Here is a 71,016-nt window from a genome sequence, read left to right as displayed (position 1 = left end):
ATCTATAATAAAAACAAGGATTAGATCGAATCATACACAGCACACTATCACAGATTTATATGGCATGTAATTCTAGACACTTTTCACATCATACATATTCCAAGAATCGGCTAAACCAAAGCTCTGATACCAATAAATGTAACGCCCCTTACCCGAGACCGTTGCCGGAGTCGAGCACAAGGCACTACTAAACTTATTTGAGCACTTAACCAAATTTAGATAATTTATATCATACTTTTCAGATAAGCTGTCCAACTGCGTCATAGTTGCTAAATAATTCATATCTCGAGTTATAAAACTCGAAACCCAAATCCGTAAATTTTCCCCGAATTTATACTCATATATCTACTTACAAATTTTTTTTTATAATTTTTGGTTGGTCCAATTAGTACAGTTTATTAGTTAAATCCTCCCCTGTTTTAGGGTTTGGCTACTTTGACCCCTGTGCACTACGAACCAAATTTCTCTCTGTACAAAATTCAAATAACCATGCCGTTTGTTTCTCTTAAAAATAGACCCAATGAGGAATCCATACATATACAGTATGACTCATAATTATTTTTGTGAAATTTTTAATGATTTTCTAAAATCAGAATAGGGGAACTCGAAGTCATTCAGACTCTGTCTCACCACAATTTAAATATCTCATAACATAAAATCCAATTGCATGCACCGTTTCCTCTATATGAAACTAGACTCATTAGGCTTTAATCTCATTTTTTTCCAGCCCTTAACTCAATTTCCACAATTTATGGTGAATTTTCAAAATCAAACTACTGCTACTTACCAAAAACTATTTTAGTACAAATATTGTTAACTAGTTCATAACATCTTTACTTCAATTCATTCAAACTCTATACATGCCATATAAATCTTTAAACATAAAACAAAAACTACCAGAATTGACCTGAATAGTGTGCCCTGTTGTGTTGATCCTATCTACCCACTTCACTTCAAGTCAATCTACATAAAAATATTAAACACACACAAGTAAGCTTATTGAAGCTTAGTAAGCTCATAGGCATATAAACACAAATCATATCAAATATCGTACACAATCATATATCTATTAGTTTAACTATTTCATCCTCCAAATAACAATTTCATTAATAACTCATTGGAATAATTTCCATATGGCTACTCACAATTTAACTCCCTTAGGCCCATTTCTCATTTACTTCATTGTCAAATTAGGGAACAATAAGAGAATTGAGTGCTTCATTATCACATTGCCATAGTAAACTATGGACTTTCACATTGTTACGCATCACACACTGAAGCCATAGCCTTGCCATGGTCTTACACGGTTCACATATCATACCGAAGCCATATCCCAGACATGGTCTTATACGGAATCACATTATCACATTATACCGATGCCATAGCCCAGCTATGGTCTTATACGGAGTCACATTATCACATTGCACCGATGCCATAGCCCAGCTATGGTCTTAAACGGGCACACTTATCACATATTTTTATCAATTCATCAGGGTCACAGAATAGAAGCACTCAAATCCATTGTTCCTACTAATTTGTACTTTTAGTTACACATATTCATTAGTTAATGCAAATTGATAGTATTCATCAACAATAAAAAACTTTAACAATCATAAGATTTTCATATCAAAACATTGAACTTTGCCATATGAACTTACCTAGACTAATTTGCAAAAGTCGTAGAAATTCAGGGACTATTCTTGAATTTTCTCCTTTCCATGATTCAGTTCGTTTTCTTGATCTATAATTATAAAATCATTCCTTCATTAGCATCCATTTCAATTCTATTTCACTTCACAATTTATGCTGTTCAAATTTCGAAATTGCACTTTTACCCTAAAATTTACAGTTTTCACAATTTAGTCCCTGCTCAATTCACCCATCAATTGAACTAATTTTTCTCAATTAACACTTTATTTTTTCATTATAAACTATTTAAAAACCTTTTATATTCTTAATTTCAACAGAAACCTTCAATTCACAACTTTTTCACAATTAGGTCCTAAATATCATTTCCTATCAAAATCACTTAATAAAACCACCTTAATATGAAATTAGAACTTAAATTTCATAATAATTCATCATAAAATTCCCTTATCCTTCCAGGGTAACTTCCAATTTCACCCATAAAATCAAAAACTAATGAATTCTACAAGTGGACCTAATTGTAAAAGTCATAAAAACATAAAAATTAACAAGAAAAGTAAGAATTAAACTCACATGATGTAAAAATATGAAAAAACAGCTTTCTCCAGACCTTCTATGGCGTTTTGGCTAAGAAAATATGAAGAAATGTCTAGATTTTTCAATTACATCATTATTTAACTATTAACTTTTATGCTATTTCCAATTTTGCCCCTTGTTCATATTGTTTTCTTGCTTATTTCATACCCAAACCGTCCAGCCATTAACCTTTGGGTCTAATTTCTCTTTAAATCCATCTTTTTAAATACTTAAGCTATTTACTCACAATTTAACAAATTTTGCGCTATTTTCAATTTAGTCCTTTTTAATTAATTAGCCATCCAAACGTTAAAATTTTCTAACGAAACTTTAATACTAACTCAATGACACTCCATAAATATTTATAAAAATATTTATAGCTCGATTTTCAACTTTGAGGTCTCGATACCTCATTTTTGACCCGTTTGACCTAATAAATTCTTTTAATTCACTAATTTCACCATTTCACAAATTCTTCTAAATTCTTACTTGACTCATAAATATTAAATTACTATCTTGTTCAATCTTATTTTTCGAATTTAGTGATCTCAAATCACCATTTCCGACACCACTGAAAATTAGGCCGTTACACCATTTAACCAGTAACTCATTATCACATTTCTGAACTTTGCAGACCTGCTGTAGAGAAGTAAGTTTAAACTTTATTTCAACTAGAATTGAGCGGTCATCAGATAATGACAATAGAGTGTTCATAGCTCATAACACAAAGCAAAACTTTCAATTCTGAGTATTCATAACTCCATTTGCTTTTTTTTCCTGGATGATATTCAATTATCAAATCATGATCCTTTAGTGCAAAGACAATAGCTATATTCAAATATTTTTGCAATTTATTTACCAATTCATTGACTGGTATAGTCATCAATAATTTCACATCATTCAGTTCACTCAAGAATTTAATTCAGAAGAAATTTTCAGTTAACCGTTCTGTAAATACCATATTTGAACAAATCGATTTTCCTATAAATAACTTCTTTATTTAACAGTGGTACTGTATATCCTAGCTAGTTTTCAGAAAAATTTGATGTCTCTATTCAAAACCCATCTTTACCTATTAACGCATTCTCAGTTCCGACTGTATTATCAATTGTTCAACCATTGAACTTTTTCACTTTCCGCTTCTGAATTTAATCAATATAAATCTCATGAATTTCATTGCATATAACTGTATTAGTAAAGGGGTATAGATCGTAAAGCCTCATAATTTAATTTTCATATATTTACTCATATAACATTTATTTATTATTCAATTTCCACATCAATATTCTTTTCAATTCAAACATTCATTTCAAAACACCTACTACATATATATATTAAATAATAAATCCAACAATTTAAGTATTAAGTTCGGATTATAGAAATACAAACCGTAGTTTCTGAGCTAACTCCCGTTGACTTTGTCTTGTCCTTTCTTAGTCGAGATTTCCGGTACCACATTGACTATGAAAGTAATACAATTCATAATCATTAATACATTACTAATTTATATCTTGAGTATTATAAAACATTTATCCGTACTTTTACAAGTTCTGCTTCATCATAACTAACATTTTTACTCAGAGATAATCATTTTCCTCGTAACGAAAATTGTTTACTTTTTACTTAGCAGAGGCCCAGTAGACTAGATAGAACACTTCGGATATACAGGACTTATACAGAGGTGCATTATTATGCACTAATGAACAGAGAGCACTGAAGTGCTATACAGAGAGCACAAATGTGCTAATCAGAGAGCACTGACGTGCTAAATATCAGAGAGCACTAGCGTGCTAGTAATCAGAGAGCACTGGCGTGCTAAATATCAGAGAGCACAAATGTGCTAATCAGTGAGCACTGGCGTGCTAAATATCAGAGAGCACAAATGTGCTAATCAGAGAGCATGCTGAAGTCCCTTAACATCCTAGTAGTTCTAATCTTGTCTACTTGGGGAAATTATTTCATACATGCATATCACTTTTACACCTTTCGCATAATATTTTTACATGCTTTACAATTTAATCCTTGTACCAATAATTCATATACTTATATCTTTTGTATCTTCAATACATGTAATATATTTCAAAATTCACTATTCATTCATAATTCTCTAATAATCCTTATCATGTACTTCATATATCACATTTATATATTTTGTAATTTAGTCATCAGCACAATATTTCATATAGTAATATAATTTTCTTTTAATAATACATATAACATAATATTCATCATCGACATGTATTATAAAACATTTATTTATGCTCTTTCTTCTCTTTTTTTTTTTGTATCGATTCATCATAATCAATTTTCTACTCGTATACTTGAGTATCGCTTTTAGCATTATCAATATTAGCTTGGTTGAAAAACATCTCTTTCTATAAGTAAAACAAATTTCATTAGAGTCGAGAGATATCACACTATCACATATTTTAATAACATGTGTTTTTAGACTTCACATATACTACGTTTGATCCGAGAACCGACTAAACCGTAGCTCTGATACCATTAAATGTAATACCCCATACCCGTACCTGAGACTGGGATAGGATACGAGGCATTACCGAGATTTTCAGAATAATTTCAATTAATTTTTATTATTTAATATTCATTTTCATGTTTCATGTAACATTCTTTTTATATATTCAATTCAAAATATCATATAAAATACGATACAATACTTAAATTGTCATATTTACAATGCTCATTTAGGATATACGAACCTACCTGACTAAATTGCAGAAATACCAAGATTTAGGGGCATATTGGTAATTTACCATTTTCTCAAATTTCACCCAATCTTAAATTGATAATTTCATTGTATATATTAATTAAAATAATAAAATAATTAATTCCTTTCAATTTAGTCATTTTCGACATTTTTTACAAAATTACCCATAAAGTTTTACTTTTATTCAATTTAGTCCTTGAGCCAAAAATATACAAATTAGCCATGCTAGCTGAATATTCATACATATTTTTCCTCCTCCTCCTCTCAATTCCACATCCTTAGTATAAACAACACACTTGTAGGTAACATTATCCATAATCTTCACTATCTACTTATGTGAATATTCAAGCTGTCCATCTGTGTCATAGTCACTAAATTATTTTTATCTTGAGCTACAGAACTCAAACTTAAGATCATATAATTTTCCCTAAAACTAGACTCATATACCTTCTTACCATAAAAATTTCATAATTTTTGGTTGGGCCAATTAATACAGTTTATTCATTAAAGTCTCCCCCGTTCTGCTGTCTGACAGTTCCGACCCTTCGTCACTAAAAATTAATTATCTTCTTGTACAAGATTCGAATGATGTCTTCGTTTGTTTCTCTTGAAAATAGACTCATTCAGTATTCTAAAAATATAAATTTAAGCCCCTAATTATTTTTATCCAATTTTTGATGATTTTCCAAAGTCAGAATAGGGGAATTCGAAATCATTCTGACCTTGTCTCACAAAAGTTATTATATCTCATAATTTACAATTCAATTGCTTATATAGTTTCTTTCATAAGAAACTAGACTCAATAAGATTTAATTCCATATTTTATTCATCCTATAATTCAATTTCTACAATTTTTTTGTGATTTTTCAAACTTAAACTACTGCTGCTATCCAAAATAGTCTTAATGCAAAATGTTGATTTTCTACTTTTAATTTCAATTTAATCCTAACTAAATTCACTTACTTTCTATCTTAATTCATACTTTGCTTCTACTCAATTTTAACCAAACTTACACATAATTATCTATTTTTCATCATAAAACCATAATTTCAAAATTCTTTCAATTTAGTCCTTAAAGCATAAAACTTATGAATCACTTTACAATTCAATCCTTATTTCATTTCTAACTTGAATTTCTATCAATTTAGCCCTTAATTCCTCTTTTTTGTTCAATAAGAACAATGTCTTATAATCAACTATCTTACAATAAATCAACTTAACTTCATCAAAACCTTGTTCTAAAGTTTCTAAAACATCAAAATTAAGTAAAAAGGGTTAAATTGACATACCTATTTAAATCTCAAGCTTCAAACCTTCAATTTTCCCTTTCTTCTTTCTTTCTTTCTTTCCCTGCTTTTCGTTTTGCCTATTCTGTTTCTATTTCTATTCTTTTTTTTTCTTTATTTCCTTTTATATATATACACACATGTATTTATTATTTAAATAATAAGTATTATTTATTTATTCATGTGTATATTATTAGTACATTTGTATTCATTTATAACCATACATTTATCATTATCTAATATATTTATCATATAAAATCTTATAATATAATTATTTAATTAATAAATATCTTTTATAATTAATAAATATCTTTTAATACTTAAATACAAGCATTACAAGTGTATGTATTTTTTTTTATTAATACACTTGTACCCAATCATTACCACACATTTGTCTTACTTTTATTTATTTATCATATAATATTAATTTAATAATAATAAATACACTAATATTTACTTAAATAATAAACAAATACATAAATGTATTACAAATGTGTGTATTATATTTATTACACTTGTATTTTATTTTTGTCATATACTTAGCATTCTTTTTGGCTTATTTACTTATTTAGTCCTTTCAATTTTCTTTATTCTATAATTAAACTTTCACACTTCATTCAATTTAATCATTTTATCCAATTATCCTTAATTTAAGCTAGTTCACTTAATTAAACTCTAATTGACCACTCGATTAACTTCGTAAATATTTTTAATAAATATTTACTAATCCATTTTTCAGAAACGGAGACCCGAAAATACACTTTTTCAGTAATGGTAAAATTCGGGTCATTACAGCCATGGTATCTTTCAACCATGGTCTTACACATTTCATATCAGGTTTCCATGGTATCTTTCAACCATGGTCTTGCACATTTCATATCAGGTTGCCATGGTATCTTTCAACCATGGTCTTATTCTTTCATGTCATGTTGCCATGGTATCTTTCAACCATGGTCTTACACATTTCATATCATGTTGCCATGGTATCTTTCAACCATGGTCTTACACATTTCATATCACGTTGCCATGGTATCTTTCAACCATGGTCTTATTCTTTCATGTCACGTTGTCATGGTATCTTTCAACCATGGTCTTACACATTTCATTTCAGAGAGCACACTCCCGCGAACCTCATCCTTATAGCGGGATTACCAGTCCAGGCTAAATCCCCTGTAATATAAACTCATAGAGTATTGTTGGGATTACCAGTCCAGGCTAAATCCCCTGCAACGACAATTACTCTAATGAGCTTGGATCTGAATTACCAGTCCAGGCTAAATTCAGACCCTAATTTGGATTACCCGTCTGGGCTAAATCTATTTTACGCGTATTCTTCGGGAGGGCTATCTCAGAATAGGATCACCCGTCTGGGCTAGATCCTTTTTACCGTCAATTCCTTTTCAGAGATCCATCGAAATTTCCTTTCATTCAACCGGGATTTCTTCCCCTTTTTATCAAATATATCAATGTTTCATTAATTTTCATACAATGAACATTCAAATCATATTCACATCAATAACATACAATCTCAAGCATTTAAGAAAATAATTCAAGTTACACGAACTTACCTCATTGCTTGTTTGTGTTTATAATTTCATTAATTCGATATCTTTTCTTTTCCACGATCAAGTCTCATATTTGAGTCGTCCGGATCTTTATAAATAAATTTGATCATCATTTTCATTCATTTCATATTCTAATACATTTAATTAATGCTCTAGGAAAAATTACCATTTTGCCCCTAAACTTTTAATTAATGACGATTTCATTCTTAGGATCAGGAAAATAGAATTCTTGCAATTTAATTCTTATTTCTAGCTATTATTCTCATATGTATTGATAACAATCCATGAATTCTATAAAATATCAGAATTTTCCATAATTTCAACACTTTTCAATTTAATCCCTAAAACATGTTTTCCCCCGATCTTGAACTAAATTAATAATTTCATTCAATTTTGTAATTTAAATAATAAAATAATCCATTTCATGCGATTTGGTCATTTCTAACATTTTTACAAAATTGCCCATAAAGTTTTACTATTATTCAATTTAGTCCCTGAGCCTAAAATATACAAATTAGCCATGCTAGATGAATATTCATACATATTTTTCCTCCTCCTCTCCATTCCACATCCTTAATGTAGATAACACACTTGTAAGTAACATTATCCATAATTTTTATTATTTAATTTTATGAATATTCAAGTTGCCTCTGGAGCTATAGAACTCCAAATTAAGATCCGATAATTTTTCCTGAAACTAGACTCGTATATCTTCTTACCATAAAATTTTCAGAATTTTTGGTTTAGTCAATTAGTACAGTTTATTCTTTAAATTTACCCCTGTTCTGCTGTCTGACAGTTCTGGCCCTTCTTCACTAAAAATTAATTATCTCCTCGTACAGAATTCAAATGATGTTATCATTTGTTTCTATTGAAAATAGACTCATTCAGGATTCTAAACATATAAATGTAAGCCCATAATTATTTTTATCCAATTTTTTATGATTTTACAAAGTCAGAACAGGGGAACCTGAAATCATTTTGACCCTATCTCACAAAATTCATCATATCTCATGATTTACAATTCCATTGCTTACATAATTTCTTCTATAAGAAACTAGACTTAATAAAATTTAATTTCATGTTTTATTCATCCTACAATTAGATTTTTAAAATTTTTCATGATTTTTCAAAGTTAGACTACTGCTGCTGTCCAAAACTATTTTACTACAAGATATTAATTACCATGTTATAACACCCTTATTTTCTTTTTCTACACCATTTCTCATCACTTTCTCTTATTTTCTCTTCACTAACATATCAAGAACATAGGACCTTATGTAAGAAAACTCTACTATAACATTATTTCCATCTTTGTCAATAATAACAAACTTAAAAACATATTGAAATCTTGATATACTTACCTTATTCTATTGATACTAATCTTTAACTTGATTTTCTCTCTCCTCCAGCTCCTATTTCTTGAATCCAACTTGATATTCTAACTCCCCATGGTCTCCTTAACATTTTTGTCTCTTAGTAGCTATGGAAATTCTTTTGATTTCTAGGTGAAAATGGTGAATTTTTGGTGAAAGGACCAAAATGTAAAGAAAAGAAAATTTCTTTCTTTTCCTTCTCTTCTAATGTTGGTTGCATGCATGGAAAGATGATGAAAATTTTTCATCTTTCCTTCCTTTTATACTAAATAATTAATAATAAAATAATAATGAAATAATAATAAAATAATAAAATATCTCATTAAAATAATATATATCTAATTAAATAATCATAAGATATCATCAACATCATCATTACTTTCTAGATTTCTCTCTCTTCCAATTGACTATTTTGCCCTTTATTATCTTTTAAAATTCCATCATTGAGTCATCATTTAATTTGGTAAAATTGTAATTTAGTCCCTTATAGTTCTTCACCTATTCAATTTGGTCCTAATTCATCCATTTTCCTTAGTTTCTAGATCATTCCACTCTTAAAATATTTACACTATTGGTCCTTCAACTTTTTCATATTTACACTTTAACCCCTCAAATTTTAAGTATTTACTCTTGTGCAACAAAACTTTTCTCACTTTTACAATTTAGTCCTTTCTTGAATTAATATATCATAATATACTTCTCAATATTGACATAACTTAAAATTTCCCTTTTTGTCACTTTATTTCCTTATTTTACTATATCAAGGATAATATCTTACTGTAAAAATTTTCAGGGTATTACATGAAAAATATGAGTTGCCACCGGAGTATCGATATTGACATCACGAGAAAGATGGCAAAGGTGTATGATCGAGGAAAGAGCCCGTTTGAACCTTAGGAATAGGTTAGGATACAAGTGACATGTCACTAGGAAATTGAGATCCGAACTCGTTGAGTTGTGGTCTGAGTTCGTGAGAATTATGAGGAATCCAAACTCGTTGAGTTGCGTTTCGAGTTCACCTATGGATGCAAGCATCTGAACTCGTTGAGTTGTGTTCCGAGTTCATTATGGATGTGAACACTCAAGCTCGTTGAGTTGCGTTCCGAGTTCATTATGGGTGAGATTATGGTAGCTTTGCTACATAAACTGCAGGCTATTGAGTTTGTCTAGCTGCGGGCTTCCGTGTATCCGATTATATTCTGAGTGTTCAACGGGTAATTTGACGGAGTATTCAATAATGGTTCCAATGAGACAAGCCATTGGTGAGCATGTTCTTAAGTTAAATTACAAGTTGTACAGGTATGTACACTAAACTTATGTGTGATTCCTTGATATATGATGTATATAGTATTGGTGAATACTATGAAAATGACGTGATGATGAATAAGTCTTGATACTTGATGACATTGAGATTATGGATCTATGCCTATGAAGCATAATTATGTGTTCTTTCCATGATGGATGAAATGATATTGTATGGATTTAGTGAATAATAGTTGTGATTGAGTAAATTTAGCCTTGGCAGTTTTGGGTTACTGCAGTGATGCAAATATGGAAATTCACCATAAATTGTGGAAATTGAGTTAGGGGCTTAATAAAATATGAGATTAAAGCCCAATGAGTCTAGTTTCACATAGAGGAAACAGTACATGCAATTAAATTTTATGTTATGAGATATTTAAATTGTTGTAGGACAGAGTCTGAATGACTTTGAGATCACCTGTTCCTATTTGAGAAATTCACTAAAACTTGTGAAAAAATAATTAGAAGTTATAATTTACATGTATAGATTCATTATTGAGCCTATTTTTAAGATAAATAAACTTCATAGACCTTTTAATTCTGTACAGAGATAAAATTGATTTGTAGTGAACAGAGGTCAGAATAGCCGAACACTGAAACAGGGGAAACTTTAATGAATAAACTATACTAATTGGCTAAGTAAAAAATTCTGAAAATTTTATGGAAGAAAGGTATATGAGTATAGTTTCAAGGAAAATTAACATAACTTAATTTGGAGTTTCGTAGATCCAGATATAAATGATTTAGTAACTGTAACTCGATAAAACAACTTAACCTGAACATGTGTAATTATACAATTATAGTGTTTTATCTTGAAAAGCATGTTTGTAATTGCTTATTAATTTTATATGGACTTACTAAGCGTAAAGCTTATCCCTTCTCTCCATTTCTTTAGTATTGGCAGGTCGGCTCGGGGTTGGAGATCGTCGGAGGCAGAATCACACTATCAAGCTATCACTTTTGGAAAATTAATTCAAATATTAGAAATATCAAGTGAGTGGCATGTATAGGAAGCTAGTTTTATGACATGTATTATTATTATGATTTGGCCTAACCTATTGATCTACATTGAGTTATCGTATATGGCCATGGGATGTGGCCCATATTCACTATGGTTTGTAAGCTTAATTAATCATGTCATGTTTTATGTTTCTGGTGTGATGAGGTAGTTAGCTTTGTTTGTTGTGCATGATTGGTGATACATTAGGTAAGTTGAATGGATACCTATAGATCATGAATTAAATGTAAATAAGTAATAATGCCTTGAACATGAATGTTTAATAAACAAATTGGTAACCACAGTAAGATGGTATTAAACGAGAATAAGATTTGGCATATCTAGTTCTAGTTAATGTAAGAATGTACATTACATACATGATGGTAGGCAAGTGATACGTTGGTATTAAAATAGATGATATTGAATGTTATTGAACTCATGTATGTGCTAATATCTTGTGTTGATGTTGATAGTCATAGATATTGGTTAAAGTGAAATATGTTTAAAATGAAAGACTTGTTGTTGCGTGAAATTTTCCAGGTTTTCGTAAGTTCTCGATTTAGTCCCGAAACCGTTCCAAAGTATGTTTTGGGCTTAGTAGACCCAAATAAGGAATGTTATGCATGTGTCTGAACAGTTTTGAATTAAATGAAATTTTAGGGCCAGTTTTCGTTTGTGTGCATATTTAAGTCTGGTAATGCCTCGTATCCGGTCCCAGCGTCAGACACGGGTAGGGGTGTTACATCATCTTTCAAGCATTAACAACTAACCAAATGGACAATCATTTAGCTATGTCACAACTATGGAAAACATACTAAAATAAGCCAACATATAAGGCATTATATACATCATATATATCATTTATCAAACATCTAATTCAAGCTAATTTAAATGGCCATATTCCAATATTTACAAGCCAAATCTCATGTCTATAATCACAACTCAAAACATACCAAAATGACACTAGCCTATACATGCCATATACCATATATACAAAGCTTCAAAAGTACCAACAACTAGTCGATAGTCTGATGATAATTCCCGATGATCCCCGAGTCCGAGCTAGCTTCGATGATCTATAAAACATGGAAAGAACACACAAAGTAAGCTTTAAAAGCTTAGTAAGCCGTGTACAAATAAATCTATTACATGAATCACAACATTTCCATAAATAGGCCAAATACAAATAACACATATAGATACACAAACCTTTCTCAATGAATACATATTCAAATTCACCTGTAATTTCATTAACCATTTCTCTTTCCAATTCTCATATGAATCTAGTACATACCTGAGTTGTTTAACTCATTAACACATTCTTTCTCAAATTGTATTTGCCTGTTGAACCATTCGGAATCGTTGAGGATACTCGGAATCACATAAGCTTATACAATGCCATATCCTAGATATGGTCTTACATGTTATCATACATCGATGCCACTGTCCCAGACAGGGTCTTACATGAAATCGATTAACAATGCCAATGTCCCAGACATGGTCTTACATGTAATATCAATACAATGCCAATGTCCAGACATGGTCTTACATGTAATCATATCTCAATAACCCAATGTCATGACATTCGTATCCTATTCTATTCCTAAAGTTCGTACGGGACTTTCGGATGTCGTAACTCTGTCGATTCTTGCTTGTAATTTTTCATTCAACATTTATAACCTTTAAATGATAAAAATACACATATAACTCATTCATTTGTATATGAATTTACCTCGTAGTCAGAATAGAGGGACTAGATAAACTATTCATCAACTTTCGATTTTCCCCAATATAAATCCGATTTCTTTCATTCTTGATCTATATGTATTCAAAATTAATCCATTTAATCACCAATTCATTCAATTTCATCCAAAAATACCTATTTGAGCATTTTTACACTTTATCCCCTAAAGTTTCAAATTTTCTCAATTTAGTTCTTATTTCATAAAAACACAAAATTCATGAAATTCAATTTAACCCATGCTTGACCGAATTTCATAGGGACCACCAGCAGCCCAAAAATTTCATTTATTTCACAATTTAACCCCTCAATTTACACTTTTCTCAATTTAATCCCTAATATGCATTTTTACTCAAAATAACTTTACAAAACATGTATATCAAGCATCAAGGTTTTATAATTCATCATTAAACATAATAAAACATATGAATTCATCAATGGAACTTATAAAAGTCATCAACCAATTCAAAAATTAGGGCATGGGCTATCTAGTACTCAAAGCAACGATCACAAAAACATAGAAATTATCAAAAACCGAGCAAAGAACATACCTTAATCAAGCTACCAAGTTGTCGAACCCTAAAATGCTTCCAAACTCTCTTTTATTTCTTTCTATTCGGTTAAGGAAGACAAAGATGGGCAAAATTTGGCTTTAGTTTTATTTAATTAACCTTTATTTACATAATGACTATAATACCCTTAACTAAAACATTATTCAAACTTATAATGGATGACCATTTATGTCAATATCCACTATCAATGGTCTAATTACAACATAAGCACCTTCCATTTAATAAGCCATAGCAAATAGACACTTTTATCATATAGAATGCAACTTTTGCAGTTTACGTGATTTAGTCCTTTTTCTCAAATTGAGCTATTAAACTATAAAATTAGCTCATGAAATTTTCACAGATATATATTCACATGCTATAAACAGCAAAAATAATATTAAAATAATTTTTACAACCTCGGATTTGTGGTCCCGAAACCACTGTTCTGATTTAGCTAAAATTGGCCTGTTACAATAATAATCCAATAAACATACTCATAGCAAGTCAGTCCAATATGTTGTTCTCTTGCACATACTCATGTATTAATTTTGACATCCCTATGTCAATGACAACACTTTTTCATCAATCAACGACATGTTAATTTCAATGCATTATTGTTGTCCAAGCCCACAATAATACTTGACTAAGGACCTTTTAAAAATAATAATATTTTTTATTGGGACTTTATTACAATTCAATTATTTATATACACCGAAAAAGAAACTAAAATAATAATGACAATGCCTTATATTAATAAATAATGTAAAACAAGTATGTTATTACAATTATTTTATGATTGGTATCGAAAGGGATAAAAGAAACATGATGTGAAGACGATGAATGAGTCAGAGGAAAAGGCTATTGAGGACTCTGACGGTTTAGATCTACAATTGATTGCGTGATTTCGTGATATGTTTTAAAAATTTATAATTAATCGTTCTTGGAACTAACTATTATCGCGATGTAGGCAAGTGTACCTATCGAACAGTAGTATAATTTTAGCAAAGACTGAATTGTCAAACCCAAAGGAACTAAAAGTACTAGTAATGACTGTCTTTTTATTATCTAGCCTAAGAATAAAGAGGTTTTTATTTTAACTAACTAATTATCTAAACTAAGAACTCACAAAGAAAAAAATTTGGGAATTGCTTTTGGGGAAAATTGATTGACTTAAGATAATACCCAAGGAAAAATCCACCTAGACTTTACTTATTATTCTGGCTCCGAATCGGATGATTTATTCATTCAACTTGTTCCGTAGAGATCCCTAAGTTATGTTATTATCCCTATTCAAGACTAATAACGTCTAATCCCTAGATTGAATAACCGAGACCTTTCTCTAATTAACACTCTAAGGTTGTATTAACTCGATCTATGGATCCCCTTATTAGGTTTCGCCCTAATCCAGCAAAATCTTGTTACCCTATGTCTAGGCGCGCAATCAACTCCGCTTAATTATGACAAATGTACTCTTAAACAGGGTCTATTCCTCCTCTGAATAAGAGCTTGTCTTGAATCAGTATCCTGGGATATCAAAACAAGAATTAAGAACACATAATTAAGAATAAGTCAAATATTTATCATACGATTCAGAAAATAATAACAAGATTCGTTTTAGGTTTCATTCCCCTTAGGTATTTAGGGGTTTTAGTTCATAACTAAATAAGAAAATATCTCAGAATAATAAAGAATACAAAACATAAAGAAAACCCAAAAACTCCTGAAGGGGAATTGAGGAAAGATCTTCAGTCTTGATGATGAATTCGGCTTCTGAGATGAATCAATCGGCTTCCTTGGACTAATTCTTTACTCCCTATTCTGTGTGTCCCTTTTTCTCCTCTTCTAGGGTGTATTTATAGGCTTTGGAATGCCTTCGAGCCCTCAAAATTAGCCTTTTCCGAATTGGACTCAACTGGGGCTCGGCAGGGACACGCCCGTGTGCGATTACTTCAGGCCGTGCTCGAGCCTGTTAGAATGGCACGGGCGTGTGGGATGCCCGTGTGAGGAAGTCTAGGCCGTGTTGAGTTCGTACTTTGGCCCATTTTCTCCGTTTTTGGCCCGTTTCTTGTTCCTTTCGCTCTCCTATGCCCTCCTAAGTATAAAACTTGAAATTAAAGCATTAGGAGCATCAAATTCACCAATTCTCATGGAAAATCATCCATAAAATACTTGAAACATGGGGTAAAAATATGTATAAATTACGATTTATCAACAATATTCCATCGTGATGTCTTCAACATTGATGATCTGTTGGAAGTAAGATGATGGTATAACTATACTTTAATTTCTGGTTATGTTTTTTGAAGTTGTTAAGTTGATAGATGTTTTTGTTTTCTTGATTTCTTTTAATTTTTGGTTTCTGTTTTGTTCATTAATTAGGAGCAGTCACCGTCGGTTGAGTCACTATTTTAGTGACAGGTATAACCCATGCACTTTGTGCTTTTGTTGAAATGGTAGTCATTAGTTTTTTGTAAAAAAATTAGTAAATGTTAGAATTTTTTATTTTATTTTAGTGTGACACCTCTTATATGATCTGAGTAAGAAATGTTACATACAAATATCAAAGTAAATTTCCAATTTACTCTCATCATTATAACTCTTTTTTTTTAAGGTTAAATACGACATTTTAAAAGTTTCCAAAATTAGCCAAACATTTAAACATCAAATTGCTCTCTAACATCATTCAAAATATCATATACTTAACCATCATCATTCGAGTAGCAAGTTATTACCAAAAGTACAAAATGTTTATGCTTAGTCACTAAGCAACTACTCAAAATACATTATACTTAACTTTAGTTCTCATGTACAGGACATATTAAAATCATAATTTAAACATTAAAGGTAATCATAATCTTCAAGCCCCAAGGTGATACGATTTGATTCAAAACAATCAAAATCCAGATTTAATCTTCTCGAGCTTAACCTTCAATCTACACATAGAAAACAACGTGTTAAGTAATTGAATTGCTTAACAAGTACTCGTATGAACTCATTCCTTACCTTTCCATTTAATATATGATTATAATTTAAATAAATCAAATTAATGTTAAAATAAAATTTAATTATAACACATTAATATTATAGTTCATAAAAAAACTTACCAATTTTCATTTTAATTTAGACTTTAGTAAACTTTGATGAACTATAGCTGGATATGCGAAATAATAAATCAAATGCATAAGAGATTATATAAATAATGAATGTATATATAAAATTGCATCTTTGGTGCAATAGCTCATCTATATCAAAAGCAGCATAACATATTTTTAAATTCAGATGAGTACAAACAAAATTCCTAACCGCATATTACATATTTCCAACCGAGTTAAACTTTATTTATCAAGATCATAATTAATTATAATCTCGGATCATATTAACGTTTCACAATTATCTAATTAATTTAAACAATTTGACTTTCAAAATACAGTTATCAACTTGAGTACTAATTACTAATATATTTATATCTCAAACTAAAATGTGAAAAACAAAATCAGTTAAATATATTTCATCCATAAAAATTCCTTATTATTTTAATGTAGCAAAATTTAAAAGTTACTTCATTAGTGTTGTCATGTAGTTGTGATCTTTCATCACTTAAAAATATTTATCTTAATATAAAATTTATATACAAATTTTCAAAGTTCGGTTTGTTTCATCAAAAACTATGTTCTAACAAGCTTTCCAAACATTGTTGGATCTATTCCTTAGAATATCGTCTTCAAACAACTTTAATTAATTTAAATATTTTCATAAATTTTTTAACTAAACCCAAACATAAAAGTTCTTTTTTTTTCCATTTTTTATCACTTCTTTTCCTTTCTGTACATCATTTTTTTCCCCAATTTCCTCCTCTTTCTCCTCTCTTCACTTCCTCTCACTAACTCAACTTTCTCTAACTTCCAACCATGGATTCTTGAAATCTGCTAAATTTCACTTACAATTTCATGAAAAATTAAAGGTTTAGGGTAGATTTTTGGTTGATTGGATGAAAGAAGATGAAAAAGAGTAGTTTCCTTTCTTTTTTATTTCTTTCTTGTCATGAGTTAAAAGAAGAAGTTTAGAACATTCTACATTTTCTAAAAAATTAATTTAATACAAATTAAAATATCTACTCATCCAAATTAAGGCTTAGTTTGGATAGGCGGTGTGTTTACCTCCGGTGAGGTTAAAAACAGCGGTGACGGTGAGATTAGTTATTGTAGCGGTAAGATTAGATACTGTAGCAGTGAGATTCGAAACAATGGTGGAGTGTGTGTTTGGATTCAAACGCAGCTGTAGCGATGAGGTGAGAATAAAAAATGACTATTAAGAACATCAGGTTAGAATTGATATATAATAGAAGTTTTTAAATTATTTTATTTTTCTAAAATTATTAAAATATGTGAATTTATAAATTTATTTAATAAAATATTAAAATTTATCTTCCAATATTTTATTATAAATATTTTAATAAATTATATAATCAATTTAAATTATTTATTAAATAAAATGATAAAATAGTAAAATAATAAATATTTAATAAAATATTTTTTTATAAATATTTTAATCAATTTAAAAATAATAAATAAAAGCATAGGTATTTTTGTCTTTTAAAATTACCTATTGCCCTCAATGGATTGACTGGAATTTTTAGCACCAGTCAAAATTTCCATATCCAGTGCAACACGTTTGTGCACTGCAATTTGCTCCAAACAGCATCCCAACGCACTGTAGTGCAGTGAAATTAATTTTTCAACACAATTTTTAACGCACTGTGCGCGATTCGAATTCAAAGGAATCCTAAATCTCTTTTCCCACTTATTCTATTGATCCAAAATCAACCAAAAGTAAACTAGCTTTTCATTTTTATTTTATTTTACTCTTGAAAATGGTCCATTTTACATTTTATAATTTTTTATATTCAACCTATTACCACTTTTTGATATAATTACATTTTTAACCTTTGTAATTTTACTTCTTTACAATTTAGTTTATATCTCGGTTTAATACATTAAAATATATTATTTCTAACGGGTTTTTTCAATATCCAACAACCTCCTCTAAATTTTATCGATTAAATGCAATTCACTACTAGGAAAAATTTTACTAAATGTTTTTTTTTTAAATAGTACTATTTATGACATCGAAGTTTTAAGGGCGTTACAATTAAAGTTAAAGCTAGAATAGGTTGAATATGAATGAGTATATAATAGTAATTTCAGTTCTTTAAAAATAGGTGATATGATGAAATTTGATCTATGCCTAAAAATCTTAGTTTTTAGAACTATTCTAATATAAGTTGCATGTTGTTTTGTCTTTACAATGAATGCAAAATTTCAAAATTAGAAAAAAGAAACACAATTAGTGTAAAAACATATATGTAATTTATTATTATTATTATTATTATTGCAATATATATTAGAAAAATGAATGGGGAAATTTTATAGCACGCTCGGAATACACACCAAAATTTGTAATAAAACTTCTTTAGTGAAAAATTCGTATTTTGTACTATTTCTTATCATTTTGAATCGAAAAAGAAGTCTGTTGATGAAGCACCACATACACATATAACAAACCTAAACAAATGTATTTCTCTTTCTTCCTTCAAAACATAAATCAATCTCAAAACCCAGTGTCTTAATTCCCTTTCATCTCCTTTACTCATCCAAATTGTTTATGTAAAAAATAATTCAAACTTTCTTCTCAAATCAAAATTCCTCTATTTTTTTGACCCAAAGTTAGATAATTATCTATTTTGGGAGGACACCAATACTCTGGAATATTCTTCCTCTTCCAGTTTAAATAATATAGTCCCTTTTCTCCACTTTTTTATTATTATTATTATTTTTTAAAAAAAATACACCTGTTAGCTGCTTAGCTTGGCCGAGGGAACTATTCATCTTTTTGGGCTACTCTCCTCTTAATATCCAACTATTTGGAATCAATTTTTAGGTTCTGCTGTGCACTTGGAATTTCGAATCTTACTACTCCCACCCTATCACCAATATCATTATTCTTACATACCCAACCACAAATCTTAATTTAATTATTTCAAGGAATCTACCTTTTTCTAAAGTATCGTTCGTTGAATAGTTGATATAGCTCCAACAATCATAGTTATTATCTTCAGATCTAAGTTTTATTTTCTGACTCCAGAAAAAATCTCAAAGGTTCATAGAGTGAGAACACATTAGTTGGTGGAAGGAGTATGTATATGAAGGATGTGTAGATAATTGATCTATAAAGTCACGTGTGATGGTTGGTGGTTCATTCCACATCACACGTGACTTCACTAGTTAATTATCTATACATCCTTTAGGTATGTACTCTCTTTACCAATTATTCAAGCCTAATTATCAATGACAATATTCTAAAACTTTAACAGTTTTACAAATTGATACATGAACTAATTAAATCAAGTTCTCATAATCCCAAATTCATAAAAATTTCAAGAAATGAGCCATATTTCATCAGTTGACCTTCATGGGACGCTCTTTGTACATTTATCATGAGCTTTGATCTATAACTCGTGACACTTTAATTTGGTTCCTTAATATTTGAACCAAGGTAGTTAGTACCGTACCGACAGGTATATAATTTTTCTACTGGTACGTACTGATATCGATCTTTTTCGTTGTACAGTTTTAGGTTTATTACTATTTTTTAAAAACAATAGACATATGAATATTTAATGCATTTACAAATATCAAATAACGATGTTAAATAAATCTCAAATAAAAAGTACTCATCAAAAATGAAATTTTGGTTGAGGTGATAAATAAAAGATTTTAAAAACATTAGTGGCATAAATTCAAATCTCACCGTATGTATATTTTAAGATGAAAATATTAATTAATTATATAAAATAATTTTTAATAAGCTTTACAAATAAAATATCATTAAATAACTCAAAATAAAAAATAAAAAAAATTCATAAAGATGCAAATAATAATTTATAATTAAAGAAAATTTAAAATGAATATTAAAAAAATTAAAATTGCAATATAAAATGAAATATTTTGCTACATATTGGTATACTATATTTCAGGCGATAGAGATGAAATGAATTGTTACGCATGGATACAATCGATACTAACCGGAATTTACGCCATAACTAAACGTAAAGTTTGTTGTTTTACTACCATGATCTGAACAGTTCCAAGGAAGTAAATTACCATTTCTTTTTTACAAAATGACACGTATTCCACGCTAGCTCATTTACGCATACGTAACGACGTTGCGTTTCCTAATACTTTACCTCAATACACCTACAAATTTAATTTTTGTCTTTTTAGTCAACGAAAATCTGAGAGAAAGTCTAGCTCTTTTCCATTACAAGTAAAACTAAAAAGCCACCTGTGGGTTTATCTCTCTACCCTTCGTTTCTTTTTGCCTTTTATAAAAAAATCAAAGACGAAGAAGATTTCTCCAACGCCCTCTTTTTTCACTTCTCAATCCATTTTCACATTTCCCATAGTTTCGGCTGCGATTTTCTCAATTATTTAGAGATTTTAACTTAATTTACAATCTACATTGTTCTTCGATATCCCGATCTGGTATTCAGAGCTTTTCAATTCTTTTTTTTTCTTTGAATTTTTTTCCCTATTGGCTTTAGCTTCTGTTTTGGTGAATGATAGCAGCCGCCGTAGATAAATGGAGAAAGTGATTTTAGAGGAAAAGGATGCAGTTGATTGGATCTATAGAGGAGAAGGAGCTGCTAATCTTATTCTCGCTTACACTGGATCGTCTCCCGCATTTGTAAGTACTTCAACTGATTCTTTTTTTCTCGGAGCTTTAAATTTAGTCCATTGAAATTTCGAATTTGAAGGGGGTGGAGTATAAAATTGAATTTGTGAATATTCATGCTTGCTTGCTTCTTCTTCTTCTTCTTCTTTTTTTTTTTTTGGATTTTTGTTGATAAAATAATTATTATAAGATTGGGAAAGTGCTGCGAATACAAAAGTCGCAACGGAACGGAAAAAGTGGCGTGAAAGAAGGCAGAGCTTTAACAACGCATGAACGGCTTCTTTGGCGAGAAAATAAGGAGCTAACGGCGTCGTCAAACAGAGAGATTCTAGAACAGCTTTACGTCAAACATGTCATGAGCCCATTGTTAGGCCCAAAACATGTCGATGTTGGGGTATTTATTTATGTTCTATTTATTATAATTCTGATTTAGTTAATTTGGTTCGATGATCTTTGTAATCGCTTTTGGATTTTGGTCTTTTGACTTTGGCAGATTCGTGTTCTTGTTACTAAGGAATTCCTTAAGTCCGTTGAGAAGAATGTGACTTGTCACCGGCCTGCTTGGCGGGTTCACTCATCCCAGGTTGATGTAAATCGTGATTCTGTGCTAATCTTATCTGATCATTCGATCTTTCCCGATGGTAATTTGACCTTCTGCTGGTCTCCTGTTGTACTTATCAATGTGAAGGGATGATATCTTCTTTGTCACTCTTATAGACTGAGGAAGGCATGACTATGGAATCCTATCCAGCTGAGCTTAATTGTATAGTTTTATAGCTTCCTTCCATCTTATCATTGTGAGGGCAAAGTACTACTAGAGGACTTTTACTAGAATGCAGATGACAAAATGTTTTCCTGCTATAGGTTTGGAAGTAAGGGAAGGATTAGGAAGTGGCTCTCAGTGTGTAATCTGTTTGGAAATTTATAGATCTTATGTTACTTTATGCAGACTGGAAGTAGGTAAAGGACTGGGAAGTAGCTCTCACTGAGTAATTGATGTGGGAAATATTCAACAATTTGGGAAGACTAAAAGACATGCTTGCAGTCTTCATCATTTTTGTTTTCCTAGAACTTAGCTCATATGCCAGAGTATTAGTTAAATCTAAGTAAAGATGAACCTAGATTAAAATTAGTTTAAATATAGCAAAGGTTCCGTTTGTTTTTTATATGGTTGTACTTTCTTTTCTTTCAGGTAATCTTAAACGTGAACCATGTATAACTGTTGAGATAAAGGTAGATTTCTTCGTATGCCCTTTTTCCTCAATTTCTTTGTGTAATCAACTGTCTTTTTGGCATGTTCTTCATTTTCATTTGCTTCACCAAGTTTTAACTTCAATTGTTTCGATGAACTAGCCCAAATGTGGATTTCTCCCAATTTCAAGATTCATAACTGAAGAAAATGCTGTTAAGAGAAATGTAGTTCGGTTTAGAATGCACCAAGCACTGAAGTTGCATAATCAAGAGGTAACTTTATATATCTTCAATATTAGTAGGGGTTTTTTCTGGGTGCTAAGTTGTTGCTGTGTCAACATGCAAGAGAAGGGTGTCTCTTTGTAGCACTTTCTGACCCATATATTGGCCAATATGGCCATTTTGTTGAAATATCTGTGACATTTCAAAAATATTTCAGATATCAGAATATAGTGAATATAATCCGCTGGATTTATTCTCTGGATCCAGAGAAGGGATACAAAAAGCTATTGAAGCTCTGTATGCCACTCCTCAGAACAATTTCCGTGTATTTCTGAATGGTTCTATTGTATTTGGGGGTTTGGGTGGTGGCACGAACAGCACTACTGTTCAGGTTGGTGAGGCCTTTGAAGATATACTTAAGAATTTCATTCAGGCAGATAATGGCCAGCGCACAACTAGTTTTCTACAGCTTGTTGCTGAGACAATTTATACTTCTGGTGCTTTAGAACAACTTCTTGAAGTTCAGAAGCTTGATACTTATGACATTGAGGGGGCGATTCATGCTTATTACAACATAATTTCTCAACCTTGTATAGTTTGTAGAGAATTGTCTAAAGATAAATTATCATGCCGCTATACCTCTTTGCACTCCATTCCATTGGATCAAAGCTTGAAGATTGTAAAGGACTATTTGATAGCTGCAACTGCAAAGGACTGTAGTCTGATGATTAGTTTTAGACCAAAGGAAGATGGTAGACTCCCTTCTCACAATACTGTATATCTAGGATCAACTAACCAAGCTTTTGAGTACAAGGTAGATTCCAATGCCATTTTCATTTGACTCATACTCTACATCATTATCGCTATAGTATTGTATTAGTATCGTCATAGCATATGAAATTGATCCATCAAAAAATGTTTTTGATGCATGGGTTGATTTTGAAGTCAAATTTTTGTGATTCTTTTGCATATATAATTTCCATTAGGGCCATGATAATTTGCTCTGTCCTTATAAATAAACCTATAAAAATCATTATATAGCTCTTTGTTTAACAAGAAATTCTTTTGGGCTGAAATCAAAGTCATCTATGGCAGCTTTTCTTACTTCGTTCTCATTTTACATGAATATCTTATCTAAATTGACAAATTTCTAGGTGTATTTCATTGATCTGGATCTGAAACCCCTGAAGAAAATGGAGGCTTATTACGAGTTAGATAAGAAAATTGTTAGCTGCTATTCTCAGATGGTGAAAACTGAGCATGAAACAGATAAAGCTGTTACAATAAACTCCAATGGAAGTGTACGAGATCAAAGATACGCATTAGAAGACGGTTTGTTTACTGAAGGTTGTACTGGTAAGTGCAAGTAGTTCTTATTATATGTTCCCTGAACTGTTGTTGTAAAAGTAAAGGTTGCAAGGAGCCAAGATGATTAACTCGTCATTAGGCTCGAGTTCTTCCTTTCACCACTTTTTGGGGCTTTTGGATTTCCCTTGGAGAAAATAATCTCTTGTATGTATCTTTTGCTTAAAGATTTATTTGAGTTGATATCCTTTTTGTTTTCCTTCTGGTAAGTCCTCTACTTTCACAGCAGTTGTGTATTTACGGATTTATAATCAAACTTACCCATGTCTAATGTACTACTTGGTGGGAAAGGATTTAATCCTTTTCCAAATTGTTGTACAATCCATGCAACATGGACCGCCATAAAATCAGATAACCATGTGCATCCTCTTTCCAGAGTATAGTTAGTTGATAATCTACCAAAAATGTTACTGCTATTCCTATACTAAGTCGAATAAATAAATTAATGCTCTCATGTTTTGTAAAGCTATGATATTTCTCAGCCCCTTGAAGTAAAATTCCAAGTTGTCAATAATCATCTGTTCTTGCCATCGAACTTCACACCTTTTTCCTTTGCTTAGAACGAGGTAATGCATCTTATATCTTTCAGTGTTTATATTGGCATGTCTCATCAGGTTTTAGAGGGAGAGCTTTTTAACATTCCTTGGTGAAAAAATATATCAAAATGACGGAACATAAGGTAAGGGTTTGGGCTAACAGGGAAAGTGATGTGCCAACTACTCGCTGCCTTTACATCTCGACTCTACATGCCAAATTACAAATCATACAGCTGGATATTGAAGTTACTGCTTTTTTTTTTGTGGCTAACTTGATTGTAATTTATGGTGATGAGAAAGAGTACTCATTGCATTAAAGTTGATGAGAGCAGAATTTTTGCTTCAAAGACTAACTAATGAATTTTGTTCTCTGATTTGTTTCTAAACCTGACCAATTTGTGTAATTTTTCCCAATTTAATATGATAAGGCTCATAGAGAAACAACTAAAATTCTCAAAAGACCTTAATTTGAGCTTTCCATCAGCTTCAATGTTACCCAAACCATTAAAAAAATTGTAATGGTTTGCATAATTGGAAAATGTAATGCAATATGTATTAAAAAAATTACAAGATTTATAATAATTTATATAATTAAGAAATGTGTGTAACTATACAAAACATTAGAAATGTTATAATTTGTGTAATTACACAGAACATTATGGAAGTTTTATGTAATTGAGTAATATTTTGTTTAACTCGAGGGGATGGGAGCATTGAAGGGAGGAGGACGTCTGGGTCGTAGGCAGACAAGCTTGGTCTCACATCACATGTCCACAATGGGGGAGATAGAGACGCGTGGGTAACCGTAGAAACACGGCTAAATTTGCAGTGAAAAACTCAAGGTGAGTCATAGGCCTGACAGTGTTCTGCAATTACAAGAAAATGTTGTTCCATCTGGTTATTCTGACATCTCTCGGATAAACCATCCCACTGTCTGTACTCTGTACAAATGATTATTTGCTCAGTCGACTGGGAACTTTTCATAGCATGAAATCGTCAATGTCATACTGGTTATATGATTCAGTTTTAGCAATTGAAAGAATATACATTTGTGAGCGAGGGAAACCATTCAAAACTTGTTCAGCATCATAGTGAAAACTCCCAAGTATTAAGGTTTCTGTTTTTTCCCTTCATGTGTGTAAAAATTCCACATTTATTGAGCAAGGTGCCATTGGTAACCAATCAAACATCTTCTGACTGGCATTTACTTCTCACCAACTAATACTGTCAGTCCATTTACTTCCCAACCAAACTTCTTATATCTAAAGCCATAAGTAAAAAAACAAACATATTTAGAAGACAAAAAATTTAAATGTAATGAAATGAAAGTTGAGAGAGATGTAGTAATAATTTTATATATAAGACTGCTTGGATCCGTTGAAAAAAAAAAAGCTTCTTCACATTCCTAAGTCTTATACAACTTTGTTTATTGTGTCTGCTTTATTCAAAAACACCATGTCGAAGGTTTCATTCCATTCCCTTGATACCTATTTAGCTTCCTATATTTGCGCTTTTTATATATGTAATTTGATGTTTGCTCTGTGGAAGCATTTAATTTTGAACTCATCAATTCCTGCTCTGCCATTCTCTCCCTGCAGCCTGCACTGACATCCTACAGTACTTCTATTTGTCATAGGATATTATTGCTCTGAGCAGGGACAAAGTACCATAGAATCTGACTCTTTGTTTTGGCTGTTGCAGAAAACAATCCTGTCAGTGGAGCTGCTGTGTCCAAAGTGCAGGCAGAAGGTAATGCATGTAATTTCAGAGCTAGTGGGGATAACGTCCATCACCCTCGATCCATCGAAAAATACGGTAATGGTTACCGGCGAAGCTGATCCGTTTAAGATCATTAAGAAAGTCAGGAAGTTCCGTAAACACGCATCGATCGTAAGTATAGGGGCCGCAAAAGAGGAGAAGAAGAAGGATGAGAATAAGGATGAGAAGAAGGATAGCCGGAAAGATGTAGTGATATACTCTCCAAAGACATGCCAGAGATGTGAAGTTTGGTACGTTGTGCATGATGATCTTTACCATTATTGTTCCATTCTGTAAAATTAAGATCCCCCCATATTCCCAATGTAAGCTTTTGTTGCATATCTAAAATTCTAGTTTCAAAATGATAAGTGCCAGAGGAACTTCATATCTTTCAAATAGCTCTGGATAAGCATATTTAGCCTTTTTCGGTCCCTTGTATATCCTAAACCTTATGATGTTTCATGGCCAACTTTTAGTATGTCTAAAAGGGAGAAAGGATTGTATGAAACAGTGGCGCCACGTCATCTGTATCCCTTTCCAATAGTTTTATAACACATTAGTATTCTTATCCTGAATTTTAGGATTTTATCTTGAATTAATGATGTGGCATAAAACTATTGGAAAAGGATACAAATGACGTGACGTCACTGTTTCATGTAATCCTTTCTCATCTAAAAGGTTTATATTTCTTTTATCAATCATTTTATTTTCTGCAAAATACACATTTCCCAAACATAGAGTTTCATCCCATTACTTGGAATAATCCCATTAATGGTTAGAAATGGCTATGTTTATTATTTCTTTTTAACTCTAGCTTCACATAAAAAAATATTAATATCAAATTATTCAACTTTTTCTGCATGTTACATGAATTAAATTATAAACACGTGTATATTTACTATATAATAGTTTGGATTTAATTGTTAAAAAAAAAGAAAAGAAAAGAAACTCTTTCAAATTTTATTAACATAGTTTAAATTTTTAGCAAATTAAATTCAATTGTCCATGAAATAGGAACTCATTATTTGCAATTTGATCGTGAAAGCATTTTACATCTAAATTAATAACTAAACTAACAGATGCACTTGTTTAATATAGTAATATTTTGAAGCTCAATTAAAATGGTACAATAATTAAATGAGGTTTGCTGTAATTAATTTTATTTCAAACTTGATGCATCTTGTATGAGCTCACATATATTTTTAACTTATATAAATTTAAAAAAAACAATAAAACCATAGTAGTAATATCACAACAAATATTGACTTTTTGATTAGGATTAGAAAAGACGTGATAGTTGGATTATTTGTATAATTACAAAATGTATCCTCATAGCCGGTAATAGAGTGGTCAATTTTCATACAAATTGAGATGTGTTTAATAAATATTAATCTATGAAAATTGTCTATTTTAATTGGATGATATCAACACGTTTGATCCATTTCCTTTTAATAGAAAAAAGATTTTGCAACATTTTAGGTGGCTATTATTATTAATGTTGCTTCCTTGCTTCTACCTACCATTCTCGACTATTTTCATTATTTATTTCGCATGAGAATGATTACTTTAATTACCCTTTCCCAAGTTGAGAGTTTTATCATTACCAGGCTTCAATAACAGATCATTGGGCTGCCTTGCTTTTAGCTTTTTCATCGTTATGGGCTTTTATTGAGATAATGGATTACCTCTTCGGCCTTGAAAGGTGGCAGAGCCCCTCCCTAAACCCCCCCCCCAAAAAAAAAAAGAAAGAAGGGTTTTCCATTCAAAGGCAATATTGCTTTTGAAGGCCTAAATTGTGATTGCTCAAACCGCAAGAAGAAAAAACATAAAAAAAAAAAAATCTGCACAACCCCAAAACCGTCCCTTCACTTCTCAGCCAGGCAATATACTAAAATAAACTAGATTCATATAATTGAATGTGTTTGATGCAAGTAAAGCACAACAGTTCCTGCAATTCTCTTTTGAGTGAGGTGCGATTATCTTAAAGCCATTTTGCTGCTCAAACATTTGTACAATATTTATGTAAAATGTAATTGTATATGCAACAAGACAACCATTGACATTGCTTATATAATTGAATGCTAAAAACAGGGCAGTGAATCTTTCTATTTCTCTTTACAATCATCCTAAAAACCCAATGGCTCAAAGATGCACAGTCTTTTCTTTTGCTCATTGATCACCAAAATCTGCATTCCCTATGGACAGGATAATCTTTGTACAAAAAAAAAAGAATGAAATCGATAAAGAAGAACCAACCTAAGGTACAGCAACAACATAAGTAAATACCTTAGTTATATAAGAAGATGAAAAGATCTGCAAAGATAGACTTACATTGTACAAAATCACAACGTGGACTGGGGATGATGCTCATATTTACATTTAAACATCAGCAACAACAATAAAATGTAAGGCAAAGAGCAGTAGAGTCATAGAGAACCAAGGTTTAAGACTACCTAGGCAAATGAATTCTGTATCTAACCAGTCAAGGGTCTTGCTTGTCACTTGAGATAGTTTCATGAACAAGTCTCAGTATTATTTACTAATTGACTCATTCATCTCGTCTCTCAACAATCATCCTGGGCAAGAAACTCAAGTCTTTTACCTCATAATTATCAGTTGTCCTAGATCTAACACGAACATAAGTTGCAAATGAAAACCGGACATTATTTTCTTCCAATGGCTTCGAAGAGTACCACAGCTGGAAACAAGACGAGTCAATTGAAGGAATGAAGGTATTGCATTCAATGCTTGTCCCAATTTCAGTAATGTGAATGGCTTCGCAACCTGAAGCATTGAGTGTTTCCCTGCATTGTAAAACATCAAAACATTATCTTTCCCCAACAAATATGCAATGAAATTCAACAACTTTTACTAAAAAATCTACCTGAATATCTGGCCACCGCCAATGACAAACACCTTCTCTATTGCAAAACAATAAGGAACCTCGGCTAATAGTTCCAAAGCTGATGGAATGCTCCCACATATTACAACATTTTCTCCAGTTGTAATATCAGAACTCTGGGAACGAGTAAGGACAACATTCAGGCGACCGGGTAAAGGTCTAAACTCAAGTGGAATACTCTCCCAGGTTTTTCTACCCATTACTACAGCATTCTTCTTCTCAGGATCTGATGTTGTCACTGTAAGTTCCTTGAAGAATTTGAGATCAGAAGGCAATCTCCATGGCAACTTGCCATCTTTCCCTATCCCCATTTCACGAGTTGCAGCCACTACGACTCGGTAATTCCTCGGGGAAGCACAGTTAGATAGGCTTCTTAGATTTTCACCCGACATTACAGAAAACCTATGCTTTGTAATCTCGTTAAAACCTCTTAAAAATTGAGACCCAGAGATAAGATTGGGAAACCCATTATTGTAACGACTCAGAAGAACCTAAAAATAAAAACGCAGATCGCGAGAACAATAAGTCAGATAATACGACGCAAGCGAAAGTGTAGAAAGGAAACCCCATTTAACTATACAAACCTTGGAGAAAAGTTTGTTACTCTGCAGACGCGTCAACATTGAGAAGAAAACGAGATCCAATACCCACAATCTTTGAACATCGGAACAAACCACCAAAAGAGTCCGACCAAAACAGTTGCTCTGCTTCTGTTTGAAACACCGACGGTCAGGGAGGGAGTCCAGCAAATATTATTGACCCTTTTTTCATTTATTGATAATTTATTCACCAACGATTTACTTTCTTTTTGGCTCTCTTTAGAAAAAAGGAAAACTATTACACAAATATAATATTATTTACACAAAAAAGGTAATTATTTATTACAATTTTTTTAACACCTTAATCAATTTTACTAACAGTGATTAACATTTTTAATATAATATATTTTAATATAAATAAAATAAATGCATTATTTATGTAGCATAAATTATTAATATGTTAATAAATAATTCTTTAAACCTGATATGTATATATAGCATAAACACAATGAACAAAAAGATATAACACAAACAATAACACAAATACTTGTATTACAAAACAAAACAACATTTTATACTACATTAAAGTGTGCACTAACCCAACAAAAAAATGTCCATTCACCACTGCAAAACCAGCCGGTCCGAATGACACTGTTACACGCTTCTGTTAGGTGTTTTTATTTACACCGCTTTTCCCTTCGACTCTGATAATCTGATATATCACCCCAACAAAGCTTTCTATCCATCTTCAATATGCATGAATACTTGTTATTGAACATTTGATCGATTCTTTTCCGTACACACATCTCATTCTCATTTGCACCAGCAAAACAGCTTCCTTCTCTGCATCATGCATGCAAACGTACAAATCATTTATCTAACTAATGAAAATTTAATCATATGCACGGTTGAATTTAATTATCTTTTGACTTACCCCAGGTTTGACTACTACTTCACTTTCTATGCGTTCAAGGAGTTCGTCCTGCCGAATTATAGCTTCATGGAGAGCCTGCTCATGTAAACAACAGTCGTCAAGAAACAAGAAAACACGCATCATTACGGAATCCTTATATCAAATAACAAACGGTGCTGTACCACTGTAGCCTTCTCTTACATCAGGCTCCGGTCATTTAATAAAGGAGTAGAACAGTTTGGGACAAAGATCAAGACAGGCTTGAAATGCTTCTTAAGGCTACTCACAAGTAACAACCTAAGAACGCGGCATGGAAGAGATAATCTATACTCGGAGCTGGAAGCATAGAATGGTTACCTTCTTTGTAGCAATTAGTTCTGCTTCTAGCATTTCCACACGATAAATAGCAGCTTTCAACAACTCCTCTTTCTCATGAGGCATCTCAAATCGTTTTGATTGCAGCATCTCAATCTTCTCTTCTAGAGCACCCAGCCTTCTTACAACAGATGACAGGACGTCTGCCTCAGTAAACCTTGGAGCAGGAGAAGGTGGACGAGTTTCCTCCTTGTACGTTGGTTCAATATGCTGCTCAGGAATGCTACATGTTAAATCAGTTGAACTCTTCTTTTTCATCAGATTCAATGCCATTGTTCGGATAAATGTTAAAAAAGTCAAGAAGGGAACAACTATAGCAATGATACGACCATAGATTCCTTTTGGAGTTTGCCTTTCCAGCAGCAGAGGAGTCCCTGCAATTAAAGATAGTAGGCTTCATTGAATTAAAAAAGAAAAAAGAAAAGATGAATAAATAAAACACCTTTTAACGTAGCTCATTTTGCTAACCTTCAGAAGTATATAGAGTCTGACGTGACACTTGTTTCTCACATTCCAAATCTACAACCTTGTCAATCATGGGAACATACTCACCATACTCAGACGAACCACCACCACAGATCACCTTGCCAGCCATTCTAGCCTATACAAATATCATGGTATATTGTTACAACTTCAAGATTGAAGAATTTATAGTCTGACACTGAAAGTGCAGTTCCACTTCTTAGGGTGTTACCATGTTATTTTATACAGTGAGCAAAGCATCCACCTATATACTCACTCTTGAATAGAAGAAAGACTATTCTGGTATTAGGTGGTGTTTTAAACTGTGAATCTAGCATGTAACGAACGAAATCCTTTTATGCCACTTAAATCTGTCATAGCAATTTGCAAGTATCTACCTCTTCACTAACGGGAGCCAATATTGGATGTAAATAGCTTCTAGTTTTCTTAGGGGAAGCAAGTTCTTCCACTTCAGATCCTGACTCAGCAGCAGATGTGTCACTACTCTTTATCTGATTCAGGGTGAACATTTAATGCAGAAATAAAAATTAGAGAATATTTGATTAAATTCTAACAAAGTAAAATATAAAGCTGAGAAGGTATAATATGCACTGCAAAAGAAAAATAGTGAACCGTACCAAAGGATAACATGGCTTATCATAGGCAATTACCCTTCCCTCACTGTTTGAAACTGTCACAATCTGTCTGGGAAATAGTGCTTCCCCACTGGCAATCATCTAAATTAAGATAGCATTCATATTGCTTAAAACATGTATGGGATAACAATGAAAATGAAGGAGATTGGAAAATAACCCAAATTTATTCACATAGTGCATATTACACCTTTAATATGTTGGGGTCTTTCCAGGGACCTTTGTCTGATCTCATACAACCTCCCTGGTCAGAACAAATGCAGCTACCTCCAAGAAATTGCGGCAACTCACTAACCAAGTTCAATATATAAAAACCCTTTACTTTCCAGCACAACTAAATGTGAATTAATCCACATATCAGCAACCAAAAACATTTTATTACCTTGCTTCAATAATTTCAAGCAACTTATTCTGGTAGTTGCTACCCAGAACCTGAGAGAAATTTAAAAAATGAGGTAACTTCCAGTAACAGAGAGTCCATACTTCAACTCTAATAAAAAACCAAATTATACAAAGAATTTGAACTTACATTGATCTTACTAGCTGTTTTAGAATCAAGAAAAGATTTGACAGCTTTCAGGCCCATTTTAAAACCCGGACCAGCGTTAATGATGAACATACGGTAAAGAGTCTGTAGAGGGGCAATCATAATAAACATTCCTGACAAATTTCTATCAATGCTGAAAACACAAGCTATATTTACAAAATATCTGAGCAGATCAGCAATAGGACGAACATGCTACCTCAGGGTAGTTATCACCATCAATCTTCTGCAGCCGCCTCACAAGATCTTGTGCAGTCTTGGTAAAGTTTTTATATCCCTGAGAACAAAAATGACTGGAAGTGATCAACATGCAAATACTGTGATAGACTCTTGTTAGGCTATCATAAGATGATGGCAGGATCCGGACCCTAAAATATAAGAAGCAACATAAAACATACCATGCCTTGAACATCCAAAATAGTTGTACTTGAATCTATGTGTCTCTTCGCAGCAATGGAGCAAGCCGGAAACTTAATAGCAAAACACTTCTCAAATTCCTGCACATGGTATCTTACATATCGTTCCACAGTTGTGACTCGCATGAGCTTGTCAGGTTCAACTTTTCCTAGCAATTCAATGTAAACCGGTCTTCCTTCCTTATCCACCCCATGATAACCTTGAGGGTAGTACTTCAACACTTCATCCAACTCACTGAACTCAAAATCCTGGTTAAATCATAATAACATTTTTTTTTTTAAAAAAAAGGTCAGTATTTCTCTACATAAAACCAGGCAACAAGTGAATAAACAACTTGGAAAAAAAAGTTATACATGTCCTTGAAACTAAGGACGGAAGCAAATATCTAATGCAGTAAGGAAGTAAGAGCATTCCTGCAATAAGATGGGATCACCTCCAAAATAGTATCAGTACCAAAGTCTTTCCTCCATTGGATCATATTATCCCACATGTGCGTTGTTTTTTCGATGTCGAACTTCCTTGCTTTCAAGAATCTGCAAGAAAACCACCGAGCACGGTACAAATAAACCAATTTTGCATCGGTAAAAATCGTTGAAGCAATCCTACATAAAAAGCATAGTGGATTTCAAACGTACCTCAGTAGCATATGATAATCGTCATGCCTAGCAGGAAGCAACTGCTCGGCTATTAATGCCTGACGGAAAGCATCAACAGTCTGCAACTCCTCGATATCACGAAAGTCCTTAATCGAAACAGAGAGACCACTTTTCCTCCTACTACTCTTCTTCTTAAGAGAACGTTTAAACTTACTCGATGCCTTTATCGCTTTCTTCTTTAAATTCCCGATTCTTGTCCTCCTGTCATCTTCAGAGACTTCGAAATCCGATTTCCTGTCTTTCCTTTCATCATTACAAACAATACCTTCAAAACCTACAACAAGTTCATCGATATTCAGAAATATTATTAGTTCAAACGATGCAGCAAGTAACGATCAAAGAAAAAAAAAACTAAAAAGCGTGAAGCATAGACTTGGCAGCAGAAAAGTTCCACTCACAAGGCCTTGCGAAACGATCGAGCGGGCCGGACATGTTTGAAGGATCAGTCTCGTGGAAAAGTGCCACACACGATCCAGAACGTGGATACGATTATTTAGAAAGGGAACCGAAATCAATGGGAGTAGCGAAGGAACTGAAGATTTTACCAGTGGGATCTAAAAAGGAAACGGCAGTTCGAAGAAATCGATCTTCAGGAATGACGTGGCTGCTCAGGTTTAGACGGACAAAACAAACAAAAGAGAGATAAATTAATACATAAATACATCGCAAAAAACTAAAAGGTCAAAATATTATTTATATATTAATTATCGGCGGAGCAAACGTCAAACAGGAAAGGGGCCCAGATGGGGGGGGTTCCCACTTTCTCTCCGTTTGAAAAGTAAACTCGTAGTGTTAACTGCTGCAGTGAGTAGATATTGTTCGCGGGAATTTGCTGACGGATAACGAGTTTCTGTCGGTGCCTTTAAATGTTTTATTCTCTCTCATGTTTTAAGTGCAGGGCAGGATATATTTACAGTTAAAACAACCATATCAATGTCGTATAAAACTTTTAGTTGCTTTTTCTCAGGGCGAAGCTAAAAAATATTTTTAGTGGAGTAAAATTTAAATCGTAATTTTTATTATAGTAAACTTTTACTATTCTCAATAGATTATATTTTTATAATTTTTAAAAATTAAATTAAAATTTGTTTTTTAGAAAGATTAAAATAAAATTTATTTTTATTAATTTAAAATTTTAAAAATTTTAAAGAGTTTAAACGAAAAAAATTGACCCACCTAAAAAATAAAAGAATTTGAGTAAAAATATAAATAAAAAATAGGTTTAGATAAAAAATAAAATTCGTTTAAAAGATGGACCAGGCTTTAAATAAAACTTTTTTGTCTAAGTTTAACCTAGACTGAAAAAAAAAAAGCTATTTTTTTACTTTTTTTTGCATTTTATCTTTTTTTTCTCATTATTATATTGTTATTGCATAACTCTTATTTTATTATTAATTTTGTTATTATTTTATATACATTTGTTTATTAAGTTACACCTATCTTTGTGTTATTTAAATATACATATTTTCAATTTATTTTCAATTTGTTAGAAATATTTATTTTATTATTTTTTATTTATTATATTTAAAAATAATATAAAAAATTTAATATAACCAGGCCCAAATTTTAACATTTTTATCCGACTAAACTTGAGTAAAATTTTAAGTCTATTTTTTAGACCAAACCCTAACCTAATAAATAGGCTTAAAATTTTATCTAAACCATACCCAGTCCGACTCATGAACATCTCTACCCCAAACTAAGATTATATTTTTATTAATATATTTTAACTTTTAATATTTTATAAAGTTTTAACAGTAAAATATATTATTTATATTGTGTATTTTATAAATTTATTTTTAATTGATCGCATATATATATAGTATTCTTAATTTGTATACAACTCGAATATTGAAAGATAAAAAAAATCAATACTTCTAAAAAAAAATTAATTTAATTATCAATTTAAAACTACTAATAATATTATAAAATTAAATTAAATTATAAAGAAAATAAATTCAAATATTCAAGACAGTAAAAAAAATCGAAAACAATATATATATTTCTTGTTAGTTCATTAATATTAAACAACTCGGCTTTATTATATCACTAATTTAAAATTGAATTTAATGGTAGCAGATGAAACAAGAAACATATTTTGTTAAGCGTCATCATAAACCAAAGTGCTTTAACATATAATAATAATAATAATAATTGTTACCAATATTCTAACTATATCTGTACAAAAATTATTTATATACATATATATCCACGGGACTTTCCTATTCCATATAAATTGATATGAATTAATAAAAAAGGATGAGAAACAATTGCTTGCCGCCGGATCGATAGATGTCAGCTTCAACAATAACTGCTATTTACACTTGAAAATTCCAGCATAAACAACTGCAACAAATTATTACAAGTTTTGTTAAAATAAATAAATAAACAGATAGGCAGATATGATACAGGAGACACTACCACACAATTAACTAAAGCCCCTTAAAGATTCACATATTATAAACATCACCTGTCACGTGAATTTCCTAAAGTTCCTTGCCGCCCGGAACTTATCAAGTTTGTCTCTCAAATCAGCTGTCAGAGAGCATCAGAATCATAATAAACATATTAATGATAATTAACAGAAAAAAAAAAAAGCTGACAAATGAGGAGGAAGGTCCAAGCGATGCTACAATTCTAATTAAGCTAAGCTTGACCTAACATAATTACACTCCAGTCTTCTTTTTAATCATAATTAGATAGATATTCTATTGGACAAAAGACAAATGCCTTAAGCCTATGTTAAACAGCAATGCAATGTCTGAGAAAGACAGAGGGAGACTACCAGCATCCTTGTAGCGTTCCTGAGAAATAGCCTCATTTAAGTCGCCGACAATTTTGAACTCCTCTGAATCGAGACAAGGCTGACCACTTGGCCTGGAAAATTAATTAAGGTAAGCCGCATTCAGAAACAAGAATCTCATGCAATTTTTAATGAATCTAATTCTATCAGTAAAGAAAGCAAATGCAATCTCCAAAGGGATTCCAAGACTAACTGGTCCAGCTCGGCATGTGGTAAAACATCTGAAGCTGTGGTCTGAAGCTGTGGACTGTACGGACAGCTTCCCTGATTCAATCACTCGCATTCCATCACTATATGCCAAGTACTTATTCACTTGTATAGGAACCTGCATAGCAGATCAGGTATGGTTCAAAGGTCATTGTTCCAAAAGGCTTTCACATTCTTATGGAGAGTGTAATCAGTCCAGAAAGTAAACAGAAAAAAGGGCACATAATACTTTATGTAAATCATATTTCACATAACAATATCTAGTTTAGGTGGACAAGAAAACCAAAAGAAAGGAAGGGGAAAAGCAGCCTGAGGTCAATGAGAAAGCTTATGAATGCTTCTATAATCTGTACAGTGGATACAGCATTCCCGCAATCAGATCGATAACAATACAAAAACCAATTTTCCAAGGTTATACACTACTGTAGAGGGAAAAATCTAACAAGTCCTAGCATACACTTCAAGTATTGTTAATCATGAAACTGGCATAAACATTCGATCCAGTCCAAAAATCATACAAGAGACTAACATATAAAGTTTACCTTGCATCTCACAGCAATGTTGATAGCATCAGAAGGCCGAAGGTCAAAACTAACAGACTCTGTTTCATCACCCACCTGTGACAACACCAAAAATGAGTCAGTGAAGACTACCCCCGAGTTAAAAGTTTCAGTAAGCAAGAGAGCAATCATATGTTCCACGCTTAAGTACATACATACCTTTGTTAGGTACAACTGAGCAAAATAGGCCTCATGCACCCTTTTGTAACTCTGACAAGCTTTACCTGCAGAAGAATGAGGCATTTATCATAATAAAAATAAAATTGGTTGAAATAAGGGAATTCGGACAGGAAAAGAAGTCATACCGAGTAGCCCATCTTTTCAATCATGTCCTTAACAACTTGATACATTGTAGGTCTAGGCTGGAGATAATAGCCAAAACATATGTTAGCATTCATATTCAAAACAAAACCGAGTGAGAAATCCAAATAAAACTCAACGCGGAAGTGAAAATGATATCATACAATTTGGACATTGCTCATTGCTGCCATGAGCAACACACTGGGCATCTCCACTGCATTCAAAACCACAATCCATATCAATTATGATTGGGAAGGTAATGAATGGATCCAAAAAAGACTAAGATCATGTAAGATAACATACAAACAATGATTGGGAGAAGAAGACCAGTCCCATCTTCCATCTTCAGAACAATCGCAGGATGCGGTGCATAATCTGGCAGATTTCCAGCTTGCGGATTGTTTTGAATACATCTTAAATGCCTACCATCCCTCATTTTAATCATAAATCCATCAGGTCCGCTCTTGACATGATCTACATGAAACAGTTATGAAATATATCAGCCAATCATTACCACGACATAGCATCAATTCTATAAAAGGCACAAGTTAATTTCGAAATTAAAAGGCAGCAGCAACCAACCAACCAACCAACAATCACAGGCTTAATGAGAACGCACATACCAGCTTCAACCACAGTGGAATTAACATAATCTTCATCCTTCTCATTGAAACTCTCAGCCATGCTTCCACTCCCATCTGAAGATGAACTGAAACTACAGTGCACAATGGTCTTGCAATATCGTATTTTCAGTTTATGAGACTTCCTTTCATCAATCACTCTTGAACATCCCCATATATCACTTCTAAGCAACCTCGCCCAAGGAGAAGGCCTGTTCATCATCAGCGTGTCAACCCCAACCTGTTTGCTGTGAACGGAAGGGCAAATCACCGGTCCTTGCAACGAAACCATCTTTCTCCGATCACTACCTACACCCACAATTTAAAAAAAAAAACTAAATGTCAGATGTCTTGTATTCATAACTTGAAGTGTACTGATTAAAAAGCATTCAAATGAATTCTACGGTTCATTTTAGTTTTCTGAGTTAGAGCTCTAAATTTAAAAACTAAAACAATAAAGAAATCTTCTATATTTAAAAAGGATGGATGATCCTACGATTCAAAAACTAGTCATGATAGAATTAAAGCATAAATTAAAGTGAAATTCGATAGATAAAATTTTACACCTGGAAAGGTTTCCAAAACAGGCAACTATATTAACTATACAAAGATCAAAGAATCAAAAGCCGATCAACGATCAGAACAAAGAGTATTGCGAAGCAGGAGAATCTTCGGAAGTTGAAGGACGGTCCTGATTGATTAGAATGTGGAATATGAATAAGCTTTTCGAAGACCTAAATTCTTCGAAAAAGAAATAAATAGAATGAAAATCGGAGAATGAAAGATGGAAAGAGAAAAGAGTTTATAGAGTAAGCAAATGAGAGATGGACAAAAATATAAATGAGATTTTCTTTTTCTTTCTTCTTTTGGATATTATTAAAACACCGCCCCCTCCCTACGGCATTGAATCTAAGCCCTTTATCAACATCCGAAACTCTTTTCGCTTATCTCAAAAGAAAAAGGAAAAAATTTCACCAAAAAAAAAAAAAACTCTTTTCACAAATTACGCTTGTATCCCTTCTGTTCTGTGTGATTCGATAATTTGGCTTTTTATTTTTTATTTTAGTTTTCCTTTTCAATATAAAAATTATTTGCTTTGATAGTAAATATAAAATAAAATTATTAGCAATTTTACAGTGTTTGTTGATGATAATTATACACAATTTTAAAAATTAAGAAAAATATTAATTTGAAAATTACTGTTTAATTTTGAATAAAAATATGTCTAATTCTATAAATATAAAAATACGAGAATATATTAAGCTTACTTTGATTTATATTTTCTATATTATGTATAAAAATATAAAAAGATAATCTTTAATCCAATATCAAATCAGATAATTTTTTAAAGATGATAATATAAAATAATATTTTAAAACTTATCCTAGAAAATTAAAATTTAGAATAACTATCCACTTCCCTACGAACTTTCACTAAATAAACAAAAAAAAAATCAACAATTTAGAACATTCATATTGTATATTTACATTTTTTTTTCTTTTACAAATAAGAAGAAGGCATGGATTCTTCTTTTGTCGTTAATCTAGTATTCTTGAATTATATAGATTTTTTCTAATTATTAAAATTTCATTTGGTATTTATGTTAAACATTTTTGGTGGTATTGTGGTTGATGGAAGGGTAGAAATGAGATTTGGGATAGAACGACAAAAACGGCTGAACCGAGGCCCGAGCCTCATAGCGACGTTTTTAAGTTGTAACAGATCAACGATGCCGGCGGCCGAAAATTTCAAGATTCTACGTGATCGCCACGTATATACTGATTCTCTCGAACGATGTGGATAAGGCTGTCTAACAAATTCCTGACCTCTTCCTCAAAATATCAAATTCCTTTTGAAGGGAAGTGGATAAGACGGGAGGGTAAAATCGACATCATCTGCCATTTTTCATTAAAAACCGATAATACAAGAGGGAGAGGGAGAGGGAGAGGGAGAATGGATTTTTGAGATTCGAACGGACTTGGTTGACGCATGTATATTTTAATTCATTTTTATTAGAAAAACAAAAATAAAATTAATGTAATCTTATTCAAATTTCAAATATAACAACAGTAGTTATAATATATAATAATCTAGGACATATAAAAAAATTATTTATCTTTAATTTTATAATATTTTTCAGGAAGAAAAACAGGTTTAAACATAGTTAAAGTTACATTCCCCTAAAGGTAATGCCAATCAAATACTACACAAGTATTAAATTTAGCAATAGTTAAGTAATGAATTTGATGAAATCTGAAACATAGAGCTGTTCTGTCTGTGGTCGGAAAAACATGGGAAGCATGGAGATTGAAATTATATGTATGATGGGTTATTCTATATAAATTCTAATTACTTGATGGAGGATTTTGTTTTAAAATAAAACATTTAGGTGTGTTTGTCTTAAATTGCACCAACGAATATTATATAAATGGAAGCTGTTGCGGTGGAGGGTTCAACATGTATTTTCTTCCAACTTCATCTCCTTTTGCACATCCCACCCATCTGTTTATTTTTAATAAAAAAATTGTGTAGATAAAGCAAAGACACACGTGTATGAGATTGATCATTGACATTGTTGAATATGCGCGAAAGAAAATGTTACCAGCTGGTTGATTTTGTTCCGTCTACAAAGTTTGCTTTTGTTTCTTTTTTTCCAAAGCTAAAATTGGGATTGGGTTCAGATTTTGATTTTAATACTTAATTTTAGGCCCATTTCGGGCAAAGTACAATACACTCTACCCCAGCCCAATTAATAAACACCTATTCTTTGGTTTTGGTGGATGAGAAAATAATTTTTATTTAATTGAAATTTTTTATTTTTTAAAAATAATTAGCTGCCCTTTTTTTAGATTTTTAAATATTATTGGACACTGGGTAGCTTTTTAGAATAACTAGAGAGAAGTTAACATATGGTTATTGATAAAAACTGTATGAGACATAATAAGTGTTTTTTTTTTTTAAATCGCTTTCTCAAATAAAATAAAATACATATATAATCTTATTAATATTAACATATAATTTTTATTTTTAAAAAATAATTATTTTATTTTCTTCAATTAAGTTAATATGATTTTAATCCGTAATACCATCTCAATCTTTTTCTCTTATAAATAATAGGGTAGAAATTATCAATTGAAAACTTAAACACAAATCCTTTTATCATTCCATTACATTGGTTTTCATACCTATAACGTAAAGTGTAAGAAAATTTATACCATATAGTTTACCTAATAAGTGGCCTACGAAAGAAACATTGGAAAATTTACCTTTTTTTTTATATCCAATGTTTAAATTACTTATCCTCCCTTTTATATTATATATTTACGTACATTCAAATTTATATTCTTGTTATATTCGTAATAATATTGATTAAATTAAGATAAAATCAGCAAAATATTTCCCTTTTCAATATTTACTTTCTTTCTTATAAAATAAAACGTTGTTTTTAAATTATTATTTTTAAAGTATTTTAAATGAATTTTAAGTCTTATAGATATTAAAGGAATGTGTGTTAGGCAAACAAACTAATTAAGTATTGAAATTAATTATTGATAAAAACACAATGTGGAGGAAGAGCTTCTAAAGGGTACAAACTATAAATTAAATTTAAAAAAAGTACAAGAATTAATGTTGTTAATGGATCAAGCTTGGTCCGTCTTGTAAGATAGTAATTTAAACAAGATGACCAAATTTGTTCCATTGAAACCAATGCTAGCAGCATTTATTATTCCTCCTAACATACGGGATTAAAACCTAATCAGTATTTTTTTTTATCATAATATATATGTATATATATATATCCCAAGATTTAATATCTCTTCTCGCTTCCAAACCAGCTAGCGGCAGTTGTTTTCTAACTTCATCCGGTGAAGTTGGGGGGCGGCGGCCAAATGCCGCCCCCACCGCTGTCACTAGTCATGTAAGACATGCACGACAATGGAACTAGACATAGACCTCGGCTTCTGAGATCCGGCCTTGCTTCATCTTCTTCACTTTCGTCCTCCATCGTTGAACCCTAAACATCAGCACAAAATTTTCAAAAGTTACAGTAATTGAAATGATTTGAATACCCATTGTCCCTTAAAATGACGTGACAAAGTTATTGTTTCCGTTGGCCTCCGTAGATATGTTTTTCCTTACCCCTTGTCTGGATTTTGATGTTTTATTGCGAGATAACTTCATATACGGAACGCTCAGTGTCTGTCGAAAACAAATACGGTAATTATTCGGTATATACACACATATTCATACGTAAACTGATCATGTTTACATGGAAAATCCAAACACCAAGATTGATTCTAACGGGATATGACTAAGTCTTTGATTTCTTAAACTCATTCCAAAGAAAGCCAATGTTGAGCTCTCTCTTTCTCTCCAGCTAGCTAGGCTGAGAACTTCTTGGGAAATCAACAATGGCTAATATTGAGTTTTAAATTGAACTCTATATACCCATAGAATAAAACCCTATAAAGAACCCTAGCTAGCAGCTAGTTTTGCCTGATTAATTTAGGGTTAACTTCTAGAGAAGGTAACAAGTTGGGGGTTGCAGTAGCCCCCATAAGTGGCAGTTTCCAATGGGTCTCATATTGAGGTGGAAATAATATTTTAAAGATATGTCAGAGAATAGGAATAGTAAAATGAATATATAACGTAAGGAATCGCAAAAATCAAGGAGAATGTTTGAGAAGTGATATTGATATATATATATATATAGTACCTCGACTTGATTTTGAAGGAATTTGATGTATCCAATAGCCTCCATTAGTACGGACGCTGTATCTGTCTGCGGTATCCTCCCCACCACCACCACCACATGCAATAAAAAAAAAAAAGTAACCTCGTCATTTTCCATCAATTACCCACTAATTAATTAAATCTAAGACTGATTATTACTAATAAATTAATTAATCTCTCTCATTAATCTTCTGTTTTCCTTTTTCTTTTCTCTATCGGCATAGCAGCTACTGGTGGTTGTTTATTATTGTGTTTCTTTCCTCTTTTACCTTGCCAAAAGGAGCTACCAGTTGTTGTAGAGCTGCAATTCTGTCCCCCAGTTTCTCTTTCCTAACCTGTTTGATGCAAACCCAAACATGATACAAGGTTGTAAAACGTGGAAATTAAGAATCAGGTCTAGTTTAATGTTCCTTAGGGCACCTTAAAGGGAGGGCATGAAGCGCGTGACTCCAAACGAGATTTCTTGGCTGTAGTTGTTGTCGGTGCTGCTGGCTTTGTTTCTGGTAAAATGCTGGGTCTCTTTGCCTCTGTTATTTCAGTGGGGAAGGGTGATGTCTTTCATGGAGTGCAAAGAGTAAAGATCAGTTGAATGATCATAAAAAAGAAGTTTTAAAAAAGAAAAAATAATAAAGCCATAAAGTTCTGGTAAAGATATATGCATACTACAACGATTAAAGCTGAAGGTGCCCATATATGTTTTCTTTTAGTGGGCATAGTTTTGAACAAGATAATATTCTTACTTATGAATAAAGGTTTTCAACTTTCTAATCTTTTCTTACCTTAGCATCATTTAAGAAAGTGCTCCACTAATTATTCATATTCTTCTCATTATTGTGTTATTTAATGGAGTATTAGATAGTATTATAGAGATTCCAACTATACTTTTACATAGGATTATAAGATGCTTAGCACTAGTTGATCTTATATTTGATTTTTGAGTTCAATGCATGGAAGGGTGGGGAGGTAACATAACATGCAGTGTCATACATATATACATAAATATAAATCAGAGCCATGACAGTGCAGTGTTAGAAAACAATAATGTTTTGTACTTGAGGTATGGTTTGTGGTAGAAATGAATGCTGCAACAAGAAAGAAAAGAGAGCACTTACTTTACTAGGGGTATAAGCTACTGGCCTCTGACTTGACTGTTGCAAATTATGGTGGTGATGAAGACCAAAAGAAGGGCTGATCTCTTTGTATATACCAAGATTATCATGATCTTCCGAAGGGTAGCTAAATCTACTGCTTCTGCTAAACCTTGCTGGATTTAAGAGATCCAAGGCCTCCATATTCATGTCGAAGGAGCTTGGGATATTGAGGGAAGAAGAAGCTTGGTTCAAACTCGAAATATTTATACTAGGATAAATCTGGCTGAAACTCCCTCTACTAGGTAGAAAGCTATTCCTAGGGATGGAACAATTCTGGGTAGTTGAGTAAAATTCCGGTCCTGTAGAAAACATTGGGAAACCAGAAGATATTGTCTTGAGCAATAGTTTCTGGCTGAGGTCACTCAAATCCCTTTGCTCATTATTTTTCAAGTAGTTTGGAGGAGGCAGGTGGTGAGAATCTATGACGCTGGAGGTACTGTCGCTTAGGATATCAGTAAATCTAGTGATAGATTCTGAAAGCTGGTCCTTTATTTTAGGAAGGTGTAGGCCATGGCAAGAATGGGTAGTGAAGCTCCCTTCGTTGTTAGTCCAGTCTTGGATCATGGAACTGTTTTGAGGTGATACTAACATGTCATTTTTCAGCCTGGAATGTAAGATATCCCCATTACAACTCGGATTGAACTCACTGGAGTTCCTGCCCAAAAATAAAAAAAATGGAAGGGAAGCAATTAGTGAGAGAGAGAGCAGTATCTGATGCACTGTACTTGGTGAACCGACAAGTTTTAGGAATCCAAAAACAATGCAATAAAAAGAAAATATTCTCCTGAAAAAACAAACAAATGATAAATAAGTAAAATTTAAAACAACATAATTGTGATTGATGCACATCAAATCAGAAAAAAGAAAAAAGGGCGATAGATTCCGGAGTTAAAGTAAATTCATAATGGCCTGTGAAGTATGAAGAGACAAACATATATGTAGAAAGCTTAACCAGAGAGAGAAGGTTTAACTTACAAAGCAGTAGTTGGGGTCCAAGAATGGGTGCTTGAAACTCCATAACAAGGTGAGATAGGTAAAGAAGAAGACCCAAGAAGCTGGTCTTGAAGGTGGTGTTGGTGATGGGCATTTTCAGGCTCCATGATGATAATTAAAAGAGAGCCAAAAGAAGAAAAGGGGCTTGAAAATCCCAAGGTTGAGTAATTAAAATTTTAGTTACTACACAGATAGTTTCCAGGAATCTCTCACGCTAATCAAAGAAAACAGTTTCAGGTGACACCCACATATACACACACCACCTCCTTTGCTTTTATCTAAGCAACTTTTCTCAGTTTTTTTTTTTTCCTCTTTACTATTTCAAGTTTCCATCTTTAAAAGAAATAAAGAAAGAGAGAGAAAGAGAGGAGCTTCAACAATCCCCCACCCTCTCTCTTGACTTTAATTATTTATTCTTCTTTTCATCCAAACTTTTTTTGCAGCTATCCCTCAATACAAGATTTTGCTTAAAAGAAACTCACTCCCCCTCACTTTTATTTATATACATATAAATAAAGCTTTATTGCACTCACTGCAATTACAGGCAGATGATTAATACTTCCTCAAAGCCATGATTAAGATCCCTGCCTTCAATCCCAAGACTTTCAGCAAAGGTCTGAGGAGAGAAATGATAACACCATGCTCTCTTAGCTGCCTCTCATCTCCACATGTTCAAAGCCCCTTTATATATATCTATTGCTTCTATTGTTATCTTCTATTTATAAATTCAGCATTAATACAGTGTCCCAAAATATTAAAATTTTCGACAAACATTTCCACTGGAATATATCATATATCCTTTTAAATTCTTTCATCGATGACATGATTGGGACACCTTAACTTAATTTTTTTTTTGTGTGTGTGTCTCTTTGTATTGTGATTGGTCATCTCAAAAAGTACTTAACTTGCCTTACTACTTCGTACAGTCACATTTAAAAAGAAAAAAAAATCTTTATATATAAGTTTTGTCTGAACTTAATAATATATTTTATTATATCGTTAGAATATAAACTATATACATGATATGTCGGCTGTAATATTTTTTTAAAATTCTTTTGTTTAGAATCTTAGACATGAAATTATGTTTTTGAAGTTTGGCCTACCCGATGCTGGTGGGATTGCACCTTTTTTCACTGCCATTAATGGGTTTTTGTGTGGTTGAATGAGGTCTTGTTCAGATAGAGATGTCGTCCTTTGTGACACAGAGATGATCAGATCAGACTATATTTATAGCTATGATTTTAGTGAAGACTAACAAGACTCACTAGGAATTTCCCAAGTGTGAGGGGCCTCCCCCTCCCCCTTTCCACAATTGAGATATTGATGTAGTAAACTATTATATATCTGTGTAAAAAAAAAAGATAGAGAAAATTTTAATATATAATCATCTCATTCATAAATAATATTATTGATACATCAAATATAGAAATGGTAATAGAATGGAACAGAAACAGATCCATATTAGATTCATTATCGCTCCGCATTTTCTGTCCACTTCTATAATTCTGAAAATTTCAACCACCTGTATATTTAAATATAATTGTTCAAAATTAAATATATATTTCACTCCAATTTAATTTTTTAATCTTTGTTAAAATTAAATATATATTTAAATATAATTCTTTAAAAAAATATTTAAACACAGATTTTCTTTTTAATATTTTAAAGATATTCTATTCTATCTCACAACTACTTTTTGAAAAACATATTTTAATCCATTTGAAACAAAATTAATTGGAAATGAAATAGGTATTAAAAGATAAAGAAGGTGGTAAAATTCTATTATGATAATTTATGTAAAGATTGAAAAAGGAATATCGGCAATCCCCTTCCGTTCCTTTATAATGGCACTGTCCTCTTAAAAGCTGCCGTTTTCATTCATTTCTTCTCTTCCCCCCACTATACTATTCCTTTTTTTCTTTGTGCCTGTATTCTTTGTTATATTTGAATTAAACTACCGGTATTTAAAATTCAATTTTGTTGGCTAGTTTACCAAAAAAAATTGAAATCATAAAATCTAAGCCATGCCCAAAAATTCTTTTATATGTAAATTTAATTTTGTCTAATTTTATATTTAAAATATTGATTTGATTCAATTTTATATTTACATATTGCATAATATAAAAATAAATTGATATTTTTATATTTTTAAAATGTACAAATGAATCATAATCAAAGTTGCATGTGAATATTTATGTGTTAAATAAAAACTTATATTTTAATATTTATGATGATAAACCGGAAAATGAAGAGGAATGTGATAGGTGTGTCATCTTCATGAAGCAATAATATGTTGAAAAATAAAACTTATTGATTTACCATATATAAATGATGTAAATTCGAAATTAAAAATCATCATAAAATAAAATAAAAATTAATTTATTTATTTATCATCTGACATGTTTCTTGATGGAGTTTGAACTCAACAAATAATTGATATAATGCTAAATGATTTGTGTTGTTGGATAAGCCAATAATCTGTGTCAAGATTATTGTGAGGTGTGGTTCAAAAATTTAGAGCTCAATCCCCTTTCTTTTACCTTCTCCCTCCCACAATATACAAACATACAATTACTTATAATAACCATTCTCTCAACATCATTAATTCAAATTTATTATCATTATCTCCCTACAATTATATATAAAGATTTTAATTGAATTTATGTCACTAATTAATTGAAAATAAATTTCATTGACTATTTTTAACAAACAACACATATTCTTATACTGGATTTATGTCTTTTAATAATTTATACAAATTCTTTAAAATAATAGACTTGGGACACACAATGCGCCCCAAATATAAGAGGCATGGCTAGCCCAAGCTCAAATACTTAAGCTCTACCTAAGTCATCTCAAGATATCTTTATTCAAAATAGGAAACTTAATTCTAGAGTCATTGGCAACATTACTGTGGGAATGAACTTAACCTTTCGGCGTAACCATTCCCCTACTTCCAAGGCCGATGATCTACTTGCCACCATGACCCATACATGGCAATCATACCTACCCCCATGGGAGTAAGGGACTCACCCCTCGGTGTGGGGGGTCATTGAGGGGCAGCAGACCACTACCCCTAAAGAGCTTAATTACGATCTTTTATAAAACTGCTACTAATAGATATTAACTTATCTGAAACAAGACACTTTTTTTATCACCCTCCTTCGTGCCCCTTACTGGCTTAGGCAAGGTCTTGTGGTGATCGAGTCTCCCATACAACTAAAGCATCAAAGTGTCGATGATATCCGATGCTCCCGCACCACCAAAGACCTATATTGTCAATGATATTCAAATTCCCGCACAGTCAAAACTGTTAGCATACTTAATTACTTTTTAAATATAAGTTAAAAGAATTTATATAATTATGAACATGTTTAATGACAAAAATTAATATGAATTTCTTTTTTATATTTATTATTTTTTTAATATAGTAAGAAAACAAAATCTGTTACTGTTAGTGCTTTTGTTTACTTTCTATATATATATATATATACACGATTTTAGTTAATAAATATTTTTTAAAATGATAATATAAAAATATCAATGATTACATTTAATATATTAATTAAATTTATTAAAAAAATACTTAAAAAGGACTCATTCCTTAATAAAGTTCATATGTATAAAGAATCAAATAAGATTAAATTGACATTCCCTTAGAGAGCGATATTTGAAGAGTCCCCACAATATTTCACATCACTCCAAAAGTTGATGGGAGTGAGAGAGAAAGACTCTGAGTCCCTCTCTGTGAGACTCAGACACACACTATGGGCATCATGCATTGCCCAATGCCTTTGCCATTGCTGATGCCTCACTTTTTTTTTTCTTTACTCATCTTGTTGAGTTGCAGGGGCGTAGCCAGGGAGGCTGGCATAGGCCCCAGCTCCCCCTAAAATGGAAAATTTCATTTTAAACCGTTGAAATTTTTAAAAAATTTTAAATTAGTAAAGTTAAAATTGTACTTTGGCCCTCCTAAAATTATAAAAATTCAATTTAATCCTTTACAAATTATAAAAATATAAACTATAAAAAATTAAAATTTCATCCGGCCCCCCTAAAAAAATTTTCCGACTTCGCCCCTGATGATTTGTTGTTTATAAATCTTTGTTTCTCTGTCTATACTTTTTGTTCAAATCCCTCTCTCCCCTCCTTTATTTTTTAATCCTTTTTCCCCATCATCTTCTCCTTCAAAGCTTTTCATCTTTATTGAAAGAGAGAAAAAAGAAGAAGAAAAAAAAGATGGTATTTTTCTTTCCCTTTCCTTTGCTTGTGAGTTGTAAACTTTTCCATATTTCCCAATTTCATTATCTTCCAAGTTTCATTTCACAAAAGCTGCTTCTGCATCAGATTTCACTTCCAATATCCTATGCATCTATTTCAAAATATAATTTCTTAATTACCCTCAATAAATTATGAACTACTTTGAGTTATGTATACATATTTTAGCTTATGGCTAGTTTTAATATATATATATATAAGTCTTTCAATAATTTTAATTTTAATCATTGAAAGAATAAATTATCTTTTCCTCTTGTAAAAATATATTAGCCCCTCAATATTTTCAAATTAAATTTTCGCTTTAGCCACCGCGGTGTTTTGGTTGTTGGGTGTTGGCTGCAGTCTCTTTAACGTTTTTTTTTCATAGTTTTATTTTGTTTTTAATTTCAATCCACATTATCTCGATTTTGTTCACAATTTTGCGGTTATCCATATTTTTTATAGTTATTGTTTTATCTAGTCTATCTTTTTTGAAAGCGGATATGATTTTATTTTTAATTTTTAATTGGGCATTATCATAATAGATTATAATGATGATAGATTTGAGATGATGATGAGAATAGGTCATCTGAGACTTGACCATTTGTGCGTCACTAACGAAATGGGTCTCTTGGGGCTTTTGACAGTTTTTTTTTTAAATTGATTAGTGTTTGTCATCAGATTGATTTGATGATGGCAAGGTTAGGATGTAAATTTCAACTATTTGATTAAGTTGATGCATCTTTAGTTTGTTTCTAAATTATTCTAGCGTTATGGTTACTGTCAATTTGCCCTTCCCTTTGTTTTTAAGATTATTATGTAAAAATGACATTTATGCATTAATTTATAATGATTAATTTCTTGTTTGTACGTCATGTTTTTATATTATTATTGTTCACTATCCTTTCTTAAAAAAAAATGATTGAGAGAATAAAAAGAGGAAATATTATATATAGAAATCTTTCCCATAAACGGAGAACAAAACGCAACTCCAAAAGAACAAACAAAGATGAAAGAAAAGCGATAAACTATTCAACTACCCCTCCTCTAAACCCTTTTAACAAAGTGATTCAAAAGGGTTCCAACTTACAATAATTAAGTGAAGAGATTCATGGGGATTTTTATTTTCTTTCTTTTTGTGTGTAAGTGATGATTCGTGCATGTTAGAGTTACCTTCACGATACTAAATGATAGAAGCATGAATGGAGTGGTGTCGGTAGCTTATGGTTAGCAATTTGAAATTGAAAAACAATAATACTATTTATGTGATTTAACATAAAAGATCAGATATGGTATATGACTTCAGCTACCCCTTCCCACTTTTCAATCTCTTCAAACCTGGTTTAGACTAAGCAAAAAATAGTGGTCAATATTTAAAAAAGCAGATGGCTTTGATACCCACATATTGGTGATCTTTTGTGGGTGCATTATTTGTAATTAAATTTATGATTCAAATACTTTTTTATTATAATTTCTTCACATATAAAACAACTTATTTGGGCCCTTTTGGCTATGATTAATCGCTTTTTAGGGGTCCATTAGGGAGGGAAAAAAGCAAGAGCCCTATGTTGGCTTTTATGGGCGTAGGCAGTCAACCGGCCGAGGGTCAAACATCCACTTCCTACAAATATATATATATATATAATGTAAAATTATCCAAACTTTTAGATAACATTGGCTAAATTGATGGAAATATTAATTCTAATGCCATGATTGTGAATATAAACATTTTTAAATGCTACAACATGCCATTTTTTTTCTTCTTTTTTAATCCGTGGAGCAATTTGGAAATTATTAGATTATTCAGTCTCCAAAGTTTATATTTAAAAAGAAAAAAATATTAAAAAGGTCAAATTAGAAAATACTGCCAAGATTATCAATTTATTGTCTTAATTTTATGTAATACTATTATCTTGTCCCAACTTATGTGAACTAATTCCAATGAAGATTGTATCCAATAAATGTTTGGTGTTTCTTGACATATAGCTAACATCATTCTAAATGATTCTTTATTAGTATAGAAGTATTTGTTTTACTTGATATATAATCTACCATCATACCAAATGATTTTTATTTTGTTATGATGATGGATGGATGATAGTTTGATTATCTGAATTATTTTTAATGATTTATGTTTATGATGATGATGATGATGTTGATGTATGATAATTTGATAACTCAATAATTGTATGATATAAATCAAATCCAGAATGTATATCTGTAATATAAAATTTAATTTCCAAAAATAAAAACTAAAATACCTTGCATATTATACGGTAGTACAGTAATTCTGAACAATTATTACATGTTTTATGCAACCTTATTTTTTCCTTCCCTTTTCCCATTTCAATTGTTTAATATCATTTGTTGCTTATGCTTTTTCGCTGTGTATATTTATACATATTGCAACTTGTATTTTTTAGTCAAAAAATAATAATCAGAAAGCCCTTCAAAGGGGGTTTAAAGTTTTTGTAAGATTTAAAGGTATGTCATAAGAAGAAGACAAAGCCATTGTCATAGCAGAATATATGCTTTCTATCACACACCCCCTCCCCCCCCCCCCCACCCACCCACTTAGCCCCATATATATGTTTATATGTATATATATTTCCTTATTCTGTGTTGATCCCTTTATTTCCCTATGGTTATTTAGAATGATTTTTTTTATGTAGCTTTGGTATCTTCCAACAATAATGGTGGAGATTATCCACTTCTTTGTTAAAATATTGATGCCAGTCAGCCCAATGATTCAAACACTTTAGCTTTGTGCATATTTTCAGTTTCCATCTAAGAACAGACCACTTTGATCAAAGTTTTATCCTTTGATCTTTCCAATATGAAATCTTGATGGATCATGTTCTCTATTTTTTTCTTTAAGGGAAAAAGGCGGTATGCCTAAAATAATCTAGAAAAAGAAAATAAAAAAGAAAAGAGCTTTGTTTCAAGGATCACAAATACATGGAACATATAAGACAGTTTTGACCAGATTCTTTTTCTTTCAACAGATTTTTCTTTTCAGGGTAAAATTAAAAGGCCAGATAATGGGAGAAGTAGATGAACTGGTTGAAAGAAAGAAAGCAAAAAAATAACCCACATGGCTGATTTGGTGGGTTAAGAGCTTTATGTGCTTGCTTTTCACGGCAATGGAGGGTTCCACTACCTTCATCTTCATCCCCACACTTGGAAAGTTAAGTGCTTAAATGTTTCTCTGCTTCTTCCTTCTGACCAGATCAAATTTGAACCAAGTTTTCAAGCTTATACAATTATAAAAATCATCTATATGTTATGCAACATATAGTTATACTGATCCGATTCATCATTTTTCTTAAAGCATTCACGTGTAAAATTACTAAAATATGAAATCTAATTATACTCATGTCGAATACATTCGACATATTCGAAACTCAAGTCTAGTTGAGCAGACAAAAGATAAATGACGCAAAAGACCAGTAACAAAAGAAAAAGACCATGAGAGAGAGAAAGTTGTAGAAAAACAATCTTTTCTGGTCAATATATTTGAAAAAGCAAGGTTTATCCTTCTTTACAAATGACTTGTATTAAACGCAAATCAATTCTTTCTTCTTCTTCTTTTTCATTTTTGTTCGTCTTTTAACGAAACGATCATCTTGAAATAAAAAGCAATCCAATCAACCTAAATCATTACATTTTCTGAGGGTATACGTATATTTACATGTGTATGCATGTACGTCCACAAAAATAATGGGATCTTTTCAGATGAAGTTGAAATTATGCCAAAAAGCGAAAGGCATAAATTTAGTTCTTTCTTGCTCCTTGGTACCGTCACGTACGTAATCAATGAAGGGTAGTTGAGATTATTAGCCAAAGAATGACTTCATGTTTTGGTACACTGATTTTGGTGTTCAAGGGGAAAAAAAAGAAGCAACAGGAAAGAAGCAATACATACATCAGGGCTTTACCTAGGTCAGCCTTTTTGCACTATTAATTTCTTCGTATATTTCATCAATTAGTTGCTAAAAGTGAATAACAATGAATCTGTTCTAATAAATGGTAGGTCAACTATATATTTACAATTCAACAGAAAAGAATGGATGTGATTCTTGCATCAATGATCTAAAATACAAATACAATTTCTCTTGAAAAAAAAAATGTTACAATTATTCTACACTTGTATACAGTCTACAACAAGGCAATAATTATAGTTGTTCTAAGAGAGAAATAGAATTCAGTCTTTCTTGAAATGCCATAAATGAAACCATGGAAGGGTCGCTTTGATGCAAAGTAGAAAGAAGATATGTGGATAGAGGGTATCAACGAACTACTTCTCCCAACTTCAAAACCTCAGTGCACCCTCCCTCGCTTCCGGGAAGCGGCAGATTCCAGTTCTATTCCCATCTCCAGTTCTCTCTCTATCCAGGCTTCACTGTCTACCTCGTCATCTCTAACTTTCATTCGCTTCAAATTTGCAGCCCTATCACATCTCCTCCTCTTAAAGATCTCTCGAATCCGGTCGGCGTCGCTCTTACTAAAAGTATTACAAACTGATACAATCTTAATACTTGGGTTTAGATGATGAGATTCCTCTGTTCTTAGCTCATCACAATCACCTTCAGCATTGTCGACAACAGTACTTGCACCACTATCACTGGTTTGACTTGGTAAACTTTCTTTTGCACTTGCTTGCTTGTTGTCACAGGCAACAGATGAAACAATCTTAAAACTTTGGTTCTGGTCAGATTCCTCTGTTCTTGGCTGACCCGTACCACTGCCATCCTCAACAACACCACTTGCGCCATCATCACTTTTTTGATGTGGGAAAACTTCTTTCACACAATCTAGGCCGGCACAGTTGTCCATTGATTTGCTAACTTTACTACTCTCAGCTCCAGCACCAGACTGAGTACCAGCTGATGCACTCGAAGTGCATGATTGCGTCATTGTGTTCCCAGCTAAAGAAGCAGATTGACTAGCCCTCTCATGTCTTGACGATAAAGCTCGTCTTTTGTCTTGCTCTAACAACCTGACCATCTGCTGAGTGACCTCTGAAAATTTTGGGGATAGAGCTTATTTTTAGCCGCAATAATTATGCACACATCAAGGCAATGAAAGATAACCGTCCCATATATATATATTTCGGTAAAAAGAAAAAGAGGGTTATGAACAACCATGCATTTAATGTTCGAGAAACGTTCCAATAAGCTTCCATAATTTATATTTATTATATAAGAGGAAAAAAACAGGGTAAGGTTAATGAGGGTGATTTAAAAAAGAAAGTTCTGCCATGAACAATGTGTACCACTTTTAAATATTGTAGAGAGTATATAAGAACCACAGCCAGGCTTTTAATTATCAACTATAATTCCTGTTCATTAAAAATATAATGACCATGAGTAAGAATTAAAGCTGATACATGTAAAGATAGAAATATATCTGTAGTACAAACCTTGTAACTGTTTAGGTGAAATATCGAATTCCAACCACCATACTTTTCCCTTCTCCATTGGAAGCTTAACTTTTTGAAATTTAGCAGCAAGACACATGGAACCAGCTGCAATGTAATGGGGTTTGTATTGCAAGCACATGGTTGTACGAAGCCTGCTAATTCAATTCATGTTAGGTTAATATCATAAAGACACAAGGAAATGACCCAAAATAATTCAACATAGTATAAAGATAAGTAGTTTGATTAAAATGAACTCGTTGGCAAGTTCTCACCAATCATTCACGAAATTCCATGCCACTTTTAAGAGGTTCGGAAAAATTTCCAATCTCTTCACAGCTGCAACAAGGGGCTTGTAAGGGAGTTCGACATCAAGATCGAAAGCAATCGTTGCCAACAAAAGCCTCTCCCCAGTCAAGATCAATTCCTTCTGCTTATCATAAACTTCCTGCATGCCAAATGTGGTAAAAACATTAGGCAAGCAAGATATTGAGAAGGCACATAGTTCAGCTGAGGTGAGGGAATCGACATTACTCTTTGTCTGATTCTTCCTGGAGCAGAAGGATCCCGTTTATAGATAATTTCATAGCCCACAACAATAACATCCCGCAGCAAGCGTGGTGTTTCCTCTATTTTGCATGCAAGAAATGTGCTTACAGTTGCAATGGCCTGCAGAATTCACCAATATGTTCAGAAAAGAGAAAACCAAGCCAGCTAGGTTTGAACAATTTAATATACACTTTCTCTTTGAACGAAAACTACTAAATATCCAAAAATAAGAAATAGCATGTGATGATATTATGTGTATAATCCTTCATTTCTTATATGAATTAAGTGATTTCTGCTTCCAAAGAATGCAGCTAACTGGTCTCGTGAAAAAGTACATAATCATTGCATATTTTCCCTATTAGCACTCATGTCCATTAATACATGGTTCCATATTTAGAATGAGAAAGCAGCAAGTACGCATTAAAGCAGTGGAATACATTTAAAGCATCTACCTGCCAATCATTCTTTGCATGGGATTGGCGCATGTAAAATCGGTGACACAGCATCATTGCACATGCTATTGCTACCTGAGGCCTGCAAGTAAATTTTTCATCACCACTTAAAAAAATGTTAACACTTAACGAAAGCTATTGCTTCAAAAGCAATATGCAAAACAACTTGAGAACTACAAAACTAAGGACCTACTTGGTGATATATTGAAAAGCAATTAGCATCTCATCAAGTTAGTAAAGAACTTCAAAATAGGCAGCCCCTGCACTTACACTTTAAGCTTCATTCCAAGCTCTTGAAGAAAAGAACAATACGACTTCCGCAACTGCTCCTCTCTTCCAAGGTCGATTCCGTCCTTCCTAGCTGGAGAATGGTTCTCAATTTCTTCTTGGCTGAAGTACCACTTGCGCATAGATGAATGCAACTGCTCTGGTAAACACATGCTAGCTGCACATGTTGAATCCATGTGCAGCAGTTTTGCCGTAACTACAATAAAAGTTAAACAAGCAGGTCAATACAAACAATGATCTTATCATAAATTTTACCTCTCTGTTAAACCAAGAGAACCAAGTAAAATTAAAACAGCATACCATGATAGCAAATAATACATCAATAGAGTTACCATAATTAAAAAACAAAAATTTTCTCTGATACTTAAAAGGGTTCTTTTGACTAAAAGAGAAGGTTTTAGTTCTAAAGAGAAATCAAACAATCCCTTCAAGGAAATTAAAGTCTCAACCTGAATTATCCTAGCATTTAATGAATTGTAGCTCAATTTTTTTTGGGGGGGGGGGAAGAATAATGAACAAATCTAATTCAAATTCTCGGCCGGAGAAGGAACTTTCTAAATTGGGTTAAAACAACAAGAATTTAAACGTTTGTTACCTAATTCAAGACAAACATAATTAAAAATTGACGCAAAACACAAAAATATATATATATATATATATCAATAAGCAATAAAAGCAATCTGGGAGAAACGAAAAATAGAAAAAGAAACAGAGAAAGGGGGAAAACCCCAAAAGAGAAATCACCTGAGGAAGATTGAAAAGAAAATAAATAAAGAATTTTGGTACGGTTTCTGTTAACAGTAAAACCCTAATTTTCCGTTGCCTTTGAAACTTGAAACTCTGCTGTTTCTTGGGTTTCCAGGCAAAATAATTTGAGCAGAGTTGACTCTGGTTTTTAAGTCTTTTTCCTTTAATTTCTTTAATACTAAAAGCGTAGCTTGGCAGCTAAGCATGCGCGTGAAGTGTGTTCTGCAAGCGCGTGCATTTCGTACCTAAGTTGGAATCTAATCTAAGATACTGATTCTAAATTCTACTCGCCTAAGTCTATGGCGTGCATCCCATAAAACATCAAATTCTTCAATATATCTTATTAATAAAATTAATTTTTTTAAATAAAATTATTAAGTTAACAATTAATAATCAGGGAGTCGGTGGTTGGGTGATCCATATTTTTTAGTTGATTTTTCTCTACTCTTAAAATATTATGACAAGAAGAAACTAATTACGAAAAGTAAAAAAAAAAAAAAGAGCTACCATTCAGGATGAAGGAGTAGATCATAGGAGAATTGGAGTGTGTATCCAGTCTGGTAGAAAGATTATTTAGTTACCCAAACTAATCGAAAAAATATTATAATTAATAAATATGAAGAAGGGAAAAATTAAAATTCACCAAACTCATTTGATTTGAATCGTAATAAAAAGTGGCCCAAGTTGAATAACGAAAGAAAAGAATATGATCTAAAACTCTTATTCATCATTCTATTGGGATTGGAGATCAATGAATTTTGATGATTTTTTATTAGATTTTGTTAAAAGTGATTGCATTAAAATAAATTCGTAAATTAAATTACTTATTTTCAAGGAGAGCTTTGAGGTTACAAACTGATATTTTTTTTTCCAATTTGGATTGAACTATGAATTGATGACGTTTTTTTATAAAGTCAAATAAGTGAATCCTCCAAAAAAAAATCGAATCAAGACTTATTTGATAGCATTCTTCCAAAGCGTGTAATGGCACCATTCCCTGCTGTCTTTGTCTAAGAAATATTTAACCAAATACACATCAGGATCCAAGGGAGGGGGAGAGGAAACCTGAAAAATAAGAGATGAGATTCATCAATGCTCACAAATGGAGAACGGTTCCATTTTTAACATTCCATCAAGAACCAATTTTAACAAGGAAACCTCACCTCCTCTTTGAGAATATTTAAAGTTAAGCATGCTCATAAGTCAGATCACTCGAAAAATAAGAAAGTTTAAATAAAAATATAAGTTCGAAAAATATGCTTAAAAAAAACTTGTTTAGAAAATGGGTTGGGCTTTGAGTAAGACTTTTTTTGCTCGGGCCTGTCCGACTAGAATATGTAAAAAAACTACTTTTTTTTACTGTTTTATTATTATTTTCTTGTTGATTTTTTTACTATTTTGCTTTCATTTCACTATTATGTTGCTACCATTTTGTCATTATTGTATAACTTTTATTTTATTATTAATTTTGTTACTATTTTTAGATGCATTTGCTTATTAACTTGCATCTATTTTACTGTTATTTAAGTATATTTTTAAAAAAAATTATTTTCAATTTATTTTTATGTTTTTAGTATCTTTTTTGTATTATATTTAAAAATTAGTATTAAAAAATTAATATGATCGCGCTGGGACCGAATTTTATCATTTTATCATTTTATCATTTTAAGCCTATTTTTTGGGTCAAGCCCAAATCTAGTAAATGAGCTTAAAATTTTGACTGAATCCAACTCAACCTATTCAAATGCTGTGAAAGAGTTCAAGATGACAAAGCATTAAAATAAGAGTGAAAATAAATTCCTTTCATTTATTTTGTTCAAGCGGCCTCCAAGCTTGTTTAGTAAGAGGTGTTGCTTTAAAATTCATGCCTTCATTATAAAATAAAGAGAGATAGAGAGAATAAAGAACAAAGAAAATATAAAAATAATAGAGAATATAAATTTATTGATCAAAATGAGTGATTACAATATTTCATCAGAATCTTTATTTATATGTATAAGAAGTATAGAAAAAGTAGATATCTAATTCTAATAACTATTAAATTTAAAGTACACCAAAACTTTATCTTGATCATAATGGACATCCACTTAATAAGATATTTATAACACTCCCCTTTAGATGTCCATTGGTAGATAATGTGCCTCATTGAAACCTTATTAGGAAAAACTATGTGGGATAAAAACTTAATGAAGGAAAAAGAGTACACAATCTATAATACGCATAATATGCTGCCTCATTAAAAACTTTATCAAGAAAACCCAATGGGACAAAACCTCGATTAAGGAAAAAAAAAGTACAATGTGTATTTACCCTTATTAAACTTCTGGTTCAAATTACTTTTCCCCTAACTCATTACAAGTTATTATTTCTCTCCCCCTAATGTCGGGAAAACTATCAAATCAAAATTGTAATTACAAATCATATCATAATTAAATCTCGAATACATTCAAAACATTCAATAATATAAAGAAACTTGTAATTAATATGTATTCTCAACTTTCTGTAAAGATTCATTCATATTTGTGCGTTGTGGTGGAGCAATTGGAACATACGCACATACAAAAATTCAAAAATGATAAATATTTTAACTCTTGATTAAAAACCAATTGTAATGGGGAGTTTTATAACTTATTGGCTTGATGCATACAACAAGTAAATCAACATAATCTCATGTTGAAATAGGAAGTTTAGTTCTCATAAGTAATGGTTTAGACATTAATCAAAGGTGTTCAATCAATAATTTCTCTAAACCATTATGCGTAAACTTTTACAAAGTTTTTCAAACTCAATCAATAAAAGATTAAGATAAAAACTCATCAGTATTAGCAAGATAAATTGTCTTAATTGCATGATCTGAAATTAATTATTTAAACAATCAATCTTGCAAACAATAAATTCAAATTAATAACACATGTGATTATTTTGTAGATGCATCTACCAAAATCATATAATATCAAAACCATTCACATGGTGGATGAATGAGTCAATTTTCATTGAGAACAAGCAACACATAAGAATTCTTTTAAATTAAATAATCTTCTAGTTCTTTAATGAATGTCCATATGAATTCTTAATTAATTTTCGTATCATATATGATTTAGGATGGTCTAACTGGTCATGCCAAGTAGTAAATACATTTGTGTCAGTAAACTTCTAGTGTACTTTAACATGTGTTTCAATTATACTAAATTGTAACAAATTAATAATCTTACTATCATTCCTTTTACTTTGTATCCACATATAAGTGTCATTGTGACATTTACTACTGAAAATGTCTAAATCAATGTGAATATTATAATGTTACTAAGTCAACAAAATAAATATAATTTCCAAATAATTATATACAATATTCGTTTCAGGGAATATGCCAAAATCTTCAAATATCTAAAAAAAAGTTTTTGCAACTTCAGGTGCATCTAACCATAACGAGCTTTAGATAGAATTATCATATTTTATTGCTCATAAATAGATCTTTCACAGTTAAATATTTTGCTTCCAACCCTTCAATAGAGATGGTGACAAAAAAAGATCACAAAGATAATCATAATCAATTCAATTTAGTAACAAGAGTAATCAAAACTCAATCCTCCCTTTTTCATCCTTTCAAAATAGATATTTATAGCAATAGTGATTAATATGAAATACAATATTTTTCTCATTCAAAATCTAAATATAAGATTCATTATAAATATCTTTTGAAACCAATGGATTAACCATCACAAGATATTGACTAATTTTGTACTATCAAATATTAAAATAATATTTGTTTATTTTAGTACTAACTAAGATAAATATTTTCTATCTATAATAATAGACATTCTCATATCCTTCCTCAAAGAATATTAACAGAAACAAAATATTTGAGCATATGCCACATGTAGCTAATAATATTTCATATCACATTGATAACATAAGTTATCTTTACCCTTTGAAGAGTTATCTTGAAAAGTCTCATTGTTCACTTATTTATTACTATATTCCTACTTTTAGTGGTCAATAATTATATCTTTTATTTTCTTTATGTTTACATTCACTTCGAGGAATGTAATAAATCTAGTAGGATAAACTTCTAAACGCCTCCATTAATTCTTTATTTCATAATCACTATCGCAAAACATGCGTGGATTTCAAATCAAAATCTATTTAATAATGTTGTCATGATTAGTCTTCAATTATAATAAACATAATATAATAAATAAAATATAGCAAAATATACCTGAAGATCTTTAACATCATCATCATCACCTTAACTATTATCACAAGCATCCATTTTGAGATTGAATTTTTCAACATCTTAAAAATGAAATTGTGTCAAACTCTAAGTTTTCCTTCATTGTCTAGAGCCCTAAACTAAATCTGCAAATTGGAGAAACTTACAATCTTATTCCACACACGCATTCTTATTGGCATTCGATTCGTTTTAAGAAAAAACTTGAATTAGAAATGGGGAAAAAAATGAGAATCCAGTTCCAAATTATATGCTATGTTCATCGGGAGGTTTTCTATAAATAGGGACACTTCTACAAGTTTGTTGGAGTTTTTCTTTTATGCAGGTATTATACATTGTTATAAATGATACGTGTAAATGAAAATACATTTAACTTCCTGGTTCACATAGCTTGAGTTGGTGCGTAAATTTTAAGATTTCAAATAATTTTGATTCCCATGTTATTCTACTTCGTGCTATATACCGTGTGTCAGCAACCAACAAGGTGCTCAGAGCATCCAAATCGAAAGCACCAGCTTAAAAGCAGAAGAGACGCAAACCCACCCCAGCATGCCCAAACAGAACTTCCATCTATCTACTATCTCATTGCTAATAGATTCAACAATGAAGCCAACAGGTTAAACGAAAATCTGATGCAAGATATATTATATTAAAACCCAATTAACATATTCCATTAGAGAATGTAACCTAAAACAGCAGCAAGAAATACCTATTTGCATGGGTTGACACTCTCATCTCATCTGCTTTAAAAGGCTTTGGGAGAACTCAGCACATATTCAGAATCACTGATTTGTATCTGCAAATGCAGGATGCGCATCAACTATCCACAACTTTTACCTTGCCAAAACAAATATCTCCGATCTCTCTCTCTTTGCGATTTTCGAGGAAATTGTAAAATTAAAATGGAATTTGGCGATTTTCTTTTTAACTCTTTCTTATCGTTTGTTGTTGTTTGAAAGATAGAGGATAAAACATTAAACAACAACTATGTAATCACCTAAAAGGCGGAGATTGATGAAATATTTTGAAGGTGGCGTGTCTGATTAGTGATTACTTCAATAATACATTTTAAACAGTGTTATTAATTGTTATTTAATGAAACAAAAACCATAATCATTTTGAAACAATGATTTTTTTTTCTTCTTTCAGATTTGACAAATCAAGAATTAAAAAAAAATAAACTCCAAATTTATGCTAAATATTCTGTTGTATTCCTAAGTATTTGGATTTGATGACTTAACTTTCAGTCCGATTCATCAATAACTATTGAAAATGCTTATTATTAGTCAAATTAAGTTTATATTATTTGAATTTTTTTAGAAAAAACCTTTTCTCGTGTTTAATTTTATATAAATGTAAAAATACATATTTTTTTAAAATATATAAAAAAAAATTGCATACTCGTAGACTTTAACTTTCGAAGGACTCATCCGTTATTTCCGCGCCATGGTCGTCCCGAATAGGCGAATATTCTTGGTTTATCCACAGAAAGCGTCTAGTCAAAATATTTAGAAAAATAATTAAACGTCGTTTGACGTCCGCTTCAACCGGGGATTAGAAACGACGCCGTAACTTATGTATACCCTAATAAGAAGATCGCCCGCTTTGCTACTGATACGGGGATCCCTAACACTACGTGAAACAGAAAAATAAATATCCAAAAATCCAGTCCGTAGTAAATAAATATATAAACCCCAAAAGATAAAAGATATTAATTAAATAAGTGTATATTATAAAATAAAATAAAATAAAAACCTAATAATTTGTTTTGTTTCGTCGTTGTTGTTATGATCGGATGGCGATGACATAACGAATCTTTCTCTTCTGACTCTTATGAGTAGATCCCATCCAACCTCATCGTTGACACAAAATAATTACATTCCAAAGTTTTTCCTTTTTCTTTCTGAATGTTCGGCACCGTGAAAGTTTCTGTTTCGAGCTTGGCTTGATACTTTACGGCGTCGGGATCGTTCAAAATCCAACCTTGACGTTGTTTAAATTAGGGTTTCATCGAAGCGAATGGAGGTTTAGTTTTCCCTTTTTGTTTCTGAGAAATTTGAAGTGAATCAGGACGTGGATTAGCCAGCAGTATCAGATGTGAAGTTCCTGTATCGCGGGAAATTTTGAAGCTCAGTTCTTTTGGAATAAATTAGAATCAATAAGAAATTTTACCAAAAACAGGTAAAACTTTAAGATCTCTCTCTGTTTATTTCTTTCCCTTTTTTCTTTTGTAATTCCTTTAATTGTACGATAAAGTGAACCGGCTCCCACTAATTAAGTAGTAATTATTTTTTTTTAAAAAAGTCAAACCAAAATAGGAACTTGTTTTCTGCTTATTCAGAACTGTTTTGTTTATTCTCGATTTAAGTTAGTTATTCAGTTAATTTTCTTCTCTTTTTTGGGGGGTTAAAAATTTTGGTTAAGGCAGGAAAATGGCAACTCCAATTGAGCCCCCTAACGGTATTCATTACCAAGGAAAACATTACTATTCGATGTGGCAAACGACGTTCGAAATCGATACCAAATATGTGCCAATCAAACCTATTGGAAGAGGGGCGTATGGGATCGTTTGCTCTTCTGTGAATCGCGAAACCAATGAAAAAGTTGCCATTAAAAAGATAAACAACGCCTTTGAGAACCGTGTTGATGCTCTCAGAACTTTGCGTGAATTGAAGCTTCTCAGGCATCTTAGACATGAGAATGTGATTGCTTTGAAAGATGTCATGATGCCGACTCATAGGAGAAGCTTCAAGGATGTTTATCTGGTTTACGAACTTATGGATACCGATTTGCATCAAATCATTAAGTCTTCTCAAGTGCTTACCAATGATCACTGTCAGTATTTCCTCTTCCAGGTATCTTACCAATGATCATTATTAGATTTCTTCAATATGCATAACTGCTCTTTCTACGTGGCATTACTTGAATTAAAGTTCTCCAATTTCAAATGCGTGTTGTGGATGCATTGACAGATCGTTTGTTGTTATCTACTTTGAGTTGAAATATAAAAATGAAGCTTAGACAAAGAAGCAAGAAATTAAATGGTCGAATTTGAATCTGAATATTAGCATCCTGGATCTATGTTGTATATGTTTGTGGTTCTACTAGCATATCTTTTGATGATTTATGTTTTACTAGCATGTAACTATTTGTTAAGATATTTTATGTGCTTTCCTTTTCGGCAATTTTCTGTTCACTGAATAGGGGCAGTTTCTGGTTGTTATATTAATTCTTAGCACCATATTGAATTATTGATGGAGAAAAATGTTTGCTTCAGCTAATTGATCTCCTATGCTTTAACATGACAAGATAACAGTGAGGACCAGAATTTATGAGTGTTAGTTCATGGTAGGTCTAGGGGGAAACATGTTCTAGGCGTATTAATGCACTGGATTTTTGGAGTATAGTTACTTCATCACTAATGGATCCAGTCCGGTTATACCTCAACAAGCTTTTATGCGAATTAATATCGACCTATTATTCTTCATAAATTATTTCCTTAGGAATCCAATTCCTAGTAGCTTGCATCTGTGGTCTGTCTGACTGCCACTTTACAAAGTCATTTGGATGTAAAGAGATATCCCGCAAATATAGACATCAACTCTATATAATAATTCAGTTGAGATACATACGTGGGGTTGTGGTTCTGTAGTTCTGCTTTAAAGCTTCTACTGTGACCAGGAAATGATCAAATATTCATTGTTCTTCTTTTTGCAGTTGCTCCGAGGCCTGAAATATCTTCACTCAGCAAATATTCTTCACAGAGATCTGAAGCCTGGAAACCTTCTTATCAATGCAAATTGTGACCTTAAAATTTGTGACTTTGGACTGGCACGCACTAGCAATGCCAAGGGTCAATTCATGACAGAGTATGTTGTCACTCGCTGGTACAGGGCCCCTGAGCTTCTCCTCTGCTGTGACAACTATGGAACGTCTATTGATGTTTGGTCTGTTGGATGCATCTTTGCGGAGCTTCTTGGCCGGAAACCCATCTTCCCTGGTACAGAATGTCTCAATCAACTTAAGCTGATCATCAACATCCTTGGCAGCCAGAAGGAGGAGGATCTTGAATTTATAGATAACCCTAAGGCAAGGAAATACATCAAATCACTTCCATATTCCCTTGGAAGCCCCTTTTCCCATCTTTATCCGAATGCCCATCCTTTGGCAATTGATTTGTTGCAAAAGATGCTTGTTTTTGACCCTTCAAAGAGGATTAGTGTAACTGAAGCACTCCAACACCCTTACATGGCACCATTGTATGATCCGAACCGCAACCCTTCAGCCCAGGTGCCACTCGATCTTGAAATAGATGAGGATTTAGGGGAAGAGATGATCAGAGAGATGATGTGGAAGGAAATGCTTCATTACCATCCCGAAGATGCTACAGCCAATGGCGGGGTGTGCCTCTAATCATTTTCCACTTCATGGTTCAGGAATCAAGCCAAACGATGTTGTCTTACCACTGAAGAGACTGGTGTTGTGTTTTTTTCTTGGTGATATTAGATGCTATATTTATGTCTTCGCAACTCCTGTTATGTTTCTAATAATGTTGGAGAGACATACGAGATATGTTGTATCTAGAGCTTAAGCTTTGTTTAGTGCTGGAGCTCTGTACTGTAGAAGCTCTGTTTCCTTTACAAACCTGTATATAAGGCTACTGTTGTATGTGTCTTTAAGTCTTTAACTCTGAGAGCTTGTGTTTGTACATGTAAATTACTAAGCTTAGACATCGAGAACTACTATTATGAGCAGTGTAATATTTATGGAAGGAAAACCTGTTTGCTTGTTGGCAGTTGAATTCTCACCTGCTGGTGTTTCTCAAATGCTCACTTATGCTTCTGGCTCGGAGAAGCTCCGTTAAAGGGGGGCTTTGGAGTATCTATTTATAAATTCAATGAGATAAAAAAAAAAACCCTAATATCTATTATATAATGACATATAATTTTATGCACTATCAATGTACCAAATGATGACATATCATCAAAAATTTATTTTACTTTATTTTTAATAATATAACATCATTTAATTCGCTTGTAATACATAAAATTATACTCTATCAATGCATCAAATATTATCTTACTTATTTCGATCCATGTATTTAACACATTTATTAACCTTTAGGGAGAAAAATGGTAACAAAAGGTTGAGCATTGAGCATTAGATTTGATTGTAATATTTTTCCATTTAACCCCAATGTTTTTCATATCTAGGTTTAGAATCCAAGCCCAAATTCAATTTTTTTAACCACATCGGGGCCTGATTATTTTGGGCTAACTTCAATTTTTGTGAGCTTAGTATTGTTTTTTATTTCCATTGGTCCAAAATCCAAGCCCAAATGCCCTATCTAACGAGAAAGGCTACACCATTTTTAGATAACGAAGTCCACATAAACATAATCACATGAACTAGGGGGAATCTATATAACACGCGTCCAATCACCTTTTGTTTATTTATTTTTCTAGTATAATTATAATGGTAAAATTTTAATTAAAATTTTTTATTATAATAACATTTGAGATTTAATTTTTATATTTTAATTCCACATAGTTCTCAAATTTTACAATGAAATTAGTTATTCAAAATAATTAATATGCTTAGGTATTTTGATTAAATTTTATGTTAGATTTTTTCAAAAAATATTATTCTAATAAAAAATATTTTAACAGGATGAATTGAAATAAATGTTATTAAAAAAAATTCATATTGGCCACCAAAAATATCAAGAGTGTTAAATATTTGGACTTACTAATCACACAACTTTTTTTTTTCTCATTATATTATAATGGTAAAATTATAGTTTCAATCTCTCTACTATGCTCACAATTGAGATATAATCATTCTATTTTAATTTGATATAACCTAGTCATCTACTTTTATAATAGAATTTTTAGTCTAAATAATTAGAATCTTTAAGCATATCGATTAAAATGATTGTGTGAATTTCTCTTAAAAACACCTATCTAACTACACAACATATATATTTTTTCATAAAGTTGAAATAAATATTTTTAAGAAAAAAAATCAAACTCATCATTTTGACCAAAATAATTAAGGGTATTAACTATTGCAACTATCTAATGATGAGCCGAATTATATTAAATTAAAGAATAGATATTGAATTCTAAATCTAAACGTAGTAGGGAGGCCATAACCATTATTTGATTTAAAACAATCTATGTTTAACACAATAAATTTTATTTAATTAAATAAAAAAAGTTTGAATTTTTTATAAAAAGAATTGTTGTTAATTTAATTTAATTGTAACAAATGATTATATTTTATCGAAAATGAAACGGGTATAAGAAATTACTAAAAATAATAAAAATTATAGATGTATTCGCATGACAAATGATAAAAAAAATGTTTGAATGAAATTTATTAATCTTTATTATTGATATTAATTACTTTCGGTACTTATCACTATTATTTATAAAAGTTTAAGAAAAAATATAAAAGGATTTCCCGGTGAAGCTGGGGAAAATTATAACACCCCTTACCCGTATCCAACACCGGAATAGGGTACGAGGCATTACCAAAACACATACACTTGTAAACGTATTTAACCGAGTTATAAAATTTCATCAAAATTAAAACTTTCAAAAATAATTAACATGTTTCTATAACTTTTCACAATATATCCTCAAAATATTATAATCATAATAATTAGGGCCTGCGAGACCCGATACATACTCATGCAGTTTAATGCTTCATTTCCATTTCATTCAATTCGCAATTTCTCATGCTCATAATTTAAATCATATCACTAGAAATTTCCATTTAATTCACGTACAATTCAATGACATCAAATTCAAAACTAATACGTATTTACCATTTAACTCAATGTTTATTGATTATACCATTCAATAACACATTTATGAAATTCTCAATTTAGCAATGAAAATATCACTTTAGTTTGAATAACAACATCGTCCTGATATAAATACACTACCACTTATCCATTTACTTTAATTCTTTTGGGCCCATTTGTCACTTACCATCCTTAATCAAATTAGGGAACGGTCACGGAAAATTGAGTACTTCACTTTCACTTTGCCATAGTATAACTATGGTCTTACGTATGATCACTTATCACTTGTCCCTTGATCAGATAAGTGTAGCCACTTATCACTTTGTTTCTTGATCAGATAAGTGTAGCCACTTATCACTTTGTCTCTTGATTAGATAAGTGTAGCTAAAGCTATCACTTATCACTTTGTCTCTTGATCAGATAAGTATAGCCGAAGCTATCACTTATCACTTTTCACTTGTCACTTGATCAGATAAGTGTAGCCGAAGCTATCACTTATCACTTTCCACTTGTCACTTGATCAGATAAGTGTAGCCGAAGCTATCACTTATCACTTTCCACTTGTCACTTGATCAGATAAGTGTAGGTGAAGCTATCACTTATCACTTTGTCACTTGATCAGATAAGTATAGCCGAAGCTATAACTTATCACTTTATCACTTGATCAGATAAGTATAGCCGAAGCTATTACTTATCACTTTCCACTTGTCACTTGATCAGATAAGTGTAGCTAAAGCTACCACTTATCACTTTATCACTTGATCAGAAGTACTCAAATCCGGCGTTCCGCTCAATTTGATCATTTATTCATATATCATGCTTACCAACATGTGTTAATTCATAAACCATTCATGGTATTATTTCATGCCAAATCATATACTGAATATACCATACACACATACTATGAAACTTTATTTTCACACATGAGCTTAAACCATGACCAATAATGCACAAAAATAAGCATCATTCATATTTCATCGTTTATGAGTTATAATCAAACATATGACCATTTATACACGAATCATTCATATATTTCCCAATTTTCCTCCTCCTCCTCTCCATTCCACATCCTTAATGTGTATAACACACTTAAACAACATTAACCATAATTTCAATATTCACTAACATGTATATTCAAAGCTGTTTATCCGAGTCAGAGTCACTAAATTATTTTTATCCGGAGCTACAGAGCTCCAAATTAAGATCCGTTAATTTTCCCTGAAACTAGACTCACATATCTTCATACCATAAAATTTTCATAATTTTTTGTTCAGCCAAATAGTACAGTTTATTCTTTAACGTTTCCCCTGTTTCGCTGTCTGACAGTTCCGACCACTCTTCACTAAAAATTAATTATCTCATTGTACAGAATTCGGATGATGTTTTAGCTTGTTTCTTCTAAAAATAGACTCATTAAGGATTCTAACCATATAAACTATAACTCATAATCATTTCTGTACAATTTTTAATGATTTTCCAAAGTCAGAACAGGGGAACCCGAATTCATTCTGACCTTATCTCACAAAATCTATTATATCTCATGATTTACAATTCCATTGCTCACATCATTTCTTTTATAAGAAACTAGACTCAATAAGCTTTAATTTCATATTTTATTCATCCTCTAATTAAATCTCTACAATTTTTGGTGATTTTTCAAAGTTACACTACTGCTGCTGTCCAAAACTGCTTTAGTGCAAAATGTTGATTTCCATTTTGCCCCAAATTTCACAGTTTATACAATTCGGTCCTTTCTCAATTAACCCCTCAATTAATCTAATTTTCTCAATTAGTACTTTACTAGACATTATAAGTTGTTACACAACTATTGAAATTCAGAATTGCCACATATAACTCTATCTTCAAACTCTTTTACTATTAGGTCCCAAACATTCACTTTCTATTCAATTCTTTCAATAAAATCAGCATATGAACAATTTAAAGCTCTAATTTCATGCTAAATCATCATATACTTCCAGCACATATTCATATCAACTTTCAAATTCTTTCATAAAATCAAAAACTAATGAATTTAACAAGTGGGCCTAGTTGTAAAAGTCATAAAAATACAAAAATTTCAAGAAATAGTCAAGAATTGAACTTACTTGTAATAAAAATATGAAGAACCAGCTTGAAGAAGCCCTTCCATGGTGTTTTAGCTGATGAGAATTCAGAAAAATGAAGAGAAATCTAGATAATTCCACTTTGGTCCTAACTTTATTAAGCAAATTTTGCAATTTTCCAATTTTGCCCTTAATTCTCCTTACTTTCTTGCTGATTTCATGCCTCTGCCGTCCAGCCCAAATAGACCTTGGGTCTATTTGCTTTTAAGCCCTCTTCCTTTTATCATTTAAGCTATTTAATCATTTCCCAAAATTTTGCATTTGTTACAATTTAGTCCTTTTTGTTCAATTAATTATCGGAACTTTAAAATTTCTTAACGAAACTTTAATACTAACTTTTTAACACTCCATAAATATTTATAAAAATATTTATGGCTCAGTTTAAAATCCCCGAGGTCTTGATACCTCATTTCGATTCTAATTATTTTAATATTTATTTCTAGTGCACTATTCACTATTTCAAAAATTTTCCTAACTTCATATTTAACTTATACTTGCTAAATTAATAATATTTTCTACCCATTTGTCGAATTTAGTGATCTCGAATCACCGTTCCGACACCTCTGAAAATTCAAGCCATTACATTTTTTTTTTCGTCGGATTTGTGGTCCCGAAACCACTGTTCCGACTAAGCCTAAAATCGGGCTATTACAACTCTCCCCCCTTTAGGGATTTTCGTCCCCGAAAATCTTACCAGATGGTAGGTTAATGATTTACTTCCACAGTATATTTCAAATT

At 31.7% G+C, this 71,016-nt stretch overlaps 7 protein-coding genes and 1 pseudogene across 14 annotated transcripts; 3 read left to right on the top strand and 5 right to left on the bottom strand.

Moving 5' to 3' along the window:
* The first annotated feature begins 21,042 nt into the window (after nt 1–21,042).
* LOC107957935 (inositol-pentakisphosphate 2-kinase) lies at nt 21,043–24,480 on the top strand. 3 transcript variants are annotated; one of them, XM_016893563.2, is made up of 8 exons: nt 21,043–21,313; nt 21,395–21,515; nt 21,694–21,897; nt 21,997–22,144; nt 22,696–22,736; nt 22,857–22,967; nt 23,134–23,730; nt 24,071–24,480. In XM_016893563.2, exons 2-8 carry the CDS (start codon nt 21,411–21,413, stop codon nt 24,284–24,286), a joined length of 1,422 nt encoding a protein of 473 aa, XP_016749052.1. In that variant the 5' UTR covers nt 21,043–21,313; nt 21,395–21,410; the 3' UTR covers nt 24,287–24,480. The 3 variants fall into 3 exon arrangements, with proteins under 3 accessions (XP_016749052.1, XP_016749053.1, XP_040969736.1); XM_016893564.2 differs by having other exon boundaries at nt 21,048–21,313; nt 21,398–21,515; XM_041113802.1 differs by having other exon boundaries at nt 21,073–21,515.
* Nucleotides 24,481–26,106: 1,626 nt separating this feature from the next.
* Nucleotides 26,107–27,150, top strand: LOC107957936 (heavy metal-associated isoprenylated plant protein 32). Its single transcript, XM_016893565.2, has 2 exons — nt 26,107–26,281; nt 26,519–27,150. Exons 1-2 carry the CDS (start codon nt 26,273–26,275, stop codon nt 26,870–26,872), a joined length of 363 nt encoding a protein of 120 aa, XP_016749054.1. The 5' UTR covers nt 26,107–26,272; the 3' UTR covers nt 26,873–27,150.
* A 1,687-nt stretch (nt 27,151–28,837) lies between these two features.
* On the bottom strand, nt 28,838–30,764 carry LOC107960692 (bifunctional dihydrofolate reductase-thymidylate synthase). Its single transcript, XM_016896990.2, has 4 exons — nt 30,616–30,764; nt 30,062–30,187; nt 29,460–29,968; nt 28,838–29,379 (listed from the first exon to the last, which is right to left on the bottom strand). The coding sequence occupies exons 2-4, from the start codon at nt 30,098–30,100 to the stop codon at nt 29,124–29,126; spliced, it is 804 nt and encodes a 267-aa protein (XP_016752479.2). The 5' UTR covers nt 30,101–30,187; nt 30,616–30,764; the 3' UTR covers nt 28,838–29,123.
* On the bottom strand, nt 30,658–34,966 carry LOC107957937 (phosphatidylinositol/phosphatidylcholine transfer protein SFH8). Of its 2 annotated transcripts, XM_041113801.1 has the most exons (15): nt 34,582–34,958; nt 34,435–34,439; nt 34,016–34,310; nt 33,814–33,913; nt 33,362–33,628; nt 33,163–33,240; nt 32,949–33,050; nt 32,802–32,851; nt 32,610–32,709; nt 32,405–32,503; nt 32,165–32,278; nt 31,773–31,905; nt 31,287–31,678; nt 30,951–31,025; nt 30,658–30,859 (listed from the first exon to the last, which is right to left on the bottom strand). In XM_041113801.1, exons 3-15 carry the CDS (start codon nt 34,024–34,026, stop codon nt 30,830–30,832), a joined length of 1,551 nt encoding a protein of 516 aa, XP_040969735.1. In that variant the 5' UTR covers nt 34,027–34,310; nt 34,435–34,439; nt 34,582–34,958; the 3' UTR covers nt 30,658–30,829. The 2 variants fall into 2 exon arrangements, with proteins under 2 accessions (XP_040969735.1, XP_016749055.1); XM_016893566.2 differs by having other exon boundaries at nt 34,435–34,966.
* Nucleotides 34,967–36,150: 1,184 nt separating this feature from the next.
* On the bottom strand, nt 36,151–39,451 carry LOC107957938 (bifunctional nuclease 2-like; annotated as a pseudogene). Its single transcript, XR_005927179.1, has 11 exons — nt 39,093–39,451; nt 38,530–38,835; nt 38,210–38,380; nt 38,071–38,120; nt 37,895–37,968; nt 37,766–37,814; nt 37,589–37,663; nt 37,033–37,164; nt 36,822–36,913; nt 36,507–36,571; nt 36,151–36,382 (listed from the first exon to the last, which is right to left on the bottom strand). The product of XR_005927179.1 is annotated as a bifunctional nuclease 2-like (transcript).
* Nucleotides 39,452–42,051: 2,600 nt separating this feature from the next.
* Nucleotides 42,052–46,093, bottom strand: LOC107957939 (transcription factor bHLH110). 3 transcript variants are annotated; one of them, XM_016893567.2, is made up of 7 exons: nt 45,387–46,090; nt 44,373–45,066; nt 43,681–43,815; nt 43,530–43,595; nt 43,244–43,309; nt 42,667–42,726; nt 42,052–42,541 (listed from the first exon to the last, which is right to left on the bottom strand). In XM_016893567.2, exons 1-7 carry the CDS (start codon nt 45,509–45,511, stop codon nt 42,386–42,388), a joined length of 1,302 nt encoding a protein of 433 aa, XP_016749056.1. In that variant the 5' UTR covers nt 45,512–46,090; the 3' UTR covers nt 42,052–42,385. The 3 variants fall into 3 exon arrangements, with proteins under 3 accessions (XP_016749056.1, XP_040969734.1, XP_016749057.1); XM_041113800.1 differs by having other exon boundaries at nt 45,938–46,086; XM_016893568.2 differs by lacking the exon at nt 42,667–42,726 and having other exon boundaries at nt 45,387–46,093.
* A 7,656-nt stretch (nt 46,094–53,749) lies between these two features.
* LOC107957940 (cyclin-T1-3) lies at nt 53,750–57,271 on the bottom strand. Its single transcript, XM_016893569.2, has 7 exons — nt 57,114–57,271; nt 56,352–56,565; nt 56,082–56,163; nt 55,615–55,749; nt 55,356–55,528; nt 55,084–55,235; nt 53,750–54,682 (listed from the first exon to the last, which is right to left on the bottom strand). Exons 2-7 carry the CDS (start codon nt 56,543–56,545, stop codon nt 53,982–53,984), a joined length of 1,437 nt encoding a protein of 478 aa, XP_016749058.1. The 5' UTR covers nt 56,546–56,565; nt 57,114–57,271; the 3' UTR covers nt 53,750–53,981.
* A 5,680-nt stretch (nt 57,272–62,951) lies between these two features.
* On the top strand, nt 62,952–66,145 carry LOC107957941 (mitogen-activated protein kinase homolog NTF3). Of its 2 annotated transcripts, none has more exons than XM_016893570.2 (3): nt 62,952–63,525; nt 63,773–64,199; nt 65,062–66,145. In XM_016893570.2, exons 2-3 carry the CDS (start codon nt 63,777–63,779, stop codon nt 65,755–65,757), a joined length of 1,119 nt encoding a protein of 372 aa, XP_016749059.1. In that variant the 5' UTR covers nt 62,952–63,525; nt 63,773–63,776; the 3' UTR covers nt 65,758–66,145. The 2 variants fall into 2 exon arrangements, with proteins under 2 accessions (XP_016749059.1, XP_016749060.1); XM_016893571.2 differs by having other exon boundaries at nt 63,063–63,525; nt 63,769–64,199.
* Nucleotides 66,146–71,016: the final 4,871 nt, after the last annotated feature.

Source organism: Gossypium hirsutum, chromosome A05 (genome assembly GCF_007990345.1).
Source record: "Gossypium hirsutum isolate 1008001.06 chromosome A05, Gossypium_hirsutum_v2.1, whole genome shotgun sequence".
In the NCBI taxonomy this organism is placed as follows: Eukaryota; Viridiplantae; Streptophyta; class Magnoliopsida; order Malvales; family Malvaceae; genus Gossypium; species Gossypium hirsutum.
Note: the sequence above shows the minus strand (reverse complement) of the source record. Positions and strands in the feature narration are given on the sequence as shown.

Bases quoted from the DNA above. Each gene is read 5' to 3' on its own strand.
- LOC107957935 (XM_016893563.2), top strand. From the start codon at position 21,411: ATGGAGAAAGTGATTTTAGAGGAAAAGGATGCAGTTGATTGGATCTAT. The intron at 21,516-21,693 runs GTAAGTACTTCA...AATTATTATAAG, and splicing joins CTGGATCGTCTCCCGCATTT to ATTGGGAAAGTGCTGCGAAT. The intron at 23,731-24,070 runs GTAGATTCCAAT...ACAAATTTCTAG, and splicing joins ACCAAGCTTTTGAGTACAAG to GTGTATTTCATTGATCTGGA.
- LOC107960692 (XM_016896990.2), bottom strand. From the start codon at position 30,100: ATGTTGACGCGTCTGCAGAGTAACAAACTTTTCTCCAAG. The intron at 29,969-30,061 runs GTTTGTATAGTT...TTTTATTTTTAG, and splicing joins GTAACAAACTTTTCTCCAAG to GTTCTTCTGAGTCGTTACAA. The intron at 29,380-29,459 runs GTAGATTTTTTA...TTTACAATGCAG, and splicing joins GGCGGTGGCCAGATATTCAG to GGAAACACTCAATGCTTCAG.
- LOC107957937 (XM_016893566.2), bottom strand. From the start codon at position 34,468: ATGTCCGGCCCGCTCGATCGTTTCGCAAGGCCTT. The intron at 33,914-34,015 runs GTACGTTTGAAA...GTTTTCTTGCAG, and splicing joins GATTATCATATGCTACTGAG to ATTCTTGAAAGCAAGGAAGT. The intron at 33,241-33,361 runs GTATGTTTTATG...TTTTGTTCTCAG, and splicing joins TTTTGGATGTTCAAGGCATG to GGATATAAAAACTTTACCAA.
- LOC107957939 (XM_016893567.2), bottom strand. From the start codon at position 45,511: ATGGAGCCTGAAAATGCCCATCACCAACACCACCTTCAAGACCAGCTT. The intron at 42,727-43,243 runs GTACTATATATA...TGTTTTCGACAG, and splicing joins TCCTTCAAAATCAAGTCGAG to ACACTGAGCGTTCCGTATAT. The intron at 42,542-42,666 runs GTAAGGAAAAAC...GCTGATGTTTAG, and splicing joins CATCAAAATCCAGACAAGGG to GGTTCAACGATGGAGGACGA.
- LOC107957940 (XM_016893569.2), bottom strand. From the start codon at position 56,545: ATGGATTCAACATGTGCAGCTAGCATGTGTTTACCAGAGCAGTTGCAT. The intron at 56,164-56,351 runs GTAAGTGCAGGG...ATTTACTTGCAG, and splicing joins CTTGGAATGAAGCTTAAAGT to GCCTCAGGTAGCAATAGCAT. The intron at 54,683-55,083 runs GTTTGTACTACA...CAAAATTTTCAG, and splicing joins TTCACCTAAACAGTTACAAG to AGGTCACTCAGCAGATGGTC.
- LOC107957941 (XM_016893570.2), top strand. From the start codon at position 63,777: ATGGCAACTCCAATTGAGCCCCCTAACGGTATTCATTACCAAGGAAAA. The intron at 64,200-65,061 runs GTATCTTACCAA...TTCTTTTTGCAG, and splicing joins GTCAGTATTTCCTCTTCCAG to TTGCTCCGAGGCCTGAAATA.